At 38.6% G+C, this 72,089-nt stretch overlaps 1 protein-coding gene across 1 annotated transcript; it reads right to left on the bottom strand.

Annotated features, from left to right (window-relative positions):
* Positions 1 to 26,620: 26,620 nt before the first annotated feature.
* ATATH8 (Protein kinase superfamily protein) lies at positions 26,621 to 59,592 on the bottom strand. The gene is made up of 16 exons (XM_086573682.1): positions 59,238 to 59,592; positions 58,982 to 59,157; positions 55,751 to 55,910; positions 55,493 to 55,545; positions 54,680 to 54,823; positions 54,407 to 54,511; positions 54,188 to 54,313; positions 33,825 to 34,025; positions 30,943 to 31,049; positions 30,483 to 30,645; positions 30,229 to 30,294; positions 29,527 to 29,620; positions 28,978 to 29,090; positions 28,390 to 28,460; positions 27,636 to 27,783; positions 26,621 to 27,105 (listed from the first exon to the last, which is right to left on the bottom strand). Exons 1-16 carry the CDS (start codon positions 59,530 to 59,532, stop codon positions 26,665 to 26,667), a joined length of 2,463 nt encoding a protein of 820 aa, XP_086429808.1. The 5' UTR covers positions 59,533 to 59,592; the 3' UTR covers positions 26,621 to 26,664.
* Positions 59,593 to 72,089: the final 12,497 nt, after the last annotated feature.

Here is a 72,089-nt window from a genome sequence, read left to right as displayed (position 1 = left end):
GCCCTTGAGCCAATTGCCTCAGAGACCCTCTATAAGTTTTTCAACCTTCACGATGAAGAGTGTTTGCCTAGTACACAATCCTATGAGTACAATATTCCTGTAGTTGAGAACCAAGCTTTGACTGAGTGTAGTGAGAAACCTAGTTTGTCTTATTTTTCCGCATCTGAGCCTCATAAAAGATATCAAGATCCATACTTCATTCCTTTCTCACCTAAAGTATTGTTGATTCATCTTTTGGGTCATTCTAACGCTTTAACACAGCTACAACATGATGGTTTGCATATGTTCTTTGATGGGTTGCGTAAGTTTTTTTTTATTCTTCTACATGATTGCTTCTAATTATACAACTTCATTCTGTTTGGGGGTGCATTTAGTATCATTTTTTTATGGCTAGACCCCCAACTCTTTCAACTATTAGTTTATAGTTGACTATGCATCATCCATTTTGTGCCACCCCAGTTTCTTGCTTGTTTGGGGGTGTGCACAGTCTTGGGGAATCTGACGTAAAATGACCCCACATTAAGTCTACGGGAATCTGACTTTAAAAGACCCACGTTTTAAAACAAATTTTCAAAAACCTGTTCTCAAAAATTTGTTTGGGGGTGGGGTGTTTGGTTTTTCCATTCTTGATTACTCAAATTCCTATTCTTATCCCTTCCTTATCTCGTAGCTAGATTTCTTGTTGTTTGTTGTGTTGATGTCGTTTTTATTGTTTTTAGTAGTTTGGATGTCAAGTTGTTAAATTCAGTAGTTAAATTTGAATTCGGTAGTTAATTGTTATTTGAATTTCTATTTTAATTTAATTTGGTTCTTGTCTAAGCATGCGATGATTTTTGCATTAATCCCACCTTCCCGAATTGTTTGGGTGTGGTATTATTTCTTTTAGCATTGTTTTTATATGATCTACAATTTTAGCAGTAACTTTGCGATGATTATTGGGAATGTTGCTGATATTAGCATGGTTATGATTAGATACTGTGGTAGGATGAAATTTCAAAGAGTTAGGAAGTTGTTATTCTAAATTCAATCTAAAAGATATTAAGTTTGTTTTGGAATAAAGAATATGGGTTGTTTCCGTTTTCGGATTTGGAAATATTTTGTTTTCGGCAATTGCCTTAAAACTTTTTGGCAACTTGCCGATTCGTTTTGGAAGCTCACAACCTATATAAACTTTTTTCATTCTACACTCACAACCCACACTACATCCCACTTTCATCTCTCACTTTTCACTCCCAAGTTTCCCCTTTTTCTTCTTCACTTTAGGACTTCAAATGCCGCGGGAGCCTTTTGCACCTCGATTGAGCCACCACCTGCTTGAACCACCAGAACTTCGAAATTCATCGAAAGCACGACCAGCCTACCCGGACTAAATCTGAAGCCCCCTACCATCCCAGGCAAAAAAGTGAGCGCGCCCCGCGCCTAAGTGCCTAGAACTCGACCATAGCCAGAGCATACCCCGCGCCCTACCCTGGCATAGTTTGAGCACCCCCTGTGCCCTAACCCCCGTGGGCACGAAAAATTCCGATTTTTTGTGGGTTGTTCCAGGATCGTTACAACTGTTTTAGAGAGTAGTTTTGTGATGACATCACCTATAGTCATACCGGAGCAGTCTTTCGAACACTTGTTGGGAAGCGAGACTTATGGACATTGGTTCCGCGAAAGGATCTTGCAGTTAGGATGGAGGCATTTACTGGTAAGTGAAGACGACTCGTATTCACCTCAGCTTACTGAATATTTTTACAATAATGTTAGTTTCTATTGTAACCAGGATGGAGAACAAGAATTCTCCGTCATTGTTGATGGAACGCCACTAGAATTCAATAAGTATTTGGTAGCGTTTGTTTCAGGAATACCAATACCTGATCCAATTCACATGTGGGGATATATGACCGATAATGCATACCTCTATGACTATACATATTTCCATGAGTATTAGGGGGGAGGGGGTGTTTCGTATAATGGACCAAGGGCGTTATAATATAGCCCTTGGTAGCCTGTCCCTCAATGTAGGCACCACCATATTATTCATCTTGGTGAATATTTTAGGGGATTGACAGTTTACCTCTGCAAATAGTACTGTTAGTGACGTTTTCCTTGCTTTAGTTGAGGGACGTCGCCAATATGACATTCCCCGAGTATTAGTGACTAGTCTTAAGTGAGCCCAAAGCCTGAGGCATAAGTATCTTCTTATGCCTGTTTTGGTTTGCCGCATCATGCACAGTTGTCTACCTGAATTCTGTACCCAGTTCACGGATTGGAAAAGGGTTGAAGTCATAAGACCCACCAATTGGGTGGTTTGCTCATTTCCAGTAATGACTTGGCCGGGATGGCAGGTGCAACCTCATTTGGTTGCTCCTTACACCCCATCAGACATAGTAACACTCGATAGGTTAGCACAAGTTGATGACACACGGCGGCGGGCTTGGCAAGTTTTCATGGCATGGCAGGATGCGAAGGAACCTCATCTCTTTGGAGAGGAAGATGAGGAGGATAATGTTTAAACGTGGGAGTTAAGGTTAGTTTTTATTTCAGTTAGTGTCTGCTTATGTCCCAAGCAATTTGATTCTTGTTAACCCCATAACGGGTGGAACTCCTATAGAGTTGCATCAGTTTTTATTTTCTATATTAGTATGTTTAACTTTGTTTTGCAGATGTTCCAGAATTTCACGCGTTTCAATGGTATTTCTCTACCTTTTTTATTTAAATACTTTAAGGACAAAGCATGCTTCTTGTTTGGGGGGCATAGAAACACGTGTAATTAAGGCATCTGTTAGGATATAGATATGTACAATATGCACTTGTTTTTTAGTAAAAATTCAAAAATATAAATAAAAAGTTATGATATACACTTAGGAATATTGGTATTGTTTTCTTTCTCTATGCTCTGAATAATCTAGAAGTCTCACGTAGCTTTTGTATTAGAATAATTTTTAAAAACTTAGGTTAATATGTGGTAATAATCTCTGCATCTATCTATACGTATATTACATGAGTATCTATGATTGTTTGGTAGTAAGTTTCTGAAATCTAGCCTAGAGTACTTATTCTACAAATCCTGTGAGAATATAGCCTAAAGCCTTATATGAGTGAAACATTTGAGAAATGACACAAGGGAGAAGTAAAATCCGGATAGAGAAATCACACGTCCACTTGCTTGATCACTATACCATATCCTAAGAGAGAATTTAGGCCCTCTTTGGATCGATATAGCCAAAAATTCAAACCTATGAATTATTTTTCTGCTAGTCGCCCCTCTGAGCCTTTCTTTAGCCTTTCATAAACTTCAAATCCTTTACCCTGTTACAAAAGCAAAACAAAATATATATATATATATATATATTAGCCTACCCATTCTTTGAATGAGTCTGAGAATAGAGATGAAGAATAGAAAAGAGAAAGACCTTTGAAATCAAGAATTTGTTAGTCGCTTCAGATAAGAAAAGAAAGTTTCCATCCAAATCAAAAAATAAATAAATAAAAGAAAATAAAGAGTTAGAACTCCAAAAATAGAATCAAAATAGTCAAAAGCCGAAGAAAAAAAATATGGCTAAGGATGGAAACAAAGTGTAGAAGCAAAAGTAAAGAACAATTTTTTCTCTAGTTACATAATATGAAGACTCTATTATCTCTGACTTGTCCTTTTTGAATATCAATTTTCTTCCTTCTTAAACCATCTCCTAATCCCGGCAACACCTAATAAAGACCTCTAGCTCAATTAGGAATAGGTTAGTGTGATAGTAAGTGGCAGATGTGTTTGATCGACTCTGGCTTCCCTGTGTGTCATTGAGATTGTAAGATAAAGTGTGCCCACTAGACACTAGAGTAGTGAAACTTGAGCGGAAAAATCAGAGTGGTTTTTGTCTTGACATTTATATGAGGACCTACTTAAGGATGCTATTTCGAGTTTTCAGAAACGGACCTGCTAGTGCATTTCATAGTATTACTCATTCTATATATGTTTATTTGTAGATGATTGATTATTATGCATATATTAGCTTAGGTTTTGACTTGATTATTTTGTATCCATTGCTAGTGAGATGTATAGATAATTGAGACATAAATATGGAAACAATAGTTTTATTTCTTAGTCGTCGTAGTATAGATGAAGTTTGTGAGTACCTTCACTGAAAAACTCTCATGAGGATATAACTCGTGCACTAGGGAATTCCTAATGGTTTAAGGCCTTGTTGCATATGGTCAATGCAATCGCACTCGGCGAAACGAGACTAGTTAGAACTCCATTTTTGGTCACTTATTCTAATTTCTCATATTTGCTTGAGGACAAGCAAAATGTTGTTTGGGGGTGGTTTGATAAGAGCCCAAAACTGTAGTTTTAACCCTTTAATAATATTGTTGTTAGACCAATTATGTGATTAATAATATAGGTTTATCACTAATTACATGCTTTTGAGTATTTCAGGCTTTGGAGTTGAATAAATGTAAATTCGTTACTAATTATGTGCTAAAAGGAGCTAAAGGGATTGCTATGAAAGTTCTATGAAGAAAGCCCAAGTTTCATGGAGAAAAAGCCCTTAAAAATCATAAGTCAAAGTTGTTAAGTGAAAGTCAAACCGGATTAGAAAGCTGAAGAAAAGTCAATAGAACTTCAAAAGGCCATATCTTTAGACTCAAACTTCGGATTTAGGTCCATTTTATATCAAAATGACCGTCTCAGAGAGCTCTTTCTAATGGTCCAGACCTTGACTCGATCAGAGTAGTATAAGTTGGTGAAACCTCGTGCTACAGTAACACAACCAGAATTGGAAGTCTTGGATTCAACAAATTGGGTTTTGGGCTCGATTTGGCTCCTCAGCCCATGCACGAATTTGGGGATCTAGCTCTTCTATATCAAGAGACAAAAGCTTAGCTCTTAAGCTATCTAGATCTAAACCTAGTTCTAGTTCATAAAATTTAGTTTTTGTAATATAGAATTAGTTTTAATTCCTTAAATTAGTTTATATAGATTAATCTAGTTAGTTGTCAATTTTATTGGTTGTTAGAACAATTTTTGAATCTTAGAATAAAATACTTAGTTTATATTTCAATCTTTAATTTCGAATTCAATCTTGCATTTATAGATTTAGTTGTTTTAAATTGATAATTAGTATTCATAATCTTAGTTCTAAATTAGTTTAAATTTCAATTGTAATCCATTTTTTAATCTTAGATTATTGTTAATTTAGATTAAGAATGTTTAATTAGTTATTCAATAATGACTTGTTTTTACTGTTCTTGGTTTAGAAATGATATTATGATGATTCAAGGCTAAAACCTCAATTAGAGGGGTTTGAGGAAGCCTTGATGAAAACTTGATTTTGTTAGATTAGAAATCGTTGTGATAATCTATTCAATTCTAGAAAGTAATTAGTTCACCATGAGAATGGGTTTGATTGTTTCACATGCTAGTTATTATTTGGTAGAGATTGCCATGAATAACTAGGGATTAGAATAGCAGTTGTTATGCGAAAGCATTGACATTTGGATTATGACATTTCTTTGTTAGTTGATTAAGTCGAATTAAGGTGGAATCGAATTCCCCTAATTCATTTTCTATTGTCAAGTTAGTATTTGATTTCCATCATTTCATTATTTGCATATTGTTTTCTAGTTTCCCATCATAGTATAAATTCACATCTATAAATATTGCTCTCACCATTGTTCCCTTGTGTTGATTAATTGATTTCTTTATGTCTTGGTAGTTTAGGAGTGGAACGATTCTGTACTCTATATATTGCATAAATCTATATGTGAGAGTAGGAAATAAATAATTGATACCGCAAGAATAAAGTTAGAGTAATCTAATTGAGTTTTGACGGGTTATCAGTGGGTTTAGCACAAAACTCATTCATGGTGTAGGTGGGAACTGTCTCAATTATGAAAATGGAGGTGTCAAGTGCCTTTCCCTTGGGAATTATTTCCGTATTAGGAGGATTTAGAAAATCATTAAGCACAGAAGAAGCAAGAGGGTCAAGTGCAAACTCAAGGTTCCGTTGAAAAGGTGGAAGGTGGGGAAAATTGGTGACGGAAGATGAATGAGTGTCAGCTAGAGCTCTCAGGTCTAGATCATTAGAAGCCTTGAGATATGGAAGACATTCCTCGATAAGTTGGTCAAAATAATCACTGGGATAGAGGGTGAAAAATTCATATTCCGTCATAGTATCAAGGGATGAAGCAGGGTGGGACTCGCGAGGTGGCAAGGAAGAGTTGCAAAATAGACGAAGGAAATCTTCCTCGACTTCCAGGGAGTTCTCGTCGAAGTTGGAACTTCCAAAGAAAAGGAATTTGTGCATCTGATCATCCAGCAACATGGTTTTGAAATAATCATGTGCTAAGCTCTCGATCATGCTAACCTCTCCATTGATATTTGTGTCAGGAAATTGTTTTCTCATTTTAAAAACATTGACCTCAACAGAAAGATGGCCAAAGGACAAGGACATCGAACCATCGCGGCAGTTTATAAGCGAGTTGGCAGTTGCCAAGAAAGGGCGACCTAAAATGATCGGAACATAATCGTTAGCGACTTCTGTATAGAGGATAACGAAATCAGCAAGATAGTAAAAATCCTGAACCTTAACCAGCACGTTATCCACTACACCCTTAGGATACTTGATAGACCTATCAGCTAATTGCAACGTCATTGTTGTAGGTTGTATCTCCTGTAGACCTATTTGTTTTTATAAATAATAAGGGAGTAAGTTAACACTCGCCCCCAGGTCTAATAAAGCAGTGGTCGTGTGAGTATCCCCTAAGGTGCATTGTATAGGAGGACGACTAGGGTCCTTGTACTTAACGATTTCATTGTGTTCCGTTAAAGTTGAAAATTGTTCAGTTAAAAAGGCGTCTTTAGGAATCTTTGTCTTACGCCTAGTAGTGCACAACTCTTTGAGAAACTTAGCATGGTGAGGTAACTTTTTAATTGCTTCAAGAAAAGGTAAGTTTATCGTTAGATTTTTGAAAACTTCCCTAATCTCGTCAAAATTTGTATCATTGTTTAACATAGCTAATCTCTGAGGAAATAGTGGTTTCTCTCTATATTTAGCATATGGATCAACAAGATGTTTAACCTTGGCTTTCTGTTTCTTAGGTTGTGGTTTAACTTGTACCTCTATAGGGGTTGGATCTTCAATTATCATTTCGGTATCTAGTTTGATATCCGGTGTAGAGACTATTGGTGGGGTAACTATAGGCGTAATTATGGCGCTATCAACCACTTTGCCAAAATGGAGAGTGGTGATGGCATTTAGCTCACCTACGTTTGCATTTTCAATACTAGTATTACCATTTACCTCAAAGGCTGTGTTTGTTGTTTTAGGATTTGGTATTGCTTGACCTGGAAACACACCTTTTGTTTGTACCTTCTCTTGTGCTATCTGCTGTAAGGAAAGTTGGATAGCTTGTAAAATCTGTTGTTGGCTTTGCATAAAAGCATCAAAACGATCCAGTTGTGAAGGAGTGTTAGCTATAGGTTGTGTGACAGGAACTATGTCACGTTGATTATTAATGGGTGGATTTTGATAGTTATTATTTACCAGAATGATACTTCTATTAGCATTATAATTATTATTGTTATAATTATTATAATTAACCTGGCCTTGTGCTTGACCTTGTCCTTGTCGTGGTTAAGCTTGGTTGTTATAATTATTTTAATTACCCTGACCTTGTCCTTGACGTGGTGAAGCTTGGTTGTTATAATTAATGGGTGGATTGTAATTGTTTGCTGGCCTAACATTTTGATTATTATACCCTGGAGGTGTTACTTGTTGATTATTTCTCCAACTGAAGTTGGGATGTTGTCTCCAAGGGGCATTAGGAATAAGATAACTATTTATTGAGCAAACGTTATCTTGTTGTAATGTTTGTTGTTCATAAGCGAGAGGACAATAGGAGTCGGGATGCTCTGGACTCAAACATAAATTGCATGGATTGGTGTTGACATTCATGACGGGAATAGGCCTTTGTTGAATAAAAATAGCCTCTACCTTTTTAGTGAGAGATTCGATTAAATTTTTAAGTTCAGGATCGAATTTCATCTCAAACATACCGGTGGCCTTAACTGTTGTAGAACTACCGAAACGGGAGATATCGTCACTACCCCTAGTTATTATTACGCTTTGTTTGATCTTCTAAAAATTTATAAGCCTCTAAGGCTCCCTTACTGAGGAAACTACCCCCATTCATTATGTCAAGCACCTCTTTGTGGTGGTGTAACAGTCCCTTGAAAAAGGCACGAACTAACATGTTTTTCTCGAAGTTGTGGTGTGGACACTCTATAAGAAGATCGGTGAAATGATTCCAAGCCTCAAAATGATTCATGAGGATTCTCTCGAAAGAAATGAATCTTGGAAAGCATTTCATCGGTCTTCAGTGGTAGGGAAAAATGTTCCATAAATAGTTGAACAAGTTTTGCCCACGAGTCCACAGAATTAGGTGCTTGGGCAGTTAACCAAGACGCCGCCTTATCGACTAAAGTGAAAGGAAACACCCTCAGTTTAATTTGTTCAGCACCAACCATAGGATGGTGGAATGTAGTAAGGACTTGGTCAATCCTACACATGTGCTGATAAGGTTTTTCATGGTCTAACCCATGAAAAACGGGTAACAAATTAAATATATTTGGGGGGATTCGGAAATCCGATGCAAGATTTTGGGCTATCGTTCAAGGCTTTGTAAAAGTCAGAGAGAGGAGACTCTCTTTCTTCAGCCATTATTTCATGTGTGGTGTGTGGTATATTAGCTAGAGGTGTAGTGAGTGGTATACTAGAAAGACATGTTTGTGGACGTTGCCGGTTGATTACGTTAGGCGTTTTTCTTCGGCCTGACCTTAATCTCATGCAAGGTTAAGACCAATCTTAACTAAATACGACAACACTCCAGACAATCCCGATATGCTAGTATGAACCTCTAACAGGAGATGCGAGGTGTGGAAGAAAGAAGTACCTGAATGCCTCCTTGCTGCGCATATGAATAGCGTCTTGTGTATGCGTGCTCAGTGTGTATAACGAGTTAGAAACACTGAATAACTTGAAGTAATGGAAGTTTGAACTAACCTGTGGAAATTGGGTGGTTCGGAGTAGAGGGCGTAGGTCGCGCTCAGAATCATCCTAGGTAGGGCGTGGGTAGCGCTCAGGTCCAACTCGAGCTCAGCGCGCCAACAAGGGGCTTCGAAGTTTTGCCTTTTGGTAAAAGGTGCGGGTCGCTCGAGGTAAAACTCAAGTTCCGTGTGCTTCAAATAGGGATGCTCGAGTTTTGCCTTGGCAAAGCGCAGGTCGCGCTAAGGTAAAACTCAAGTTCCAAGCAGCTCGAGTTTTGCCTTAGTAGGGCGCGGGTCGCACTCCGTGTATTCCTGCGAGGAAAAATTCAGTTCTAAAACAAACAACCACAGTTAGAATCAAACAAGGGTGGGGGTTATGGGACTTTGGAAGACTAACAATACTAAAGAAAACAATACTAACGGGAACTAAGATGGCAGCGGCGCCATTTGATAAGAGTAAAAATGATAGTTTTACTTACGAATAAGTAACGAAACTCAAACGCAAGTAAAACTAAAACTAAACTTGAGTGTGTTATTTATCAAAAATTTCTACTCTCTATTCTATCGAAATAGAGTTGGAGTAAAAGATTCGTTCCATTCCTAGTTCTTTAGTATTCAATGTTTCCTAAGATTATCAATCTATCCAAAGTTAATGAGAGTTTTTCGAATTTATACTACGATGCAAATTATACTGACTAGATATGAATTTATAAGACTACGGAATACTAAATTGATACTATATAAAGAATTAGAGGGGATTGATTCCACCTTAACTCGACTTAATTTACTAACGAAGAATCATCGTAATCCAAATTGAAATGCCTCCGCATAACAATTGGCTCTTCCTAATCCCTAGTTGTTCATGGTAATCTCTACCAACTAACATCTAGCATGTGAAACAATCAAACCCATTCTCATGGTGAACTAATTGTTTTCTAGAATGGAATGGAAATTACGACTATTCTGCACTAAACGAAATCAAGTTTTCATCAAGGCTTCTTCAACCCCCCCTAATGGAGGTTTAGCTTAGAGTCATTAAACTATCATTTCTCATCAAATTTAAGCAAGACATGGTATAAAGATTCTAACTTTGTTTATTTGAACTAAATGGAAATCTGCTCATGCAAGATTTAATTGAAACTAGTAATGACAAATAACTAAATCTATGAACTGAAACTAAATAATTAATGCAAAATGAAACTAAATTATGAAGAACTAATTAACTTTATTGATCTAATGAATAACAATAACAATAATTCAATAACTAAGTTAAAACAAGATAATAAAAACTAATTAATTAATTAATTCTCAAAACTAGATCTAAACTATTCTCCAATGGCTACTTGCTACTTAAACTCAGCATTCTTAAGAGTTAAGTCTTCTGTGTTGAAATAGAGGAGACCAGATCCATATTTTTGTGCATGGGCTGAGGAGCCATGTTTTGGGCCGGAAAATCAAGCCCAAAACCCAATTTCTTCAGTCCACAGAGACCTTTTCAGTTAGATTTTGCTTCAATAGAATTTTCGTCCACTTCTACTGCTCTGATTGGGTCAAGGTTTGGACCATTGGAAAGCTCTTTCCAAGCCAGTCGTTTTGACATAAGGTAGACCCAATTCCAAGGTCTGAGCCCAAAAATACGGTCTTCGGAAGTTATGTTGACTTTTGTATGTTGTTTCTGCCCGCGTTGACTTTGACTATTCAACTTTGACCGGGCTTTACAAAAGCTTTTTCTCCTTGAATCTTGGCCTTTAATCACAGAACTTCTTAGTAACTAACTCTTGCTCCTTTATCTCGCCAAAGTGACACATTTCCTCACATAATTGACTTCAATTTCTGAAATACATAAAAATACGTAATCATCATTAACTCTTATTTATTACTCACATAATTAGTCTAAAAGTATTATTGTTAAGGGGTTAAAACTATAGTTTTGGGCTCTTATCACATCCTTTTGCATGTAGGGCCAAAAGTACCCTTGCTTTAGGATCTTGAGAGCGACTATTCTGCCCCCAGTGTGGTTGCCACAAATTCCTTCGTGAACCTCTCGCATGACCTATTCAGCGAGCTCTGGGGAGAGACATTGGAGATGAGGTCCAAGGAAGGACTTCTTGTTAAGATCATCTCCAATGAGGGTGAATCTTGGTACCTTTGCAAGTAGACGCCTTGCTGTGTTCTTATCCTCTGGGAGTGTCCCATCCTTGAGGTAAGACTTGTATGGATCTATCCAGTTTGGTGTGGTGGATGGAATAACACAAACTATTGTAATAGTGGGTGCTTGGATGCTAGGTTTGTCTTGGAACTCTATAGGGATGGAGCAAGACTCGTTGTTGCCCAATATTGAGGCAACATATGTCAAAGCATCTGCGTGTTGATTTTTCTGATCAAGGCAGCTGATAAAACTGAATATCCTCAAACTTGTTATAAAGATCCCTTACCAGTTCTAGGTATTTAGCCATTCGTTCATCCCTGGCCTCGTAACCTCTATCAACTTGAAACACAACCAGTTGTGAGTCACTAAAAACTGTGAGGTGTGTTACACCCAGGTTGAGAGCCATTGTGAGGCCAGCAAGTGTTGCCTCATACTTTGCTTCATTGTTTGAGGCATTCCAACCTAACTGGATGGATTTCTCTAGTCGCATGTTGTCAAGAGTAACTAACACAGCTCCAACTCCTACGCCTCTGTCATTTAAAGATACATCCACAAACAGTCACCATCCAGAGCACTGCTCCCAGGGGTCTAGATGGATATTTGGGGATTCAGGTAGGATGTGATCATCTGAACTGGGGATTGTTGAGTAGTACCCAGTGTAGGTCATAGGGAAATCTCCTAAGAATTTTGCTAGTGCCTGACCCTTCTCTAAGATTCGTGGGACATAGATAATATCATACTTTGACAGTTGCATGGACCATTTAACTAACCTTCCTGACCTGTTTGGCCTTTCCAAAATTGATCGTAACTGGTATTCTGTGATTACTCTGATAGTGTGGGACTAGAAGTATGGTCGTAATTTCTCTGCCACAAAAACAAGGGCTAAAACGACTCTTTCAAGTTTAGGGTACCTTGTTTCTGCCAGTAGGAGCATTCGACTTTAGAAATACATAGGTTTTTCAACCTTCTTTTCGTCCACACGTATTAGTACAGAACTGATACCATAGTCAGATGAAGAGAGATAAAGACCCAACACTTCTCCCTCAACTGGTTTGGAAAGGATTGATGGTGCTCCCAGGTACATTTTGAGCTGATCGAATACTTTTTGGCATTCTGCCGTCCATGCAAATGAGGTATTTTTTCACAATAATTGAAATAGAGGGTTTGCACTTGTCTGAACTCTTGGAGATTAACTTGTTCAAAGCTGCTAACATTCCTGTAACTTTTTGAACCTATTTCATGTTTTTAGGTGAAGGAATTTCTATGAGCGCCCGGATCTGATCTGGGTTTGCCTCGATTCCTCGCTTAGTAACCAGATACCCTAAAAACTTCTCTGATGAGACAGTGAAATCACTGGGTTGAGTTTCACTGGGATACTCTCGGATAATGTAAAATGCACGTTTAATATGGGAAAGGTGATCTCCACGTCTTAGGCTTTTAACTAAGAGATCATCTACATACACCTCCATAATGTCGCCTATCAATCCCTCAAACATCGTGTTTACCAAACATTGGTATGTGGCTCCCGTATTTTTCAGTTCGAATGACATGACCTGATAACAGTATAGGTCATCCTCGGTTGTGATACCAGCATGCTTGTGGTCTTCCTCATGCAATAGGATCTGGTTGTAGCCAGACGACCCATCTATAAAAGATAACAATTGATGTCTAGTTGTCACATCAACCAATTTGTCAATCCGTGGTAGAGGGTTACTGTCTTTTAGACATGTGCGATTTAGATCTATGAAGTCAATACAGATTCTCCATGACCCATTCTTCTTATAGACTGGTACAATATTAGAAATCTAGGTAGGGAAATTGATTTTCCTGACAAAATTAGCTGCTTTTAGCTTTTCAACTTCGGCTTTTACTGCTTTGGATCTGTCAGCACCTATTTTTCTCGGTTTTTGTTTGACTACTACAGCATCACTGCGGACATTGAGCTGGTGGCAGCTACATGGGGGTCAATTCCTGGCATTTCTTTGAATGACCAAGAAAACACGTCTTTGAGTTCTCGGAGGAAGTGTATTAAAGCCTGGAGCTCTTTAGAACTCAATAAGGTATCGATGAAAGTGGTTTTGGCCGAGTTCCCACCCATAATTTCCACTTCCTCTAACGGCTACAGTGAGGGGGGATCCTCCCTCTCTCTTGGGACTAAGTCCGGGAGAGGCGGATCCAACTGTAATTGCTATTTGGCGAGTTGCCCTACCTCCATTGGTTCAAAAGGGAGTGGGGACTGCTTTGTTGCCAGAGCATAGCATGTTTTGGTAGCCACCTGATCTCCTTTGATTGTCTAAATTTTCCCAATATGTGGGAATTTTAGACATTGGTGATAGGTGCTGGGAACATCGCAGAGTCTGTGCAGCCAGGTCCTACCCAAGATCATATGATAGGGTGTGTTAGCTTTTACCACTACAAAATTTATGATGAAGGTTACTAGACTAGTAGCTACGGGTAGCTGAACCTCCCCAACTATTAGAGCTTTGTCTCTGGTGAATCCATACAGGTTGGAGTTGGTGGCAAGCATCTCAGAGTCAGGAATCTGCAGTTTTTTTAATGCATCATAGTATAACACATCTGCTGAACTTCATGGATCAACCAATATGCGATGTAAATCGTAATCTCCAAAAGGAAGTGTAAGAACTAGTGCATCTTCATATGGACTCTGGATGTTGAGACAGTCGGCCTCAGTGAAAAAAGATGAGTAGATCTTTGTGGGGTAACGCATTGACTTGAGCATAATCCATAGTCAATTTGCTATTCATGATCCTCATTTGTTTGGGGATGCACATTTGGTATCGCACACTTTTTTCTGTGACTTGCCCACTTCGCTGGCTTGCCTTTCCTAAAATCATGTTTATCTGGATCCGGCCAATGAGTGGTCCAGTACTTGGGGTATCTTGAACTGACGTGCTGATCTCTTCAGGTTGCACTGCGTTCGCCTGCTCGTGTGCTACGAATTGCTTCAAATACCCTCTTTCAATTATATCTTGTAGTTTATTTTTCAGGGTCCTACATGCCCTGGTACTGTGACCCTTACTCTTATGGAACTTATAGTAGGTCCTCTAGTCTATGGTACCCAGGGAGCTTGGCTTGAGTGGAGCTAGCCATTTGAGGTAACTTTGGTTCTTGATAAAGTCCAGGACCTCATCTGGCATTTTGCTCAGAGGGGCGAAGTTTCAGTCCATCGATGGAAGAGCTAATTCAGCTCCTTCCATCCGTGGCTTCTTTTGTGGTTTTCCATCTCCATTGCTGGCTACATTTTGGACCTTTTAAGGATATTGTTTTCAAAGCCAGGAGTTTATCACGTGCATACCAAATACCTACCATTCCTTTCCAATACTAACAATTGTGCCTTATATGCTTGGGGTACTATTGTTCTTGCGTTCCTATTCATGTCACTCATGCAGGCTTCACTTCGTCGAAAAGAAAAGAATAAAGGCCGCAAATGTACATGTAATTTTGTTTTGAATGTTTGTGGCTCTTCAACTCTATTGTTGGTAAGTGTTGTACACACTATAGCGTCAAATTCTTTTATGGACAATTATTTATTAATTAACTATATATTGGATTGTAATTGTGGATGTTTGCTTCTAGGCATGGTTTTACGAAAGGATTCGTATATGTCAACCAAGGTGTCCTCCTTTAGTTAAATTCCCAACTGCTTGTCGATGGAAACATGCAAAATATAGGCCTTCGAAGCTCACGTATGAGCATCTAAGTGCAAAGATGGACAAACTACGTGTGGATCAGGTTAGTCATGTGGTTGTTGTCTTAAGTAGATATTTAGGTATTAGTGGTATGCATTTATACTTGATATATGTCATGCATAAACAAATTAGCCACGTAGTAAAACCAATGCAATTAGATTGTTTGGAGCTGATCACTAGTTATTTATGTGTGAATGTGAATGCCAAAGAAGTATATAATGGAGTAGTGACCGTAAGGTTCAAACATCAAAGTGCAATCAAGTCTAACTCAAATGATTTTTATTGGAAATTCACAAGCATGTATTTTATAGTTTCAAATTTGAAAATTAGTGAAAAGTGCATATAGATTTATTATTATCCTATTGTTTTTACTCCTATGATATGCCGAATTTTTGTAATAAAACGTTAAAACACGTTTAATACATACACCGCATAATTAACGTATTGCAAATATTTGACCGGATTTTGGGAACACGTTACGTATAAAACTTGAATCATTACTGAATCGAATATTTGTTGTATCCCGAATTGCTAAAGGCTACATCAGCAACTAAGACTCAATTATTCTATTTTGTGCTAAGATAGTAAAATAATTAATATAAGAGATGCAAAACAAGAAAATAAGGGCAAAGTCACCAGCTAAGGCCCATTCATACTTTGAATGAATGAATATGGGATATATTAGAATTTACAGGTCTTGTTTTTTTAAATTGTTGCTTAATTATTGGACTTAAATGTTGTTGCTATTCTATATTTTGAGGGTATAATTGTACATTTGTATATAATAATATATAATCGATTAACCCGATTAATCATATATCGCTCCTAAACCGATTACATCTAAAAATCGATTTTAACTGCTTAGGTATATATGCTAATCTTGGTATGATGTTTGCTCTTTTAGATAATCTGGCATCCATGGGAGGCTTGGGTGAATGCTCCCCAGTTTGCTTTGAACACTTCATATACGAAACCCATATCGACATGGCTTATATACTTTGACATTCTAGAGAGGTATATGCTAGAAAAATGCATTAGGCAGTTTGGCCGGAAGCAACACATACCAGATCCACCTCCTAGGTGGAGAGATAATCCTAAATCAGAGAAGTCGTCCAAAGAAATAATATGCATAGACTGGGATAAATGGTGTGCATCTGACTGTACTGATGATGAACAAGTAAAGTTCACCAAGGCAGGTAATGCAGCTTATTTGGAGTGGTATAGGAGCCACAGTGTCACACAGATTAGACCATTGCACCCTCGGGAGGCATTGCTGAAGGATAAGTTGAATAAAGAGGTTAATATGTTATGAATTCATTCTGTGTGTTTACTATGTTTTTGTTTTTGTTTAGAATGACATTTGCTTAGAATGCATGTTCTTAACGACATTTGTTTAGAATGCATGCTGTTATAAAGTAGCTTGATTATGATATGATGAGATTTCCCTTAAAACTTCTTCTTGCTAGTAACTTGAATCTTTGTTATGTGAATACTCATCCATGTATATCTTCTTAACCTAAAACTACATTTGTTTTGGTGTTTTGGTGTAGAGGAAACGTTCTTTCCGCCTTACTCAATTGCTTGTGCCTTTCTTCGATAGTATCTCTGAGCAAGTAATCCCATAAGGTTTGCTCAACGTGCACTTTGAAATAGTAAGAGATGGTAAAGTCGGGAGTGATGCTGATGTCAGTGAAGATAGCCATACTGATGGGACAGATGTTGTGACTGCGAGTGAAGGTGTTCAGAAGGGCTCCAATGACACAAGTAGTGAGTGTGATCCTTTTTTGGCACCAACTTATGAAAGTGAAGACAGCGTTGATGACGTAGAAGTCGATGAACAAGGTGAACGAGTCAATGTAACATTCGGAGCAGTCAATGCCCCATCTGAAGTAATACTGACAGTGATGCAGGTGAAGCAAATGAGGATGAAAGACAACATCATATACATGTGAATATCTACTGAATATGTTTGTGTTACTAATATGCTTATTGTGCAGGTTGTTTCACTGTGCCTAGTGATGTGCGATTGTCTCCTTTAGATGAAAATATGCCTCTAACTACAACACCACCTGCTTCTCCCGGTGGTAAGTACTAGGTTGTGATGTACAATATTTTCGAATTAATGATGTACTCTTTAGTGTAAATAAATAAACAAATATTTGAACTGATGTGTAGAGAATGTTAAGGGAGGCATTGCGAGTGGTAGTCCCCAAGTCGAGTCGGAAATACGTAATGGTAACCTAGAATTGTTTAAATATATACATATATGCATCAAAGAATTGAATTCCCCAAGTAATTATTATCATTGATGCTTACAATCTGGAATTTGCGGCAATTGGTATGCAGGTAATTTTGGAAGTTTGGTTGAGAACATTTTCACCTCAGTGCATCCAGAATGTGATATGCAAGACATGTGTGAAGGTAAACGTGTTTTCAAATTTATAATTTAACAATGCATTTTTTGTAAAAAAAATATTTATAGGGTTTAGGACACCCCAACTTGTATTAACTTATTAACTTAATTAAAGAAGAAGTGGATAAAGGTCCTAACTTTTGCAAGTTTGCATTAATTAGTAGGTAGACTAGACTTCCAAAAGATCAAAATTTAAAGGGTCGGGTTTATCGCTAAGGATTTATAGGAACCTAAAAAAGAATGTTTGATAACCCCTCTCGGTACGTAGAGGCTGCTATATTATGGTAACATTTTCTGATGAAAGTGACTACCATAGGGTTTGAAAACAAGGCACTTGGATCTTTGATAAGCAACCTTTGAGATTAAATCAGTGGTCACCTAAGTTTTCTGCTGATAAACAATTTCAAATTCATGCTCTTGTATGGGTAAGATTTACAGGGCTCAATCTTGAGTATTGGGAAGTAAATAATCTACTTGCTATGGGAAGGGCATTTGGAAGGCATGCAGATGTAGATGACACAACTGCTAAGAGTTTCAATGGGGTTTTATGCAAGCTAGTGTCTTGGTGGATATTGATTTGTCCTAACTAATACTGTACCTGACATGTAACATATTTGGTTTGGAAACTCTTATGCATTTTTGTTTGAATTATGACACATGTTTTGGTCACATTTCATTAAAATGCATTTTAAGAAGTCTATAAAGTTTTATTTCTTCATTTTTCATATATATACATACACATTTACACTATTACATATTTAAATAAACAAATAAAACCCCTTAGTGTGTATATAAAACCCACCGTCCGCCCACCGTCTTTTAGAGCATTGAAGAAAAGCATGGGTGTCTTCACTGTTGACTCCTGGACCCTGGCGATGTTCCCTTTTAACTGCATAGAGGCACTCCCTGCTTTTGTGGACATGGACGACACACTGGAAAGAGGAGAAGGAAGTTTGTTCGTGGTAGCAACTTTAATGTGTTTTTATTACCATCTTGAAAGTTTGAATTTGCCTTGCAAAAAAAAATAATAAATAAATTAAAAGAACTACTCTTGCTCTTATCTTTACACGGACCAATTATGGGGAGTTAATTCAGAGATGGTCTAAGATTGTGTAGAGAATGTTCAAATAGACGTTATTATTGCTTTACAGAGTGTGAATTCTTAAAATAAAAGATGCTTTATATACTCCCATTTTATCTAACTTTTTAATATATTTTATTTTGTGGCGTATATAGATGTTCCGGTGAAAAAGAAGTTGAAGACGATTGAGCAAGCATCTCCAATCTCCGTCGATGAGAAAGCAGGTTCAATAGGTTGTAATCCACAAACTCCATCTTCTATTGCGACTACTGTTGAAAGCGTCAGGGATTGTGGAATGGATGGTAAGTCAATAGTGCCTTATCATCCTTATCTATTTGTGTATCTTGTAAGTTAAATTTTTATAAGTAAATGTTTATTATTTCCCTATCTAGATGGTTCAGTAAAGAAGAAGTCAGATATGGGCAAAGAGAGAGACATTCAAACAATTAAAGTCGGCCTCCCAAATAAAACTTGGCTGCGCCGACAACCTGGACATGTTTCACTTAGTGTCACTCTAGGTAGTTTGTCTGACAAATTTTAATTTTAATTTTCCTAATGAGATTGTTATTGTCACGGCGTGGGGCTTTTATAAGCCACACACTACTTTGAAGCATCAAAATTGCTAGTGGTAATGACATGAGTTCAAAATACTTTAAGAACTCCTTCAACCTTATTACAGTGTTGCCATGGAATATCGGTATTACAAAAAATACCCGCGGAAAAATAAATTTTAAAGGAGACAAATGAATTGCCTACACAACTTGGTGAAGCTCTACTAACATTTAATGAATATTTTATGTTTTCGTGCTAATAAGCTCTTTCTATTTCTTACATAAACAATATTACTACTATATTCATGTAAGATCTTTCCCTTCTGGACCCCTTAGGGAGGTTGAAAAGTCAGTTGTTCTATTAGACTCCTTTTTTTTTTTAAATGAACAACCTTCACTTAGCTAAGCTGTTGCATTAAGTCCCAAATCTCCATCACCTCATTTTCAACAGATCATGGTGATTGTGATATGAAATTTTGCATAATTTTCATTATATTTTTGGAAATTTCATATGTGAATTATGGTGATTCTAGGTGAAAAATATATTTTTATCTTTTAAACTTGCTAATGAAAATTGGAAATTATAAGTCATAGTCAGGATTAGTACGTGAAACTTTTAAACTAAGTTTCTATTACTAGAAATAAATCATATCTCACTGATAAAAGTCTTAGTCTAGAGTAAGTTTATATAATACACTACTGGAGGAATTTCAAATGAAAGAGCAACTTAACCTTTTACAAAACTAAAGGATTAGTATAGAGACTTGACCCCTGAAGTTGTATTTGTGGGAGTCTTCAAAAGATATTGAATGAGGCTCACCATAAATTATTTAAAACTTGGATGAAAGGGAGTCTTGAAGGAGAAAAAGTATGTTTCGTAGTTTTAGGACTTGTTCTACTAACTCTAGTTATATGGAAGAACATGAGAAAAGACTAGTTGATTGAAAGCACAAATATTGAAAGAAATGACTTGTTTGAAATGAAGAATAAACTTGAAAGAAATAACTTGATTGAATGAAGAACAAAAACTTGAAGAAATAACTAGATTGAAAATGAAGAACAAAAAGTAAATAACTTGAATGTAAAATTACTTGAAATTAAAATCCTACATGACACTAGAATAAATCTAGATGCATTCTCTAATCTTACTTTTGAGTTCTTATACCCCTACTTTTACAAAAGACTGATTTGCCCTCTCCCATTACATTTGTGACACCTCACCAAGTTTCCTTTATGTTTTTCCTTTTTACTTTTTGATTTCTTCTTGATCAAGATAGGTTTTAGAGAAAGCCTCCTTTTGTGTCAAGGACATTTATCTCTTGTCTTTTGAGTTAAGGACTTGACTTTCAGCTATCTAGTTTTGAGTCCTTGACCTTTGACTTTGACTTTGACTTTTCCAGTACTTTTTCATAGCAGCTTCGAGTCTTCATAATAAGCGTAAATAAGGCTCTTTTCGGTGCTAAGACGCAGCTTTTATGATAAGTGGTCTGAATTGCTCTGTAACCTGAAAAAGGCAATAAAAGTTATGAGTTGTATTTTCATTGTGCATAAGAAGGGTTGTAATGTAGTAATGTAAGAGTAATAAAATGCACATTTAGGAGCTGATCAACCCCTAAGACTTGAGCCTTTCAATTTTAATTTCTCAAAGAGTCTTTATGTAAATCGGAGTCCAAGTTGACCCAACCATTCTTCTATGCTTAAATTCGTTGTATAGTCTCATTTATTCTTGATTTGGTTGATCACAAGGTGACATCAACTGAAGAGATAGCCATTTGGTCTTGTAGTCTATTCAAAACGGAATATCATACTGATAAGTCAAGTAGTAAACCAATCAGTGTTTATCTCACCTAGTAGGATTATCATGTTAACTCCTTTTGTGCCTTATATATTGTCTTACACGTCCGTCTGGATATAGATGCGAATCATACGTTTATTCGGTGATCAAACTCTCTCGAATTTTTCTAGAAGAAATCCTGAAGAAGTTAGATTCGGTTGCACAAAAGTCAGACGTGGTCTACTTTGCCCTTCAAGCTATTTCTCATGCTGTAGTTTCTAACAACTTTCAGTTTCGTAATTCTTGTGAAACTTTAAATTCTTTTCAATGTTGATCTCCTCTTCTCATGAATTCGGAATTAAGACTATGAGATCAATTTCAAGACTCTTCTAACTCAACTATTAATCTTTTTTAGATTCCTATTAGGGTTGACATCTTTTGGAGACAAATATGACACTTTTGCCCTAGGCCTTGAAATATCCCAATGACTCTTTTTTTGCTTGTTTGACTTATTTTCCCTCCATATTTTTGCATTTAGGTTCTTTGACCTGCAAAAACTCAAATTGCATTATATTAGATCATTTAAATATAAAATGGAGACTAACATACACATATTTGAGGATATAACTCATTACTTTTGAGCACTTATCACATAGCATGGTTTCTTTCTTGTTCAGAATCTGTGTTGCATATCTTGAGTCATTTTCAATCTCTATCTTCTTATAACCTACCTTGTAGTATGCACAATTTTAAGCCATTAAGAATAGCTTGTAATTCCTGATGTAAGATTGTTCTTGTACGACCTTCAGCTGTATAGCACATTATAGTAGTTCCCATGTAGTCTCTGCCTATGCCTTCATTTCTTGCTCCCTTAGGTTTTAAGTTTCCATTAGTCTCTGCACCATTAGCAGTGTTGGGATCTTGGGAACCAGTAGCAGCAGGGGGGAACTTGTAGCAGTGTAGTAGAAGGAACTGGTAGCAGTGCAGCAGGAAGAAAAATATGCAATTGCCCAAAAGAAAATGGACCATGGTGTACAGGATGTAGAAGAACAAGCACCTGTCAGAGTAACTAGGTCAAAAAGGTATTTGTTAGAGGAATGAGAGCTAGGTTGCTAAGCTTTGGAATAAAACTTGTTCTTGGATGATTTGAGTTTATAGCTTATGTCCATATATGTGTAAGTTGTGTGATGGAGTTGTTATGTCAGATAGTGTATGTGGGGTAGAGTTGTAGGTAATCTGGGACTACAACAACCAAGTAACTTAATTTTCTGATGGAAACTTTTCTTTTCGTTAGATGTTATTACTTTTGACATGTCAATTATAATGTCGCAGGTTGGATATCGTGTATCAGTTCTTAGATGGAGTATGCAATTTAGTATCCAGAACATGTGTGTTTTACAAAACAATTGGAGGGTTCTTGAAGGTTTTTTATTTACTTTATTTTTTTTTAAGAAGTTAGACGATTGCTCAAGTTAGATTAGGTATAACATAAGTACTCTATACATGAAAAGAAAATGACAGCATAAGTACTATGCTCATGTTAGATTAGGTAGAACATACGTATTCTGTATTATATAACTGACCTCATAATATCAAATTGTAAACTTGTATTGTTTTATTTTCTTATTGGTAATTAATATTTGGACAACATTTGATGGAGACATCATAAAATAAGAGAAAAGATAATGGAGTTTCTACTAAATTCTATCATATGTTGTAATTAGGCGACTACATGCGATGCCATTTGGTAGTCCTAGCATGTTACTCTAAGTAGAAATTTACTTCATATTCTAAAACAGTGTTTCTTGGTTTATGTAACTTAGAATATCATATTATTGAATATGTGACATAAAGTGTTATATTATCGAGGTATATGCAACTCAGAGTATCATATTATTGAATATGTGGCTTAGAGTATCATATTAAGAGTTGCATAGGTGACACTCAATGTTAATAGTTGTACACTTGAATTGCATTGATTATACAAGCAAGATAATGCTTGATTTTTTATCTAGCATAATAGACGAATATGGCACTCCAAATAGCTTATGGTAGTGGAGTATCACAAATAAAGTCACACATGCAACTTCTCAACGGTACAAAAGACATTATATGTTGCTTATGTCAAATGAACTTGACATTGAATATTTCCAATGTCATTGCGACATGTCCACCAATTTTATCCCAATGTCAAATGAACTTGACACTGTGCCCACTAAATTTATTACAATGTCAAATGAACTTGACATTGTTGTTTTGCAATAAATTGCATTTTGGCAGTCCAAGTTCATGATCACTAACTCTTTTCTGATGTCAAATGAACTTGACATTTGATTTTGACAAATTCAAATGCATAGGGTTCATCCAAGAAAGTCCCCTGCTTCAATATTAGCATATATATACTATGGCCTCATATACTAGAAAGTAAGTATGACCAGTAATGTAAATCAAAATGCAGAAAAACACAATATGAGAAGCCGTCGTCTTCTTTCTTTCATAATAGTATGTATGTATGATACAATAAATATCATATGAGAATCATTATTGTAGTTTAGTGATGATTCTTGGGTTGCACTTAAGTGTTTAAGTTTGTGTTTCAACGCCTAAACATTGTAGTTTGGTTTTTGAATTACAGCTATATTTTTAAATGAAATTACGACTATATTTGGTACTTAAGTGTTCACATTCAAATTACAGGTATGTGTGGTACTTGAGTGTTCACATTCAAATTACGGCTACGTTTAGGCATTCAAATTATCATCGACATATTTCATTATGTTGTAAGCTTTGTACATCTCTAATAGACTCTCATTCTAATATAGCTCTACCACTTTGTCATCGCTCACAGTACTAATTCAATCCAATATAGTAATTTAATGGGAGTGTGCTACATCTAGTGGTTTAATATGAGTATGCTACATCTAGTCGGTTAATGGGATATGAGTATGCTATATATAGCGACTTAATTGGAGTATGCTACATCTAGTGTTTTAGTAGAAGTTGGTGAATGCATTTGTTCTCTCCGTATGCTCCAACAGTCTAACCCCTCCCTTATTTTATTTTATTTTATTTTTATTTTTTTATAAACAACACCAACATCTAGGGTTATGGTTTTTTTTAAGAAAATTCTCAATTACTGCTATTGCATAAGATCCAATCAAGCATAAGAAGGACGAAGCAAGCATATAAGCACATTAATTTTGCAAAAATGAAGGTAATTTCCCTTTAAATTCATAAGTTTGATTATGTTTAGGGGTAAATAAGAGAAAATTTGGAGTTATTGAGTCTCATTCTTCACTTTGAATTTTATCAAGTATAAAGAGCACGAAGAATTTGATCTTTGAAATGTTAACAAGTTTATCAAGTATAAAGAGCATGAAAAAATTTGTTGGTTGAGTGAAGGTTTTCCTTTACTTCATAGATTAGTAATTCTTGAATAATTGAACTTGGTTGAGCTATTGGTTTGAACTGTCCTATTGAGAAGTTTAATTTCTGCATTAGTTGCTGAGACATTTGTTCATTGTCGCTATCTTCATGAGTTTCAAAATGAGAAGTACATGTTTCGTTCACCACAGGTTGAATGTCAGGTCTGTGATCAACTTGGACACTCAACTATTGAGTGCCAACTTATGTACTCTCCCTGTAAATAAGTTACATGTGATGGGATCCGATTGTTGGGCATATCACAAACAACAAGCAATCCAAGAAGGAAGTACTTTAAGTGCCAGCATAATTCATGTTGAAGTTATTTGCAATGGTTGGATGAAGTTGTTTCTGATAAACTTTTTGGATCAAGCTCATCAACAAACGAATGCTTTAAGTGTGGTAAGCCAGGCTATTAGATGCACGAGTGCCTTTGGTCAGACTGTGAATGCAATACAAAAGACTGTAGGGGATCAGAAGGAGGACTATTAAGACTACCAAGTATGGATTAAATATTGGGAAAAAGTATTTGAAATGCAAGAGTTGTGAGGGATTTCAATGACTTCGTGATGTAGTAAAGATGGCATAAAAAAAAACAACAACTAGTTTGATTGCAGAACCCATTGTTACCCTGAAAATGACTCTGTCTGAATTCTCAGAGCTAAATATAAAATGAAAAATGTAATGTGTAATGCAAAATTCAACTTTGAACTTTTGCACAGTTATAACTTTGTAAGATGTATTCTAACATTTTTCTCTCTTTTTATGATTGCAAGTTTTAGCTTTGTAAGATGTAATCTGTCACTTTTCTCATTGCAAGTCCATAATGCTCACGTTGTAAGTATCTGAAATACTTGACAAGCGCTTGACCATTTTTTAAAACGTAAGCACTTACTGTGTCTTTTTGCACATTTTGCTGTAATTTTTTCGGTAATAGCCCATTTTGTTATGCCTAAGATACAATATGATGTAACACGTTTGCACTATGAACACATGACAAGTATGAAAGTAACTTGTCAGAACTCCATAATTCTCTTTTTAACATAATTCTTCTTTACAATATAAAATCCATAATGTAGTGACATACAAAACAAAGTATGCCGACTTTTTAGGAGAAATAGTTTGAGATACAATGATTTTATCATATGATTAAACTTCTTTTAAGTGACTGCTTATTAATCTCAACACCAGTTTTGTGGCACTTAATGTTCTACTGTAATAAAATGGTAAATAACATGCACTGGTGCGTAGGGGTGGAACTCGGGTGGGTTGGGTCGGGTTGAGGTATAACCCGAGCCCAATCCGAGTTTCAAATGCTTCAACCTGAGCCCGGGACCAAGCCCTAGTCGGTCCTTAAATTTTTTGTCCAAGCCCTAGCCCGGCCAATTCGGATTGGGTTGCGTTGGTCAAACTTTTCGGATTTTTTTGGAATTATAAGGTAAAAAACACCGAATTGAGATCTTCTAATGAAATCAAATATATTTAATTGTTTGAAAGGAAAACTAACTTTGTTGATTACATTATTCTCTCTAAAATAGATATTCTTAACCTTATTTGTTTACAAAAATAGAAGGAATGAAATATATACATACATATATGCATACTGACTCGGGTTTTTTGGTTTTTTCATATTCTAACCCGAGCCCAACCCAAAACCGAGTCGGATTTTGATTTTACAAAACCAAATCCGGACCACGGATCTGACATGTTAGCACAAGACCAACAAAAGTCGGGCTTTAGTCCATCGGGCTTAGGCTAATCCCACCCAAGTTCCACCCCTGGTGCATAGTACACTACTAGCAACCTAATGCCATCACAAATAGCTCGCAATACTAATTGAATTAATTTTTATTGTACAATATTTCATTTGTTGTTGGATACTAAATTATATGCTACGTAGTCGTTTAGTGTTAGTATGCTATATTTAATGGTTTAATATGTAGATTAGTGACGCAACGTGAAGTTCTCCATAGTCAATATATCATTTCTTGTTTGATACTAAATTATAGCTACATATTATAGCTACATTTTGTAGTTTAACAGGAATATGCTACATCTAGTAGTTTAATGGATAGCTTAGTGACACAATAGAAACTATTGGTTACTAGAAATTACCCTTTTAACATTATTTAATTCCTCTCATATGGGAGTCACATGCATGTCTTTACCCAGGAAAATTTTGAACTCCGAAAACAACTTAGAGCATATAATCTCCAAGTTGCTTGGCATAACCACTCAGACAAGCATAGTGAAAATAAACAAGACACCGATCCACCCACCTTCCCCCACCTCTTTTTCCTTCAAAATTAGCGATCCAATGAATCAATTTGAGTTGCCTATGCTGCATTTGAGTGTGTTGAATGGCGGAAATGGCAGAAAGCTAAATACAAGAAGCTGCAGCTTCGCAGCCATAACTTCGTGTTCACCACTCAATCCTTCCATGTACTGATGTACAACAGAATATACTTGTACCAATATCAATAAAAAATAGTAAAAGAATATACTTGTATAGCATGACATCGCGTTTGAGATTCAAGAACTGAAGGCAATCATCCTTGGAGCAAGTGACAGAGAAGCAATACATTTGTCGGACCAAATAACCAGAATTTTATGAAAAGCAAACGCAAAAGCTGAAAGGAACATCACTATTGAAGCCCAGGAAAACTTGAGCATCAAAAGGGGTTGCCTTCTTGCGGAGTCTAGTACCTTTCTACATATTAGTTGCAGACGTCTATCTTTTATGACTGAATGATAATCATAGACTGAAGCAGATATCCCAGAAGATGGACTCTCGTCTTTGTGGTGAAGTCCACTTACCATTTTTACGCCAGATTTCAAATGGCTTGTGTCATTACTCTGTCCAAGAGCTTGGCTCATCCACTGGTAGAGTACATAGGCAAGAGCAATAGTAACTTGTTTGCGGAAGACGATTGCTTCCCTAGAGACCATCACTTGAACTAATGAAGCTTCATCCTTTTCATTGTCACAACAAAAAGACTGTTTTAGTTTCACCATGCACAGTTTATTAATAGTAATTGACACAAAGAATCTATTCGTAGAGAGATTGAGTTTAACAATCCAAATAGGCAAATAGAAACTTTATAAAAATTATAGAACTTGTTTGGAAATGTACAGATAATGTATTTCAAAAGTGAAAAGGTTACTTGTATGGCTTCCATTTTACTTCTCAATTCTGCTCTAATTTCACAAAAATGAGCTTAAACTTTCCTAAAAAACCCCAACTGAGACTTTCTGAAGTAGGATGCAGCACATACAAGATCTCACTTCTTTCTCATTTTTTTTTCTATGGTAAAAGTGTAGTTAGTTTATATCTATTTATCTAGATAAAGGTGTCTGACCCTGAAAATCGAAGATATATTGTTGACATTAATCTCTCCCCAAGTGCCTCATATGGGTTTTCTAATTCTTACAGGAAATGGACAATCCAGAGAAAAATGAAATATGTAAACGTAAAGCAAACAACCAAGTTCAATGCCACTCACCGCAGTCATTAGAACTCTTCTCAGCACCATACCATCTTTAGATGGTAAAAGTCTAACGACTAGATTTGCAACTTTAGATGAATCAACTGTTGGCGCATTCTCATGGGAAGCTTCAAAGTTTGATGCTATAAACCTCTGCACGCCTTTTCTGAATCCAACAAAGTATGCACAAATTTAAGGAAGAAAGTTAGAAAAGAAACTAGATCTGTCATGAGGATATCAGTCGAGGTAATACCAAGAAAAAATTAGTATTGATACTTTACATTAACTACTTCATCATTGGGACGACAAAACATTTACATTAGGGAATACAGGAAAATTCGCCTACATACATAAAGACTATAGCTTCTTCGGTGCTTTTTTTGGGAAAAGGGTTTGGCTCTAGTGGATATGGCAGTTGTATCACCCAACAAGACTTAATTGTCATTGCATTCCAACAAAGAAGGAAGCACTAATGATAAACTCGTATTACCATTGCATTCTAACACGGCATCATGGATTGTGGGATACCCTTGTCCTACAAAAAGGACGTAAATGGGGTAGATAGGCTCTTCTTGGGAATTTTTGTAGAATCTTGCAATGAGGCCCACTACATTTAATACTACAATCTTTTCATATTAATAAATTGGATTTAGCGATAAAAAAAAAGGAGGCTGAAATACTTGCTCAGTTAAAGCTACTTTCAAGCACTACTTCAAAAATATCAAGTATTTTGTTTCTGAACTCTTAACTTAAAAATATATAGTGCACTTACATATTCACACCCATTCTTAGAAAAAGTGAAAGCTTCTGCCACTGAATTTCCTTCCTTTTGTTGAAAACTACCTGGATTAGAAAACAGCGATGAAAATGACGCTAATAACAAATCAATAACTAGGAAAGGACAATACTGGTAACTGTTTGATAAACAATTTCCTAAAACAGAGATCAACAAGGCATATATGTTTGCTCAGGTAAGGATGAGAAACCAACAACAAGGATCCCACAGAATGAACTCATGCATTGGAAACCGACGTTAACGGATGATTGAAACCTCTGATAAACTGATGTGATATTCTGTTTAATTAATAGGTGTTAACCATAGTTAAGGACACTAGCCACACTTCATCTGCCCATTCACATCTAAACAAATAAAAACACCTCAGATAAATAAGAGGCTTTGGTCACTGAAAAATAGCACCAGCATGTATGATCATATTGTTCTTGGAAAACACACCATGAGAAGTGTGTATCCCTTCAGGACACATAAAACCCCGTCTGTCTTAAGGTGTGCACAAAGTTAGCTGTAACTAACACCCTAGAAAATAAGCAGCACAATGGATTGTTTGCATAAGGAACATACTGAATGCAAAATTTTCCTTGATGCAGCTGAATTATCTGTAAGGAGTTTCCGAACAACATAAGGAAAAGCGGCATCAAATGTTTTAAAATCTTGATCAGCAGCAACAGCCAATCCTGAAAAGCACCCATGTCAAACATAATCATCAATGCCTAATTAATTGGCAATCCTTATGACTTTATGGAGTTAATTATGTCTTTTCTGTCGGTGAGTATCCATACACATACACATTCACTCTAGATAAGCAATAAACAAGTTAGGAATTCTCCATAATCTTATGAAGAACCTGCGGGAAAATTGACGCTCGAAGCACAATTATGCATGGAAGTCTGTTCTCCAACATGTAAGGAATTCTCCATATTTATCATTTTCTGTGCACTGAGCTGCAGCACCAGTTGGACTATCATTATGATTCACTTCAGTGTTCCAGCAGATGTTATAATACTTAGATTACCAAGAGAAACTGTTTTATACAAGGATGTAAGTAAATGAAGCATGGAAGGCACAACAGAAAGATAAGTAACTGTAATTTTTTTTGCACATGTGAGTTACCTTCTAAAGAGGCTAGAGATCGAAACACTAGCATATAATACGGAGGCATACGAAAATGATATTTGAGGGCCACAGACCATATTTTAGCAAGAACCTTCAAAAATAAATAAGTAAATCAGTTAGCTTGAACAAGGGCAATAGAGAAACTAAAGTGCAGAGCTGAAGAAATAAGACAATGCATATTAGAATGAACTACTTAAAGACTGGTTGGATGATATCCTAAAAAGCATAAATGAATAATAACAAATCGATGTTTCACTATGTCAAGCCTAGTCAAATCCTTGATTGTGCATAGTGAAAATATAGGGATCCTGGAGTAAACTTTAGGAGATGTAAGAACCTGCCCTTTCTAACAGATAAGTAGTAAACAGAAATTGAGCTGGAAGTTTGGCACCATTCATATAGGACTACCAATCCACCATGAGTTGCAGAGATTTGAAGGTACTTGCTAGAGTTCTAAGGGGCATTTCCCCCATATCACGTTGCTTGCGGACGGTCCATTGGGGGTTCTAGGAAGTTTCTATTTTGTAAACCTATTTCTTATAAATGTGTGTGAGAGAATGGCCAAAACCAATTAATGGCGTATAGTCTTTTCTCTATTCTTCTCCAGACTTTTTCTTCTTCTCCCATTCAATAGCTAAAATATGAGTTGAATGTATTGCTCAAAAGAATAAGAACACAGTGAGTAGATCTGATGCTCACCCTACTAAACTTGATATCTGGAATTCCATCTTTAGTTTCTACTTCTCCCAACGCATCTTCCAAATCCTGTAAGATAGTAAAACAAATTGAAGCTTTGGCACACTACCTCACTGAAAGTGTCATGAGCTGCAATCCTTGCGGAGAATATACTAGATGAAACTCTAAAAACAATCAATAGGTACATAGACAAGACTACAACCACTGCTTTTAAAGTGCAGTTATGAATGAAAAGACAACTATAACTGCAATAGTACCAGAGTCAAGCGATGGATACTAGTCCCTGATTTTGCAACATCCATTTGAGTTAGATCGTGAACAAGTCCAGCCCAGTCCCCATTTACTATGTGGACTATCGACGAGAGCATCGCAAACTGATGTTTCTTCTCCATCCGACAAATCAACCCGAAATCCAAAAACCTATTGCAGGAGACCAGCCGAAGAGATACAGATAGGTCACAAGAAGTTGGAGAGAGAACTTGTTATGGTATGAAAGAAACTAGGTACAATCTGGTATCTCAACTATAAACACCTCATTCTCTTCAACCATACCGTGGTTGAGCCAAGGAATTTAAGAAGAGACTTGTCGGTTCTAATTGCACAGAGATGCATGCATTCTTATTAACGTCTTTCTATATTACTAAGTACAGAAAATTATAGACACTTGTACTAAAATGAACACAAAAACACATTGAAACAAAATAAGGTAAAAGGTACCCAATTTGTCCTGTGGCCGTGTAACGCAAGTTTCCAGGATGAGGATCAGCATGCAATAACCCTGTTTCAAGGAGTTGAGTAAGTGATGCTTCAACTCCTTTAGTAACCTTGAACAACAAAAGAATATGTATGATTAGTAAAACTGATCCTATTCAAAACTTAGATAAGTCAAGATTCGGCTACAAAAAAGCCAAGAAAGTAAATAAACATACTGCTCCACAATTACTGCTTCCACAAGTTGCAAGTATTATTTTTCAAAAATTTAAGTCAAAAGTGAAAACCAATTGGAATGGCATTTCTTATTTCCTGTTCATTTATATCCTATTTGACAAAAGAGTCTAGACGCTGATTGGCTACTTTGATAATGAGGAAGACCTGTGGATCTTGAAAAAAAACCTGTGCATCAAGCTGTTTTGTTCAGTTGAAAACAATTTTTCACAAACAGATGAATATTTTTGAATGTATAACTCAACACCATATGAAACATCTAAATACAGAGACCTAAATCAGAAGTCAACAAAATCATATTACTACCATCAAAACTCATTTTCTTTCTCCAAATATTCGTGAGGATTCCTTACGTCCAACTACATGCATAATATTCATTCCAACCAAGATCAAAATGTTGCTAATAAACCAACAGCTACAACTAAAACCAGACCATCAGCCAGAAGCTAATGATATCGAAGTACAAATGGCTCGGCAGTCAACAAACACACATCATCTACCTGTGCTAGTGGAAGTTCCATTAGCAAGATTACAACATAACTAGGATCTAGCTTATAAATGTGTGGGCTTAGGGTAATGAAGGAGATCGTTTCAGAATCTTAAAATTAAAGAGGTCTCACCTCTGACAGAACCAGAAGCCCGAATGAACAAACAGGCATACCGATAATGATGCAAGAATTAACATTCTCTCGAAGGAAGTGAATGTCAATCTCAATAAACTTAGTCAATGCAGGAGCATGGAAGAATATTAGATAGTTCTAATTGTATTATTAAATTAGTTGAGTTTCCTATTTGTTTTAGATCTAGATTAATTAGCAATGTTTCTATTTTGGAGTCCAACTAGAATTAGGAATGTGGTTTATTATATAAAGACATCTAGGACTTTATTGTTGGATGGTTTTTATTGAACATTAATTCTAAGAGAATTGTTCTTCTGGTTTGAAGGTTTAAACCGTTGTTTTAGGTGTTTCTTTCATTAAACTTAATTGAGGTTTAACCATTGTTGAACCATCTCACTAAGGAGAGAGCACAGCCATAAGCCCTCACACACACCATTGGCTATAGCCCCTGTCTTAGACTTGGTGAAAGAGCATGGGACATAACTATTTTGGATAATCATATCATGTCTATTTTATTTTCACATCAAATTTTATAACTATTAAATTTGGGCAACCAACGTAAAACCATTGGTGATAAGTAGAGAGGCCCCAAGACTTATATACTTTTATGTGTGGCTTAACATGTCCCATATCCCATGTGGAACATCCCCCCCCCCCAACCAACAAATGTATGGCATTATGTGGGCCTATAACGTGTGGACAAACATATTTGGGATACATGGAGTAAACAACAAGGCCATTTGGGGCAAACACAATAGCTCGCTCTGATACCAAATTAAATTTGGGAAACCAACTTAAAACCTATGATGCACGGATACTGTTGTTTCCCTATTGCAGCAGTGTCCACTGGGTACGATATTGGTACTGTTACAAGATACACTTTAGATACTGCTGAAACATATTGTCACATAGCAATGAATAATACAAAGGGGTGGGAGTACACAAAAACATAGATGGAACAGAAGAAAAAGATGAAGAGGAACTCGTACCTACTTTGTTGCTAATCAATAATCACACCACCACCTTATGTTCGAAATCATACTAAAATTCTATTTTTTCTAAGGATTTTTTACTTAAATTCCCATATACCATATCCAATATCCCTATCCGTACCCATATCCATGATTTTTTTTTAAAAAAAAAGTTGTATCATACCCGAACTGATGTCGTCGTATCAGTACCCATATCCGTGCATCATAGCTTAAAATCAATTGGTGATAAGTGAAGAGGCCCCAAGACTTATATACTTTTATGGATGGTTTAACATATCCCATGTGGGACTAAACATCTCAACAATAACTATCACCATCACTACTAAATACACAATAAACTGCCGAAATAGTCACCAGAACAATGTCGAGATCCATTAAGGCCTCTATAGAGAAGGGAAATTTTTTGTGATGATTTCAAATTATTGTATTTTCTTCATTTCCTGCGCATCCCACCTCATCATATGCACCTTGAATCGTTTTAAGTTTAATATCAGTACTCTCTCATTCTGTATGTAGCAGATGGTGTATCGTAAGATACCAACAATTACCACCCATCAACCACTTCACAAGTTATGAGTTTCGTTCATTTTCTGTTTGGATGGCTTCTAATTGGTTCTGTCAATCAATGAGGATCAATTAGGTCTGACTGAACAGAAATTTGGTTTGCTCACTGCACTTCAAGTCAGATCAAATCACAATTCAGCACAATCAACTAATATTATGGTAAAAAAAATACAAAACATTAAAGCACAACTAGGCAAATACAAGTATTAGAAAACTGAAGGTCTCAAAGAAAAAAGTATGAATGAGACTTTTTCTGGCGAGATTATATTCCACTTGTCGTTGTGCAACAAGCATAACATAAACTCTTCTTCAATAAGAATGCACAGATCAAAATCAAAATTAGGTATATTTTAATCTCATTTTCCATAAAGCACACAAGTAGTCACTGATTTCTCCATATGCTCCATTGACAAAGCCTAGCAACATAATATTGTAACCTAAGTGCTTTGTTTTCTTCCCACAATAAGACATTACATACCAGGTCTAGAAGTCGCTTCTTAGCATCAAGTGGTTGCCTTCCGGAGTACACAGGGCTACGATCAACTGACTTTCTAGATGATACTAAAAGTAATTCCTTTGGATGTTCACCAACCAACCACTCCATGGTCAGAACTCTCCTTTTGCTTAAATGTCCATATACTCTTGGAACAAAAATAAATGGGAAGGGGGAATGAGCTTCCTGTAGACAGGCATAACAATAAACATATATCAGAGAAGGAAAAAAGATAACTGTAAAAGATATATATAATTATGTAATAGAATATACAGGCTTTCTCTTAAACGAACATGTCCGTGGGGCAGCTTAGTGTCTTGAACAACTTTTTAATTTACGCTTTTTAACTTGCTCGTGGCAGCTTATATATGACACTATATAAGCTGCTCAAAACACTATATAACATGTCCGTAAATGGACGTCCGTTTAAGAGAAAGCCTGATAGAATATATGTATACAAAAATGCATGCCCAACAAAGAATTGAACATTCAATTTATGAGCACAAAAGAGAACACAAAATGGCCTAGGAAACAGACGCAATTTATGTGACGCGACTGCACCACTGCTTTGAAGTCGTAGTCGACTTCTTTGATGCCTGGGAAGAATCAGATGAGGCGCTTCCCGAGTAATGATTTGTGAAGATAACGTCAACAATTATGGGCATCCTTGATGTACTTCACAAATTTTAGCTATTTTACAATTTACAATTTCCTACTATGTCAAGTTGTTTTGTTTAGGGCTAGGAGTAATATCTTTCCTTTTGCCAAAAATAAAAAAGAATAAAAAACTGATTAATTTCTTTTCTAATTGAATAAGGATAGTTGGCTACCAAAAAAGCCATATATTCTATCTAACATTATTGCTCGGTTTTGGAGGGAGAAATTTTTAATATTGAGTATTTGAGTCCACATAACAGATGGTTGGGATTTTCTCGAGATGAATCTAATAAGAAATCCTTTTTCGCTAAACTTCTTTATTCCGACTTAAAAGTTCATGTCAAGTACAGAGACCAATTTATTTGAGAATTTCCCAGATTCAAGGTTCCAAACTTTAAAAAGTTGGTAGTCTTGATCAATTTTTCAGGAAAATAAACAGATTTATTTGAGAATTTCAAAAGTTTAAGGTCCCAAAAATTTGAAATCTCTTAATCAACTATTTAAGAAATTAAATATAAACTTGATCTCTCCCTGATTTTATATGCCAAATGCTTCTACACCCCACCAGCGGTTCACAGAACCCTCAACCCTCACCAGAGATTTTATCGTCTTACATGTATACAACTTCAAATAACTAAGAATAGGTAACCAGATTAAACAAATTATTTAATTTTTGGCCAATTTTAATGAACACAAACTTTATCACTTTTCTTTCATTTCTCCTTTTTTCGATAACAATTATCCATTCTTCTCTATCTCTCCCTTATTCTTGCTTGTTGCTTGACTTTCTTCAACTATTCATCATCTTCGTAAAAGCAAAGAGAAACGAACAACTAAGTAAGGATATGGAGAAAAATCAGTGGAAGGTGTTAGAACTTGGAAGCAACAAAAGCAAACTAAATCTCTATCATCATCTTCTTTTGTTTCTGTTCCTGTTCTTGATGCGTGCGCATCTAATCTGCTTCCTTGGGATGTGTGCAAGCAGCCTCACCTTTGCTGACTTTCTTAGTGAACCATCTTGTTTCATCAACTTCATATTTGTCTCTGATCACATCTTTCCACAGGCCCTCTTCTTCATTTCCAAAATGCCAAATCCACTCAGAGAGCAAAGAGGCATTCACATCTCGAATGCGCATAAATCCAAGTCCACCATACTCCTTTGGTAGGCACACTCTTTCCCAGGATATCAAATAGTAACGCTGCACATCAATTGTCATACCACATAGAATGTCCCTCGTCATTTTCTCAGGGATTTTAGCCACAGATGCTGGTATTATGAGTAAAAAAAAAGTAACATAGGCATACTGGCAAGGGTGGACTTGATAAGGATATCCTACCACCGTTTGACAGGTATATGCATTTCCAAATGGCTAATCGTTTAGTGCATCTTTCAATGACTGGATTCCACACATTTTTAGCCTCAAAACCTGCAGCTAGCGCTAAACCGAGATACGAGGATGGTAAGGAACCAGTCCGGCAGCCGAAATCCATGGCCAATGCAGCTAAATAGCGGATCTCATTTACTCCATACAACTGATTTTTACTTCAGAATAACATGCAAACCTGAGACCACATCAAACCACATAAGGATAGCCTTTAAATTGAGCACTTGATCATCTTTAGCATCAAAGAAGAAGATGGTATCATCCGCGTATTGAAGAATGGGGATACTCGGACTTGTAGCTGAAGCTCTGAACCCAGAAATCATACCATTATCTAGAGTTTTAAATACCATCTGATAAGTGCTCAAAACAAAAAGAAGTTTGTCACCATCCTTGTTAATGACTCCGCAACAAGCACAAACAACAATGGGGATAATGGATCTCCCTGTCGCAGGCCCTTTGTACTAGTGATGAATCCCTCTTGACAGCCATTGACCATAACTGAAAAAGGTGCAGTACACAGACACGCTTTGATTCACCGTCTCCATTCAACTCCAAATCCAAATCTGCCCAGCAGATAATCAAAGAAGGAGCGGCTTACACTATCGAATGCCTAGGTAAAATCAATCTTACAAATCAGTCCAGGAGCACCATTTCTTCTATTAGCATCAATAAGTTCATTTGCTATCCAAACCTCATCTTGAATTCGTTGTCCCTCTAAACATGATCCTTGATATGCCCAAACCAGTTGGTGCATCACATTCTTAAGCCAAAGTGTTAAGACTAGCTATTATCTTATACACTTCACCGAGAAGGCTAATAGGTCTGAATTCCACCACCGTAGCTGCACCATCCACTTTTGGAGCCAATGTGATGAATGTCGTATTGAATCTCCAGTTAATAAAGGAATTTTCCAGTAGTTCACAGACCACCTCCGTGATAGAATCGTTCATAAAGTGCCAGCATCTTTTGTACGCCACCTTTGAAAATCCATCTGGTCCGGGAGATTTTTCACCAGCCAAAGAGTGAGGGCCCTTGACTTCATCTTCCTCAAAGTTCCTCTCCATCCATACAGCTAGTTCCTCCCCTATACAAGGTAACTCCAGTCCATCGAGAGTAGGTCTATCCAAACATTCCTCTTTGTATATGCCGGAATAATAATCAACAACGTGCTGCTTTTTAATTACGACCTGATCCTTAACCCACTAACCATCAATTATCAATTTTAATTGAATTTCTATGAAAGTGATCATTAGCAATCCAATAAAAATAACCTGTGCACCTCTCCCCTTCTTTGTTACCTTTATTCTTGGCCATTGAAAACCAATACGTTCCTTCTATGTTCCATCTTCTTGCTAGTTTCATCTTTGAGAGCCACTTCTTGGCTAGACAGATCCATCTCTTCTGTTCTTCTTTTTGTTCCAACTCACCCAATTTTTTTTTGACATTCCTTAATTTTCAGATCAAATCTACCAGACGTATCCCTATTCCATTTTCGCAATTGAAGTTTTAAATGCTTAAGCTTCTTATCAAAGAAGTACCTGGGCATCCAACAACTATCAGTCTGATTCCACCAACCCTCCATTAACCCAACAATTTCTTGCTTTTCCAGACACAGTAACTCAAATTTAAAGGGACGGGACCTCCTTCAGCATGCCATTTTTCCAAGAAAATAACGCGATGGTCAGAAAAATTATACCTCAGTGCTTGCTCCTCTTGTTCATGAAAATGCTCCATCCACGACGACGTTACCAAATATCTGTCAATTCTGCTCATCTTGGGACATTGATGGTGATTCGAGTATGTGTATTTAGCTCCTGACAGATTGAAATCCACCAGGCCAAAACTATCAATAAAATCATTGAAAGCTCTCATGTCATTCGAGCTTCTGCAACCCTTTCTACTTTCTTCTGTGAATCGGACACAATTAAAGTCTCCTCCTGAACACCACGGACGATCCCACAAATCATTCACGTTGGCTAGCTCATTCCAAAATTGCTCCTTGTCTGCTGGATCGACTGACCATACACACTTGATAACACCCACTTTCCTCCCAGTCCAATAGACAGACAAATGAGGGATAATGAGAATGGCCTTTGAGAGAGTCTACATTCACTCTATCTGTATCCCAATATAACCTCCTCCCCACACACACACACACAAATCTTCCAGATATTCCGATAGAAGGGATAAAATCCCAATCATGCGACTTCTCCCCCAGAGATGCGCAGTAAATTTTTCATTACATACTTCCTTTTTTGGTTTAATGCCACAATCATAGGTCTGTGTTTTCGAATCAACCTCCGTAATCTACGAGATTTTTCTTTGTTTGTAGATCCCCTCATGTTCCATGTCATGATGTTAGTCGACATTAGAAACCAATTTGCCCTTCCCAATCACCTCTGTATTCTTCTTTAGAACCTGTAGTTCCGTTTCAGCCCTGTTGTTGATGGCTTTCAACAGATCCCCTGCACTTTTGCAACCCGTAGAGACTCCAAGCACTTTACCCAAAGAAATTAGGGTATCAGCAACCCAATTGGGTCTCATTAACGCAAGCAATATTATCCGAGCCATTTATTTCATTTTGGATCGGCAATGAATCGATAAGAAGCTCTTCATCTTTGGAATTCTCTTCCTCCACCTCACCTAAGGATGAAGAAAAAGCAGATCCCCAATTCCCATCGTCGTCCTCTACTACTCTGTTCACTTCTGCACGCCTACCTTCAATGTCCGTATCATGTCCTAACAGGATATTGGCAGGGCGGACAACAAGACTTCTCACGTGAAATTGAGTTGGCAGTGGTGAATTCTGAACTACATCAAGATTAAGCCCACTACCTAACCTTTAACTCCAGAAAATGTATCTGGAGCATAGAGTCCATCAGGACTAGTGTCATAAGGTCTAAGCAGTTAAAATCGCGATTAATCGGTGATTAATCGTGTATCGGTGCTGGAGCGATAATTTTTTGACCGGTTTCTATCGCTCATATCGACCGAGATAACCGATTTCTCGGGCAAATTAGAAAAAAACCTCGCCGATATTATCGGAATCACAACTTAGAATTGGAAAAAAAAAACATAATCGAAGTAGTTTGGGGATGGGTTTTGTGAGACTGGGGAGAAAGTTGGTGTAGATAAGAAGGGACGGTGGACTTGGATTTTTGGTGGCATCATTTTTTATTGTTTTGATTTTCTTAATTTGAGAATTGGGAGAGGAGAAATGAGGTGGGTACTAAAAAGGAGTCGGGACTAGGGATGATGAGTGTTGTGATGTTTGTACATGATTGGGTGAGGGGATTATTTTACGGGATTTTGCAAGTTGGGAATTTGTTGACTTTGATAAGGTAGATGAAATTATGCTTCCTGGTTTCCGGTTTCATCCAACCGACGAGGAACTTGTTGGTTTCTATTTAAAGAGGAAGATTCAGCATCGGTCTCTACCTATCGAGCTAATTAAGCAACTGGATATATACAAACATGATCCATGGGATCTTTCAACTAAGCAAGTTCACCTTCACTGAATCATACGGAGGTTCTGACTTTTGACATGGAGAGAGAGGTTTTGCTATTTTGAGCAAGAAGAAAGTGAGGTACTGGGGTTGGGTTCAGTAAGTCTGGTGGGCTGTGGTTTAGGAGGATGGATAGATCCATGGATAAAGCCTGACTCCATGGTGGGTTCAAGGAAAGACCACGAACAGAATGCAGTTCATGTGTTTTTTTTACTTGTGAATTGCTTTGTTTTTCCTTTACTTTGAATTGAATGTATATGAGATATATTAATAGTAATAACTTGTGTTTTACTAAAATATTTCTTACTTTTTGTTTTCGGATAGTGAAAATATTTCTTATTTATTGGACCTCATATTGTTGTTTTTATTATATATTTTAAAGTATAATTGTAATATTGTATATAATAATATACACTAATTCAACCGATTAAATCACCGATTAACCGATTAATCGCATATCGCTCCTAGACCGTTTACTACTGAAAACCGATTTTAACTGTTTAGCATAAGGTTCAGGACCTAAAGCTCCTTGGGCCTGTCCTTTGGGCTCATGACCCCCTCATCAAAACCATTATGGGCCAATCTATACGGGCTCCTTTCAGCAATTCCAATTCCATTTGAATTATGAATCTCATGGTGTGCTTCAGTATGAACCATGAACCCCAGAGTGACTGATTGATACAATAATCTTGTGGGTTCCTACTAATCTGACTCTCTCTATCATTGGTGGCCACCTCAGCATAGGAACGAGTTTGGTGTCTCTTGAGTCAGCCCAGGGTTCAACTCATCTCCTTTAACACCTAATTTCCCAAAGTGAAGATAATCAATTGCAGGCAACACTCTAATTGGATAAGTGATACCTTCATCAATCAATGGTAGAATCTTAGGAAACTTGAGCGGATCACAAAATTCCACTAAAATCTTGACATGAGAGAGTTCTCTATAATCTCCTATATCTTCTTTTACCTTGTAAAACCTCCCAAAGCTGGAACACAGTTTTCTGAATACTTCTAAGGACCATAGATGCAAGGGAACTCTGAGAAACTCAATCCAACTTTTATATTTGTGAAACCACGACAGATCGATTGTTTCTGATGATGGTCTCCACCTTGTAAGACTAAGCTTAGAAAGATGAAACTCAATTCATGGAATCTCTCAACTTCCTCTTCAGTGGACAACTTCATCAATGCTTTGCGACTATTAACACGTCACGTTAAAAATGTCTTTCAACAACTCAAGAATTTTCGACCAATCGAAGTCGTTCTTCTTGGACTCCACCATTACTGCAGAATTTCCCAGTCTTTCAGCACAATGTGCATACCCATATTTCACCACCACTCTTGCTGCGCCTCCAGCATTCTGTAGTAACACATCAGCTGTTGATATGTGACAAGAAACACGGTTTGAGGTGGATCAGAAACTAAGGAATGCAAACAGGATTGCTTGCTCAATCGAAATGGGATTCTGATGCAGTGTATATTAGGAACATGGTGTCCAGCCACACCATGTGTTGAGAAGTATCCTATTACTCTTATTTCTAATTAGTTGTTTCTATTTTAGTTAATTGCTTTCTAGTTTCCTTATTGGCTTAGGATTTCTTGTTAGTTGCCAATTAGTTTGTGTAGTGGCCCATTGTATAATAATGGACTTGGTCAGAGACGAAAGAGGATGCAGTGTAACAGTGTAACAGGGAAGGCTGGGGAGTATAGAATCATGTCCGCGAAACCCTAGACCGCAGATGTGGCACTGGTACGGTATAAGATGAACCGAGGGATGGAGAGAGAGATGGACGATCTGGATTGGGGCGTTCCAATAGAGGAAAGGAGACCAAGTCAGCGGGACAAGGAGGGGAAGGCAGCTTAGTAAGCTACCCTGGGGAGCAGGAGAACATAGCCGCGGAACCCTAGATTGCGGACGTGGCCTAGGTACGGCGAAGAGGAGAGCCACCAGATTAGTGGACAGATGGACGATCCAGAACCGAAGGGAAGGGGTATAAAAAGAAGAGCATGAGGACAGAAAGAAGGGGGCAGACGGTAAGAAGAGAGAAAAGAGAGAGTGAAGAGGGAATTAGGGTTGGAATCTGAGTTTTCTTTCCAAATTCAACTTGTTTAGTTTTGAGGATCTTACATTTGGTACCGTCTGTGGGAACGATAAAAGCGAGATAGATATAAATGGCACCTAAGAAACATGTAGGTAGACCGAAGAGGGTGGCGGTGCAGGAACCGATGCCAGAGGCGGTGATCGATGAAGGAGACAGGAGAGAGGAGCAGGAAGCAGAAGAGACGCGACTTATGAGAGAAGAGATCGGGAGGTTAAGAGAGGAGAATGACGAGTTGAGAAGGGAGATGGAAAGGGAAGAGGTAGAGATAGGCGGAGAGGCAAGTGAGGACGCGGAAGTGGAAGAGGATAGACCGAATCTCGTGGAAAATCCAGTAACCGGCTTGACAGTCGAACAGGTGCAAGAGATGATAAATAATGATAGGGAAGCTAACCGGCAACAGACAAAGGGTCGTGGGGGAGCAGCTAGTCAGGTGGTGGCCGGGCTAAACCGCAACCTATTAGCGGACGGCATCTAGGTTTCGGAAGTCCCAAAGCGTTTCAACCAGCCTAGGTTTGAAAGGTATGACGGTAAAGGAGACCTAGTGGATCACATCCTTCATTTCCGGCAGCAGATGCTACTATGGCAAGAATCTCGATATGACGGTATGCGATGTATGATGTTCCCAGCTAGTCTAAAAGGAGGGGCATCGGACTGGTACTACCGGTTACCAGCGGGAAACATAAGAAACTTTCAAGAATTGGAACAGGCGTTTATAGATCACTTTATACACCAGAAAAAGCGGGTGGTGGAAATCACAGCACTATTCAATGTTCGTCAGCGCTCAGCGGAGTCAGTGAGGGAGTACCTATGTCGGTTCAAGGCCGAGACATTGAAGGTCAAAAATCTGGATGAGAGAACTGTAGTGATCGCATTTGAAAGAGGGTTGCGGCCAGGAACAGGAGTACACCAGTCAGTGGCGAAGAACGAGATTGCAACCTTGCACGAACTGTATCCGCGAGTGGAAAAATACATCAGATATGAGGATAGTATGCAGAAGGAGTCTAAGAGATCCGAGAAGGCAGTGCTATCGTTGGAGAAAGAAAAGGAACCAAGAAAGGCGGGCGCGACCGAAAAAGAAAGCGGGGGGTACCACAGATACCCATCGAGGGCAGAGAGAAGCCGGAAGGGTAGCGGCATTAAATAGATTCATTTCCAAGTCATCGGACAAATGTAGGCCGCTGTATCGGTTACTGAGAAGCACCCCTAATTTCTTATGGACATCAGAATGTGAGGAGGCGTTTCAAGAGTTGAAGAGGTATTTGGGCAAGGCACCATTGCTATCGCGGCCAGAGCAGGAGGGGAAGGTGTACCTGTATTTGGGGGCCACCGAGTATGCAGTTAGTTTGGTTCTTGTCTGGCTAGTTGGTCGAGTGGGGAAGCCGGTGTATTTTCAAAACAAAACATTGTTGGACGCAGAGACGCGGTACAGCAGAATGGAGAAGTATGCCCTTGCTTTAATCTTTTCAGCCATGAAATTGAAGCCCTACTTTGAGTCACATTCGGTGGTGGTGGTGACGAACCTGCCTCTTAAGCAAGCATTAAGGACAGAGAAATCAGGCAGAATGTTGAAATGGGCAGTGATACTTAGCTCGTATGAGATACAATATCAAATAAGAACAACGGAGAAAGCGCAAGCAGTCGCAGAGTTTCTGGCAAAGTTCCCCGCTGAGGACCCGACGTGGGGAGAGGAGATGGTCATGGAATCAGAGAAAGACGTGGAGCACGATCTACTAGATCCTTGGGATAAGAAGAATGGGTGGAGAGTATTCGCAGATGGATCTGCCACAGACGCATGCAGCGACATAGGGGTTGTGTTGGTTACCCCTGACAATAACAAAATAGAATTGACCATGAAACTAGGATTCGCGGCATCTAGTAATGAAACAAAGTACGAGGCCGTTATAGCGGGATTAAGAATGGCTGAGGACTTGGGAGTGAAAGAATTGACCGTGTATTCAGATTCGAATCTGGTGGTATGCCAGGCAAATGGTGGGTTCGCGGCTCGGTGTCCGCAAATGACAGTACTTGAAGGTAGTACACCAAAGGGCCAGCAAGTTTACAAAGCTCTGGTTTGTACACTTGGGGTGCGGAGAAGAATAGACACGACGCCCGCGCGACGTGGTCGCAGCCCATGCCCGGGTCGAGGGAAAGAACAATACAGGTGGAAAGATTGGAGAGGCCAAGCGCAGAGGAGGTGATAAAGGTGTGTCAGGTTACAGAAGAAGAAGGGGGGTGGATGGACCCCATTAAGCATTTTCTAAAGGGAAGGGGAAAGAAAAAACGAGGTTGGAACAGGCGTCTCAGAGATATGTTCTGTTGGAAGGAGAGCTGTATCGAAAGAACTTCAATTGGCCATTGTTGAAATGCCTAGGGTCGCGGTTATCTTTAGAGGTGCTTGCAGAATTACACGAAGGGGACTGTGGGAGTCACTACGCTGGGAGGACTACGACGCATCAATTATTGACGCAAGGCTATTTCTGGCCCCACATGAAACGGGATGCGGTGGAATTTGCTAAGAGGTGTGACAAGTGTCAGAGATTTTCACAGCTGATATTCTCACCCGCAGAGCCCTTACATAATGTTTCAAGTCCGTGGCCTTTTGCCATGTGGGCGATGGATATCGTAGGACCATTGCCCATGGCTAGCGGCAAAATGAGGTATATGCTGGCAGCCACGGACTACTTCACTAAATGGATAGAAGTCGTACCATTGCAGCAGGTAAAGGAGACGCAAGTGATTAAGTTTCTATGGGAGAACATCATATGTCGGTTTGGGCTGCCATATGCCATCGTTGCAGACAATGAGACACAGTTCACAGGAGCTAAGGTGGCGGCGTTTCTGCAAGCATACAAGGTGAAACAAGGGTTCTCTACCCCCAACCCCGAGGGCAACAGGCAAGCTGAATCTTCCAACAAAACGATATTGAACAATCTGAAAAGAAAATTGGAAGATAAGAAGGGCGCGTGGGCCAACGAGTTGAACAATGTTCTTTGGGCTTATCGAACCACACCGCGGATAACCACCAAAGAGACCCCATTTGCCTTAGCATACAGCGTCAAGGCCGTGATTCCTTCGGAAATGGCAGCGACTACTATGAGAACAAAGGCTGTGGAGGAGGGAACGAATTGGCGCATCTTGGCAGGGGATTTGAATTTGGCAGAAGAGAAAAGAGATTCAACTCGCATCCGATTGGAAGAGTATCACAGGAGATTACAGAGGCAATACAACAAGCGGGTCAGGCCGCGGCAGTTCAAGATAGGGGAATTAGTGCTCCGCCGGGTGACTCAAAGCACGAAGGAAGAAAGGGACGGGAAGTTGGGTCCAAACTGGGAGGGGCCGTACACCGTGGTGGAGGTAGGAGGGTCTGGAACCTATAAGCTACAAACATTGAAGGGCAAGCTAATAGAAAAGCCTTGGAATGTAAGAATGTTGAAAAAAAATTACAACTGAATGTACTGAAGTTACAAAACAATGTAAAGAAGGTCCAGAGCAGAGGACTAGAGCTATTTGTAAATATATAAAACCACAACACTTTTGTGAAAAGAAATATGTTTGTTATGTGTGATTTCTGAATGAGAATGCGAACCGCAGACTAGAGATACGAAAGACACATGGGGCAAAGAGAGTGCCCCAGCAGGCTGCTACGCTTCTCCGAGGGATAGGCAGCGGAGGGGATGAGCCCTTCACTGACACTAACGCTGGAGGGAGCCTGACACAAGATGAGTTGTTCCAGCAGGCCATGACATGATCGAGCCCGCGGAGCGGGATGAGCCCTCTGCGGATCATAGATGCAGGAGACACATGGGGCAATGCGAGTGACCCCATCGGGCTTCTGCGCCCATCAAAGGGAGAAGCAGTGGAAGGGATGAGCCCTTCGCTGACACCAGAGTTAGAGGGAGCCTGGAACAAGATGAGCTGTTCCAGCAGATCATGGCATGATTGAGTCCACGGAGCGAGATGAGCCCTCTGCGGATCAGAGATGCAAAAGACACATGGGGCAATGAGAGTGACCCCATTGGGCTTCTACGCCTATCAGAGGGAGAAGCAATGGAGGGGATGAGCCCTTCGCTGACACTAGAGCTGGAGAAAGCCTGGAACGAGATGAGTTCGTCCAACAGTCACGGCATGATTGAGCCCGCAGAGCGGGATGAGCGCTCCATGGATCAGAGATGCAAGAGACACGTGGGGCAAGGAGAGTGGCCCCGGCAGGCTTCAACGCTTATCAGAAGGAGAGGCAGCAGAGGAGATGAGCCCTCCGCTGACGCTAGACTTGGCACGCCGCCCAACTCAGTAGAGCCGGCGAAGTGCCCTAATGGGTTGAGGAAAGCTTCAGGGTTGAAAATTGTAGGAATGCGCTAAGGAGAGGGCAAGGGACTGACTAGAGATATGGAAATGTGCATGTGGGTATACTTTGCAAATCAAACAACCAGATAAAGCTCGAAGATGAAAAGGTAACATGCATGTAAAACGTAATCAAACATCAAAATCAATAAGCATGGGGCGAATCAAATCGCGAGTTAATAACAAAGTTTTAGTACAAAAGAGGGCTAGGGCATTCCCTAGGCGGATTCATCAACAATCATTTCCTCAATGGTTCCTTCAGCAGTGGCAGCAGGGGTCTCCTCAACGGCTACCGCGGGGAGGGTGGCTCGCCCATAACAGGGTTCTCGGGAGTGACATCAGGGTCAGCGATTCCTTCCCTGGTGACCTCAGGGGATTCAATCACCGGGGTGACAGGCCTTTCGGGGAGAAAGCGACCTTCCTGGGTGAGTCGGTCAAGTTCTTCTTGAATCTTCCGGGCCACCATCTTGTCAGTCAGGGCCTTGAAGCGGTCCCGAAGAACCGTCAGGTCCGATTGGTGCTGCTCCATCAGCTTGGAGGTATCATCCTTATGGGACTGACTGAGGGCGTCCACGGTCTTCTGATGCTGTTGGGTGAGGGTGTCCAAGGTGAGCTGGTGTTGTTGGAGGAGCGCTTCTCTTTGACGGCTCAGGCGTTCTTTGACCGTGTCCATGTATCGCTGATGAGATGATTCCGTGGACCTAAGTTCATCCTGAGCCTGGACTTTGGCCAAATTGGCAGCTGCCAGATCTAACTGAAGCCCGGCATAGGCAGCTCGCAAACCAGAGGGGCCATTAAGTTCTTGCTCCAAGGCTGTCACCTTAGTCTTGGCACTGAACAGGCCGCAGATCATAAAGGAGATGTCCAGGCTCACCTGGGATCAAAGATGAAGATGGATAAAAAAAAAAAAAAAAAGAGAAAGTTGTACCCTTCCCAATTGGTGTACAAACGAATCGCTGGCCGGTCGAATCGAACCTCCTCACCCGCTCGGCTATGTCCTCGGGCGATGAGCATTGTAGAATAAGGAGGAGGCCACGCGGCATTGTCCAGAGCGAGTCCGCCCAGATTCACCTTTACGGTTGCAAGACCTTGAATATGGGACAGAAGTCCTCAGCAGTTACAAGAGTGGATGCTGGGGCGGTAGGCTGAGCGGGTTCTTTGCCAGGCCAAAGATGTACGGGGGGAGGAGACAAAGGGGGTGAGAGGGTGAAGAGGTAGGGCTTGATCTTCGTATGGAGGCCCGCTGAGTGGTAGGGGCGCTCTCTTCGAGAGGTGGAGGTCCGCGGCTTCTTGGTCGGTGGTCGGTCAAAAACTGCATTCCATGGGAGGGAACCTCCCTCACATCGTCTTCAGAATCACTATCGAACAGTTTTTGTTTGTGGACATCCATGTCTTCAGGAGGGGAGTGGGGAGAGGCGAACTGATCGTCCCAGTGGGAGATAGACAGGTAAGACAGGACGGCTTTGGGAGCGGAGGAGAGGTGAGGATCTTGAGATTCAAGGGAGGCGGGGGAGTGTGAGGAGGTTCGGGGAGGAGGGCGATGAGAAGTATGGGTGTGAGACCTCTTCTTTGGAGGAGACGCTTGGGGCTTTCGCTCCTTGAGGAGGGGAGGACGGAAAAAGGGACCTAATAAGCCACGGAAAGTGTTGAGATCGGTGATGGGCAATAAGGGAGTAGCGGTGGTGGGATGTATGCCTAAGAGATCAGCTTGGGCAGAACCAAGGTCGCGAAGCTGGGCAAAGATAGGACAAGAGATGCCATCATAGATTATGGATTTAGAATCTGGCCGCCAACCTGCAAATAAGAACAATCGCGAGTTAGTGGATTACATGGAAAACACCTCACGGAATGAGGAAAGAACTGCAATACTCACCACGAAGTCGGAAGGTGAGGTGATTAAGAGTCAGGGTGGAAGGAATGTCCGCGGACAGAAAATTTCCTGATACATATAGCAGATAGTGGTGCTACACTTTATCTAAAGTGGTAAGCCGGAGAAGAAAAGATTGTTTCTTGGGGAGTACACAGAAGGACTGGTATCCTATGTTGACATCTTTGGTGCTGGTTTTGAGGTAGTATTGAGAATAGATATCGCGGCTGGTGATCTTGGGTGCCCGTGTCCTATTATAAGAGTTCGTGGCATACATTATTCGCCAGAAATTTCCTATGCATTGGCAAGGGGGAATGTTAAAGTGGTTACAAATTTCGATGTCCAGGAGAGTGAGGGAAACCGTAGACCGACAACTATTTGGCCTACAGTGATAACGAGAGATTCCGGATGGCGGGGAACTAAATGGGGATAGTAGGTGACAGAGGACACGTGCTCCAACATAACATCGGCTGGGACGCCGTAGGCGGCTCTAATTGCATCTAAATTAGGTCTACAAGACCCGGGGGGGTGGCAATAGAGTAGCAAGGTGACTAGAAGTGGAGGGTACCGCAGTGGAGGCAGGAGGAGGGGGAGATGCTACACCCGCGGAACAGGAAGAGGACGAGTCGCCGGATTTGCGGTCCGACATCGGAACGGGAGCTGAACAGATTCTAGAAACTGAACTACTTCAAAACAATAAAGAGAAAAGATAGTTCAAACTAAAGGAGAGAGGGCCTAGAAAACATACCAATCAACGGGAAGAGAGAGTTGGTGAGCTCGTGAAAGATAGCCGGAAGCGAAGAGAGATACCGGAGAGACCACTACTGGGAAGCCCACGCAAACTGATGAAAGATTGGAGGAGAAGAAAAATGGAGAGCTGGAGCAAGGTGAAAGAAGAAGAAGAGACAAGGAAAAAGAAAATGAGGGAAGGTGGGGTTTAAATAGGTTGGGGGTAAAAGGGTAATTTCAGGGCGGTGAGGAAATCGAAGCATCGGCCGGGGCTCCAGCTGAAGGGCAACAATTGGGAACACAAGAAACGAGGGGCCGCCGAAAAACGCGCGTGATGAGTACCTTTCACATCACACGCATCCCAATGCAAATGAATATTAGCTGGAAAAGAGATGAAGCGGTGGAAGTTCTCAACCCCGGGCCAATTATATGGCTGCGAAGTAATGGACTTGGTCAAAGACGAAAGGGGATGCAGTGTAACAGGGAAGGCTGGGGAGTATAGGATCATGTCCGCGAAACCCTAGACCGCGGACGTGGCACAAACCCTAGGCAGCGGACGTGGCACTGGTACGGCTATAAGATGAACCGAGGGATGGAGGGAGAGATGGACGATCTGGATTGGGGCGTCCCAATAGAGGAAAGGAGACCAAGTCAGCGGGACAAGGAGGGGAAGGCAGCTTAGTAAGCTATCCTGGGGAGCAAGAGAACATAGCCGCGGAACCCTAGATTGTGGACATGGCCTAGGTACGGCGAGAGGAGAGCCACCTGATGAGTGAACAGATGGACGATCCAGAACCGAAGGGAAGGGGTATAAAAAGAAGAGCACGAGGACAGAAAGAAAGGGAGCAGACGGTAAGAAGAGAGGAAGAAAAGAAAGAGTGAAAAGAGAGTGAAGAGGGAGTTAGGGTTGGAATCTGAGTTTTCTTTCCAAATTCAACTTGTTTAGTTTTGAGGTTCTTACAGTTTGTTAGTTTCCTATTTGGATTTGGAAACCATAGGTTATTATAAATAGGGCCTTGAGCCATAGAATTCGTTAGTGTTGATGTGAGTACAAACTTGAGCGTTTGAGGGTTAGTTCCCGTTTATCCCCAATTGAGATTATTATTGAGTGTTATTTAATTATGTTTTGTTTAGTGTTTTCTTTGACTTTGAGTTTAGTCTTATGTTAATTTTAATTGGTGTTCATCTTACTTCCCGCTTCCGCGAGTAGGTTTCATCAGATTCTCTATTCCTAGACATGTTTACCCTTCTCCACAAGCTATCCCTCTCTACACCAAAACTCCAAAGCCATTTCCCTGGGCGCCAAATTGAAGGTATGGATATTCTGAAAACGCAGACCCCGTCCGTTTTGTACAAGTAATCTAAATTCCAATTAACAAAGTGATACTTATCGTGCTCGTCTTATCATCCCACAGAAAATTTCTTATGATCAACTCTATCCTATAGAAAACACTCACGGGAGAAAAAAAATGTTGGATAGTGAGCTCATAAGGAGAACAAGGCACCCTCTTTTTGAGAAATACCTACCCTTTTAATCACTAAGTTTCTTACTCAACTATCTGGGAAGGATCCCTAAGGAGGAGGCCAAGATATGTGGAAGGCAAACGATCCACACCACATCCAAGCACAAAGGCTAAGACATGAATGTCTCCCACCGAAAACACCTTGCTCTTTGAAAGGTTAATACATAAACCCGACACAACTTCAAAACACCCGAGAATGCCCCTAAACCACCTTACCTGTTCAATATCATCCCCTAAAATGGTAATATTTCTTAGATAGATGACAAAAGAGCACATCGTCCCTACCAACTCTGAACCGTGCCAATACTCACATCTCGTTTGCCCTCGAGAGCATACTACCCAAAATCTCCACTACCAAGATAAACAAGAGCGGGGATAGACCTCTAGCACTTGAGAGCCATCCACAAGCCTTGAAAAAGAGGCATTAGAAATACATTTACTAACGCAAGCTCTCCACTTCGAACCAAAACCCATTCTATCTAAGAAATAATCCAACAACTTCCAACTTACATGTATGCCTTAGTTAAATTCACCTTACTGACAACACCACCCATGCCCCCTCCCATTTTGATCATCAATTGCCTCATTGGCAATAAAAATACCATCCAAAATTCGTCTATCGTACAGAACCACTCCTTGCTCATGGGAGATCACACGATTGATCACTCTATTCAATCTAGACGAGAGAACTTTCGAAATGATTATGTAAACACTCTCAATTAAACTAATAGGACGCAGATCCCAAATGTCCTTGAGATCGTAAACCTTAGAAATCAAAGTCATGAAAGTCTAATTAAAATTTAAGGGTAATACATTTCTATGTCCATAAAACATAGTATTTGACATGGTATTTCACTCCGCATTTTTTTTTTTTTTTTTGGTGAGTAAGCGAGGTTGTTAGAAAGGTCCCCTACCCCTTTTCATAAAGATAAAAATAGCTTGTTTTTACATTCTCTCATACTCTCCCTATTGCATCTTCATATGCAATTTTCTTTACATCTTCAACAAAGGAGCTTGGTGCAATATCTATACATCTTACATTAGGGCAGTTTGCAGCTAATGCATCTGCTAGTTTATTTATTTCCCTAAAGATGTACTTAATTGAAAACAATAAAAGATCTGTCTTCATTTGTTGTATGCTTCGAATCATTTGCCTTGCTTGCCATGGATACTTCTTTTTCTTGATGAAGGCCACTACATTCTGTGAGTCCGATTGTGCCTCTATTCTCCAGATATTGTGCCTCACTGCTAGTCGAATCCCTTGCTCGAGGCCTTCCAGTTCCACCAATGCTATTGTGTTGTATTGGGATACCCCATGCGCTGCTGCCATTACTTCCCCATTTCACTCCACATTGTTCCGACCTAAGTGCACGTCACATTCGACACTCCCTTTCATAATATATTCTTGATTTCTATTCACTTCATGTGCATTGGGCATTCTATTCAACTCCAGGAATCATCCACAGCTCTGTACACGCCCAAACAAACTCCTATACTGTTATACCATACCCACTCATTTCCATTCAACACGTGCAATTATACATTTTCATGTTCCCTGCTTATTAAAAACACACAACCCCTATACTTACCATCAAAACCATAAGCATGTTCCTTTGACTTGCAATTTGTATTATGTATTTGAGATACCAAAAGATATGGCTGGTTACATTGCTTAGTTTCCTATCCATAGCAAGGCAATAAAAAAATGGATGGTAGGCAATTGTTGTTGATCACCGCAGTCACATTGTGGAGATTACGTGAATGTTTTTTTTTTCTTGATACGTGAACGTTGGGTGAACACAAATTGTTTTGCTTTTTTCAACTTCCAATGGTACTCCAGAAAATTAGAGTTTAACCAAGTGCGCATGAATATTCTGAATGGTCACGCAACAAGTAATATTATTAAGTGTGTCAATACTAAATTGGGGAAACAGACATAGGCATATTTTAGTGGACATTTTCTAAGAAGAATCTTTCTTTGAGTCTCTATTTGCAAGCTAATGTGTTGTATGTATTGTAAAGGAACAAGTATGAAACAAAAAAAAAAATAAAAACTAAAAATAAATAGATAAATAATAAATAAAATAAAAAAAAGGTCTTACGGAGCCTACTTTAAGAAGTTTACTGTCATAAAGATATGGGTTAGTGCGGAGTGACGTAGTAATGGGTTATAACTAGTCTTATAAGTAATTATTATTGAAGTAATGAAACTTTAGGTTTTCTAGGGTTTCTATGTTTCGTGAAATTGTAAAAACTTTGTTGTCCTTCGCAACTGTATCATATTTAGATTAACTGCATTAAGAATTATTCTAAAGAGTAGTTGTCATATGTAAAGAGGCCAGTAAATATTAGACATCAGAACTAATCAATATTGTTGAAGACCACCTGCTTTATAACCCTGAGCTTGTAGAAAGGTGCACCAATAATGTACGTCAAAGCGGTATAGGTCATAACACTCTTTAGCCAGATTACAGGTCATACACTCATGCACACATCACATTACACAGGGATAAGGAGCAAACTCACATTCTGATGCAATCACAATTGCAATAAAACGAACTCAACGACTTCTCAACTAAAATCAATTCAATTCAATCTCAAAAACTATTATGGCCAAAGGCCTACACGATTATTTATAGCTTTCAAAGGCTAATAATTTAGAAATAATGGAAAAAGAAAATAACAAGAACAACTAAATACATAACTAGAAATAACCTAAAAAGAAAGTAGTCTAATTAGTAATTATTAACCCTAAATCACATCATACTCTATCGTGGCAATCCACTCAAGACATACCTTCAGGTTCTAAGATACCTGTAAACTATGGAATGTCAACCTTAGGCTTGAACTCATTCATTCGGTGGAGGACGCTGCACAATAATGGGAGGAGGCAAATTATATCTACAAGGTTCATTCCCATTTACCAACAAATCTCTTTTCAATTTCTCAAACTTTTCATCCAGAGCAGTAAATTTCTCATCATAACCCAAAATCTTGTTAGTTATACAATTCACATTCTTCTCTAAAACCTCGAATTTCACATTGAGTTCTCTAATAGCAGTAGCCATAACAATCTTTTTTTATTTTTTATATTTAAAGTAATGGTGTAAAAAGAAAAGTGGACTGATGGGACGATGTGAACTGAATCAATAAGTGGGCCTGCTGGTATGTTTGCATTAAAGTAGTGGGCTTAATTTTTAAAATATGTGGACTGGACTTGACAAATAGCTATGGGTGGGCTGTTATGAATTAGATGGACTGAAAGTGGACTGTGGGCTAAGCTAATTAAAATAATTCAGATAAGCCGAAAAAACAGACTATGTGGTTTATTAGATGGACTAGTTGTTAAAATCTATTCGTGGGCTGCAAGTGTTAAACTGGATCTGGACTTAGCTAAAAACTAATAGAGGGTTGGGCTGAACTGGTGGGGTGGGCTTAGTGTTTGGACTTGGGGTTACTGGACAAGTTGGGGTAAGACCAAGAATATAATGATGGGAAAAGAAATATGCGTGAACAGAGAAAACAAGCTAAGAAAACATGAACAGAAACTCGAGAGGAAAAAATAAAATAAAACAGTAACTTGTTACAGTGGGCGAAAGATGGTGAGATGGAGGTATGTTGACACGCGAAGTGGCTGAAATCTTGTTGACTGATAGTGGCGAGTTGCAGAAGCGATTTAGTGGTAGAAATATTCTAATATCTTCTTCTTCAATACCAGAACTTCAAAGGCATAGAAGCCTTAAAACCTAGCTCTTGATACCAAATTGATGCAATCGCAGGTGCAATAAAACGAATTCTCAACTAAAATCAACTCAATTCAATCCCAAAAACTACTATGGCCAAAGGCCTACATGCGTTTTTATAGCCTTCAAAGGCTAATAATTTAGAAACTAATGGAAAAAGAAACTAACAAGTATATACCTAAATGCATAACTAGAAATAACCTAAAAAGAAAGTAATCTAATTAGTAATTATTAACCCTAAATCACATCACATTCCCCTTCATAAATACTGTTGAAGCCTTTTACAAATATTGTTGAGCAAACATGATCTCACGTTGTCCTAGGGAATCACTCTGATACAATGTCGAAGACTAATTGCCACAACAATGAATATCAAAAGGAACACGGGTCACAACAAACATCACAAGACAATGGTCTTATGGTAATTATCTAATAAAACATCTGTTTAACTTCTTAATAAAAAGATCTTGCACCAAACAAATAAACTGCAACATACCCGGAACTCTGACGCATTCGCAGCCTCTAAAGTGTAATCCAATTCCCCAACTAAGCCTTTTCCAAGCTCGTCAGCATAGACACGGAGATCATTCTTTCTTCTTGCCACCTTTTGCACTAGTCCCAACTGAAGATGTTTTCCAGTAAACAAAAAATGTAAAATCTTAGGGAATCAGATAAACAAGAATAGGAAATAAAATCTTCACAAGGTAATACATACCCCAAGGCGAAGAAGATAGATATCTCGTACAACAACATGACGCAAGTTTGGACGCTGAACCTTTATGGCAACATTATGACCATCAAGAGTAATTCCACGGTATACCTGATTAATGTTGCAGAAAACCTCAGAAAGAATTTGAAAAATAAAGGGAAGAGCAGCATACAAAAATATAGTCATGGGTAGGGTGGGAATGGGGTTGGTGAGAGCAAATAATTTAGATATCTTCAGAATTTACTTAAACCATGAGGCCGTGTGTATATACTTAAATACCTGGCCAAATGAAGCAGCAGCTACAGGTTCATCAGAGATGTAGCTAAAGACTGATTCAATAGGGGAGCCTAATTCTTCCTCAATTATCTGCATAGCCACACTCCTAGGGAAAGGGGGTACCCCATCATGCAGTTCAAAAAGTGCCTGCACTCAGAGCACAGAATGCAAAAGAAAAATATAAATGACAAGTATATCACGATAACATGCCCAGTACAGATGTATAATGGAATACCCCTTAGATAATGGAAAAGACAACATAGACCCATACCCATCAAGAAATTAATGATCATAAATCAAACTAGCATCAGACAAAGGCGAGAACTTTTTGACATACCAACCATCAGTACCGTAAGTCCGTAACCTTTCTTTTTTCTTTTTTTTTTTTAAAAAAAATCCTTCCAGTTTCATAAATGTATGTGGCATAAAAGCAACCAGCATGATACGGGTTGATCTGCCCTTGCAATTGTACTCCCCCTTAGAGGTATTGGTTCCCCTTTAATGATTTTGTTGGTACTCAGATTCCCCTACTAAAAGTTATTGGAACACATCTACAGTTCTACATAATCATCTCAGAAGTCCTAAGTTACAGAGATAAGAGGCACAAAAAAAAATAAAGCCCACATAAAGCTACTATCTATCGTCATAGCAATTAGTTTCGGTATACAAATCATCTATGAGGTTATAAGAGAGAATATATGCAATTTAGAAAAGCTCACATCAATTGTGATGGGACATCATATTGTTGCGAAGTGAAAAGCACTATTATAGTGTAAAAGTAAGACTAGATAAGTGTGTCATGCACTCATGCCTAACCTTGGAAATCTCCGAACCAATAATATCTGGCCTTGTGGAAAGGGACTGACCAACTGCATAGCAAGCAAAGGCATGTAACTAGCAAATTGGAAATCTCGTGACTGCAGGAAAAAGAGATGGGCCTGACGTAAAATTAAAAGAGAAAAAAATAAATTATGTGTTGTAAAAACAAGAGAACAATAGTTGGAACTGTGCAAACATGATATAAACTCAAACATACGGCTACAGTTTTTTAGAGGGATACTGTATCTTGCTAACCTTTAATAAAAGTAGGTCCCAGATTCAGGAAAGTTTCCTTGAGCATATTCCCAAATAAGTATTCTTGATCGTCCATGTTCTTGTCCACACCTGAGTTCCAGAACCTAAACACCGCCGAGGTTCGCAATTTGATAGCAGCTAAAGCAAAAGATAGAAACACCTTGCAACATAATAACAGTGAAACACTGTAAGTACTTAACCATAGAGAATGCCCCACAGGAATGACAACCAAAAAATAAAAATAAAAATAAAAACGAAAAAATAAATAAAATAAATAAAAAACACATAAAGAACCCATTTAAGCTTGTAACAAGAACATGCCATCCAATCCTTCCAATACATCTCAACTCAGTCGTAATGACTCAGCAATGGGTGATTGGGAACGTATTAATGATTGGATTCCTGATTTTCAGTAACCAGTATGCCAAACAATCAAGAAAATATTCGGTGACGTTACCAACCACCTCATCTTCGTCAGAACCATGGACGTGGCCACATGGGCATGTTAATGGGTATCATAGAGGTGAATGCTATGTTGATAGCCTTCCTTCACCCCCTAGGCGACCTAACGGGTCCATCAATCGTTATCCAGCAGGTAACGATTGCCATCACTGTATTAATTCTTTTGTTATGAATAATCTTATCAATCCTGGTAATAATGGTAATGATGACTAGTCTGCATTGATTTGTTTTATTTCACAAACCAATATGAATGATGGTAAGATGGGTGTTCCTAATTTTGATAAGAAATTGGATCCTGATGGTTTTATAGACTGGCACAAGTGCGATAAATTTTTTGATTACGAAGGCTTTGGTAATCCGAAATGTGTCATGTTTATTGAAACAAAATTTAATGGGTTTGCTTTGAATTAGTAGAATAGTGTTCATACATCACGTGCTATGAGCGTGATTAACCCCATCGAGTTCTGGCGTTGAAACAGAGTAATTCCTCTGTGAAAGAATACACGGAAGAATTTAATTTACTTGCTTCCCGTGCTAGCCTTACAGAGATAGAAGAGACAAAGCTAGGGAGATATATCCAAGGTCTCCAACATCCTATTCAAGATGTTCTTGATTTTAAGGATATTTACACTTTAGCCGAAGCTTATCGATATGCTGTGAAAACTGAATCTTTGTTTTCTGGTAACAATGTTGGTTTTCTTCCTTCTTCTTCATCAGTTGCCCCTAAATCCAAACCTAAGACAGGTATTGCTGGAGTTCGTTGCTTCCATCGCAATGATTGGGAACACATCAAAGAAAATTGTCCGAAATTATCAAAGAAACCTGTTCTTATAGCCGATGGAGACAATCAAGCTCACCATCCTCCAAATATTGAAGATCAAGAGCATGTTGTTGTTCCAATGGTGGAAATTTATCCGGATGATTCTTACAAACCTCTTTAAATCTCAAGGTCAAGATTTTTTCTAGCTGGGGAGAATGATGTAATAGGCATATTAGGTGTCCTTATTGGGACGCGTTTTTTTAGTTTTGGATATTTTATTTTATTTTATTAGACGGCCATGTATGTCCATAGAATAAATCCCAGCTAGAGTTTTCAAGGCAAGGTTAGTTGAAAGATTGTTATTCTTATGAAGTTATCAATTTAATTGGGAAATTGTTATTATTGAGATTTTATTATTCGATTGAAGCTTCCACCAATTGATTCACATCAGTTTAACAAACAAGATATAAGGGATTAAATCAGCACTCTAACTACAAGGAAATTTCTGAAGATTCATCTGAACAAGCCACAAACAAAGATACAAGGAACTTACAAGTACTTGGTTGGAATATTTGATGATTTCCAAGTGTAGTGACTTCAAGAAGTGCTAGAGGATAGTCGTAACAAAATTACAGTAATAAAAGGCTTCTACCAAAACAACAAATTGGAAACACAATTACACAACCTTTTCTGTCCATTGAAACACCCAAGCTTTAAATCAATTACAAGGTGGGAAATTTGAGCTTTCAAAGTAAAAATTGAGAGATGAGGGACGAGTAGATTTGGGGTCTCCAAAACCAACGTGGGTAAAGAGAGAGAAAGGGAAGAAAAACTCTAGTGTTCCCAGCAAAAATAAAACTTATACATGCATGTAAAATTTGGAGGTATTCTGACGTGTCTATTATGAACACTTGTTCAAAATGGGCCAAAATCAAAATTAAGCTCATAAGACATAATTAACAAAATCTAAATATGTTTAATTAAATAAATCAAATTTCATGAATCATAAAATGGATTGAAATCTGGTGGTCCCTCAAATTGTAAATACAAATTGCTTTCAAAATACCAAAATTTAAAACAAGCGTGCAAGACGTGTTCAGACTCCGTTTTCGACAAATTGATGTCTACAGACAAGTAAATGATAAAGCAAATATAACTATCAACTCCAAATCAGTATAGAACAAACAAATAAATACTTGAACAAATGGGTCGGCTCTAGTTGATTGTGTTCACGTGTTAGGCAACCACAAAAAGTACTAGAAGGATCACCACAAAAAGTACTAGAAGGATCACCAAGCACAAAGGCCAAAAGTAAGGTTACTACACCAATACTATGGTACTTTGTCGAGTTTGATTATCGATGGAAAATTGGAAACCATTACGAACTTGACTCTAGCTCAAAACGGAGAGGAAGATCCACCACTAAGTGCATTATCTCAGTGTGTCTTTTTATACACTCAAGAGCTTGTAGATATAGTATTTTTATCAATCTTTTTTTTGGTAAATATATTCAATGTGTGTTAAAATAAGATAATTAAGATGCTCCTGCATATGTTTTTTTCATTTCTTTTCACTTTCACTTGTAATTTATTGTCGGTTGCATTTCTTTGATTTTCTTTTGTCGATATCCTTGCATATGTTTATTTTTGTCATTTGTAATGTAGGCATTCTTAGCCTCTTTCCCTTTCACTAATGATACTTCACTTTACTGAGCCAAAAAAAAACAAAAAAACAAAAACAAAAACAACTGTAAAAAAATCGAGATCACAAAGTACCAAACAAACAAATTTTGATAATATAAAGTACCTTTACATCCTCAACACAAGTGAAGAAAAATTAATAAAAGTAAACAATAGAGCTTACATGTAGCAAGCTTAAGGGTTAATTTTAGTCCTTCACATGTTTTGTTACAACAAATAGGTCAATGCCAAATAGATGCCACTATGTATATAAATAAATATAAGAAAATTCTAAAAACGTATACACACTTAGGGACCATATGAAACTACCTCAAGAAGTCGAAGTGTCACCAGATGAGGCCTACAACTGAAATAGTCTTCAACTTCCTGTGGAACATAGACCTCTGGAAGTGGCTTAGACCACGTCTTTGAGAGATAATGAATGTAATAACCATAAGCTTCCAACGCTTTAAGATCAGCCAAAAATAAATCCATGCCAGTTAGTCCTGTCAAAAAAAAAACGTCACCATCAGTATCAACAAATAAAATAATATATCAACAAACGTAAGAGAAGAGAGGGAAGGACCTGGATAGAAAGGATGAGGCCAGGAAATACGAGGTTGGAAAGAAGCGGTAGAATCCTCTAGATGACGAAGCCAAATAAAATCGTTGACTGTTTTTGAAAGTTTGGGAATGTGAAGAGTTTGACTTGCCCAGTTGACTCCCTTTTTTAAGAACTCCATGTCTTTACGAACCACGTCTCCGAAATTACATACGACTACTGATGTTGTTCTTGGTTTTCTTATTCGTTTTTTGTTATTGGTGGTGTGGCGATAGGTAATGGATAGAGGTAGAGTTGCGGCTGTAACGAAACCCATCATTATTGTTGAGTTGGAGAAAGTAGGTTGGATTATGAGGAAGGAACATGAAAATGAATGGCAGACAACACGTTTGGGTTTGGGGTGGTGTTCAACTCTTGACTCTTGACTCTTGACTCTTGACTCTTGACTCTTGACTCTTGACTCTTGACTCTTGACTGTCATAGTCATATTACTATATTCCGCGCGGTATCAATATTTCAGTAACTTATCACCCTTCTAGTTTCGGTTTTGGCAAAGTGAGGCTGTTGCTTCCAACCCAAGCAACTTGAACATTTCCTTTCTTTAATTTCGCTTTGATTTAATTATATATATGCAATGGGGAACATCACTGTTTACTAGGCTCGAAGGTCATCATCACCAACCCCGAAAGGTAATCAAACATGGAGTCATTACCGTCTCCTCACTCTAATAGCCCGAAAGCTATTATCTATCCAAATGGAATAATTACACAAGTGAAAACTCCCAAGCCAGACGAGGACGCTGGTGAGGTTCGAACTTGGAATGTCCCCCATACGGAGAGGGGTGTTGTCATAGCCCAAATTTCCAGAAAATTAAAATATGTAATTATCTAAGATATAAATATCTTAATCGTCACCCTATTTAATCATCTGAAAATTCAAAATGAAGTGAAACCCTAATAACCCATTATCAAACACAATATTAAAAATCTGATATCAAACTGTTAGAGTTATCCCTCACATGAGAATGAGGATGAAGGAAAGAAATAGTATTGTTCGTGTAAATAAATCGGAGCGCGGATGCGCTCGATTTAGCCTAGGCCAAGGGGCGCCCGCGCCCTTGCTGTGAAAAAAGAAGATAGTTTTTTTTTTCAGCCTCTCACGAAACAAAGTTACTGGACTTTTGGTTTGAGGAAAATAAGAGAGCGCGCACGCGCTCGATTTTGCCTTACATACCGAGAGTGCACCTGCGCTCATGTCTAAATTTGCAGACTTCTATTACTACAGTAAACGCGAAATTGCGGGTTACTATAAAAACCAGAAGTAAGATTTTAGAAAACCTAAGTCTTGAATAGAAACCCAATTTTGAGAGAGATCAAGATTGAGATAAAACCTTTGCAAAGAGAAAACCTTGTAAGTAGAGAGGAGTGATTTAGTAAGGTGGAGAGATTTAAGAGGAGTGATTGTAATCTTTCTTTCCACACTTATACAAGGATTAGCTCTTGTGGAAGTAGGCATTATTAGCCGAACCACGTTACATCTTCTGTTGTGATATGCTTTACTTTCCTTGAATTATTATTACTTGTTTATGATAGTTGTTGATTGCTTGGAAGGTTGGGTTTGTTGTTGGTTGTAGTTAAAGTTTAGTTTTTTGTCTGGAGAAGTAGTTTGTCCAATTGCAAGTTATCTTAGTGGGGATCGTTTGGTATCGTTGTCCCCAACAAATGATATCAGAGTCAGTTTAGATTAATCTAGGTTATTATCCAAATTTTGCTTGGAAGGTATTTGACAAAATTCCTGAGAGAAGGTTTGAGTTGAAATAGCTTGTGGAGATGGACCATTCTGTAAACACTCGCATAACTAGTCTAAATAAAGCTAACTATACTATTTTGGAAGCCAAGATGGAAGACTTGCTCTATTGCAAGGACTTTGCACAACCTATTGAAAATGGAGGAGTAAAAACGGATGCAACTGCTGTGGCTGAGTGGACCAAGCTTGACAGAAAAGCAATTGGGTACATTTGATAGTGGATTGACGACAGTGTCTTCCACTATGTATCCCAAGAGACTACCGATTTTGGCTTGTGGAAGAAACTCAAAGACCTCTATGAGAGGAAGTCGGCCAGAAACAAGGTGCTGCTTATTAAGAAGTTTGCTAACACGGAGTACAAAGAAGGTTCTTCAATGTCTGAGCATCTTAATGAAGTACATAATACCATCAATCAATTGCACTTGATGAAGATTAATATGGGTGACGAAGTTGAAGCTTTGTTCCTATTAAACTCTCTACCCGATAATTGAGAGACGTTAGCAGTTTCTCTTAATGGAGCAGCTAAGGATGGAATCATTTCCATGGAGATGGCTACCAGGGCATTGTTGAATAAGGAGACAAGAAGGGGTTCACGAAGCAGCTCCTCTCACTCAAAGATCCTTGTCACAGAGAAGCGGGGGAGAGGCGAAAGCAGAAAACCATCTCAGTCTAGAGGTGATGATAGAAGCAAATCTAGGGGTGAAATTATAACTCATAAGGCAAAGAGACAATGTTACTATTGTGCCACCAAGGTTACTTCAGGTATGAGTGCAGAACACTGAAGATGGATGAGAAGAATAATTATGTACATGAAAACATGGTAAAGAGGAATGAAAACACAGGCAGAGATACTACCGCACTAGTCAACGATGATCTAGTGGAAATTGTGTCGGATTATGGTGAGTGTTGTGTTAGTACCTCATGCCAGGATAAAAAATAGGTGATAGATACAGGAGCATCCTATCACATCATACTGCATAGGGGATTCTTCACTACCTACAGCTGTGGTGAATTTGGTGAGTTAAAGATGGGTAATAGTGGAGTCTCGAAGATTGTAAACATTGGTGATGTTCATGTAGAAACCAATGTCGGCTACACTTTGACACTCAAAGATGTAAGAGATGTCCCTGACATTCGGCTAAACCTAATTTCCACTGGAAAGTTAGATGATGATGGCTTTCAAAACTCGTTTGGTAACGGGGTATGGAAACTGAGCAGAGGTTCCATTGTAGTAGCCAAAGGGAAGAAAACTTGCTCGCTTTACAAGACACAGGCTAGTTTGTGTAAAGTATAGTTAAATGTTGACCTTTTATGTTTGGCAAGACCTTTTGCTTGGCAAGAACTTTCATGCCTTTTTCTCCCATATGACAAAGTCTCTTATGCCATAGTTCGGAGGAAGAAAGCAACACAGGGTGCATTTCCAAAGATTCCCCTCTCACAGAAAGGACAAGCAAAAGGTTGTGTTCTTGGAAGACCAAACCATAGCAGACTTTGAGGATGGTGAGAAGCTAGAAGTATTCACTAATGATCTTGTTGATTCAGAACCAGAAGTTCTTACTATGGAGCGTGCAGAAGGCATTGAGAATGTAGAGAACCATGAGTTTAAAGCTCATGACGATAATCTTATTGCTCATGATGGGATAGAACCTATTGATATAGAAGATGCAGATGAAGTGCATGAACCACCACCTGAGCAAGCAGAAGTACATCCTCTTGAGCCACAAGAAGATGGGGTAAAGAGGTCCGACAGAGAGATACTAGTTTCAACCAGGTATCCACCACATACGTATATATTACTATCTGATGGTGGAGAACCTATGTACTATCAATAGGCTCTTGAAGGTACAGACAAAGAGAAGTGGTTGAAGGCCATGCATGATGAGATGTATTCTTTGCATAAGAATCACACTTATGACTTAGTTGAGAAATCGAAAGGAAGAAAAGTTATCGAGAATAAGTGGATCTACAAAGTCAAGCATGAGGAGAGTAATCCACAACTAAGGCACAAAGCTCGCTTTTTGTGAAGGGATTCGGTCAAAGGAAAGGTATTGACTTTGATAAAATTTTCTTTCCTGTATACAAGCTGATAAAGAGCTTGTATGGGTTGAAGTAGTTACCGAGACAGTGGTACATAAAGTTTGATTCCTTTATGGTGAAGCATGGCTACATGAAGTCCGCTTCCGATCATTGTGTATTTGTTAAGAAATTTCCATATTGGGATTTCATAGTGCTCTTGTTGTATATGGATGATATGTTGATAGTTGGCAAAAACATCAACAAGATATCCAAGCTGAAAAAAGACTTGAGTAAGTCCTTTGAGATGAAGGATTTAGGTCAAGCAAAGCAGATACTTGGTATGCGGATCACTCATGACAGAAAGAGTAGAAAGTTATGACTTTCTCAAGAAAGCTACTTTGATAAGGTGTTGAAGAGATTCAACATGGATCAAGCGAAGCCAGTTAGTTGTCCGCTTGGTGGCTAGTTCTGCATGACCAAAGATATGTGTCCAAAGAGTGAGTATGTACAGAGTCAAATGGAAAAGATTCATTATGCATCCGCAGTGGGCAGTTTGATGTATGCAATGGTGTGTACAAGACCGGATATTGATTTCGCCGTTTGTGTTGTAAGCAGTTTTCTGTCAAATCTGGATAAAGAGTATTGGGAGGGTGTTAAGTGGATATTGAGATATCTCAAGGGCACTTCCAAAGCGTGTGTGTGTTTTGGTAGAAGTAAGACCTTGTTTGAAGGCTACACTGATGTAAACATGGCAGGTGATGTTGACTTTATGAAGTTTACCTTCGGTTATCTGTTTACTTTTGTAGGGGGGGCAGTTTCTTGACAATCTAAGTTGCAAAAGTGTGTTGCTCTCTCCACTACAGAAGTCGAGTATATTGCAGCAATTGAGTGTTGCAAAGAGATGCTATGGATGAAGAGGTTCTTCAATGAACTAGGGCTAAAGCAGAAACAGTTTGTAATTCTATGTGACAATCAGAGCGCCATCCATTTGAGCAAGAATATGAGTTTTCATTCTAGATCCAAGCACATACATGTGTGTTATCATTGGATTAGAGAAGTTCTCAAAGATAAGCGTTTGAGCATTGAGAAGATCCATACCGACAAGAACGGGTCGGATATGATGACCAAAGTCTTAGCAAAAGGTAAGTTTGATGTTTGTTGTGCTACCGCCGGAATGGTAGCACACTCCTCCTGTTGATTTGGGAATGCATGGAGGTATCCACCCTCACTATTTGGGAGGGGAGATTGTTGGAGTTATCCCTCATATGAGGATGAGGATGAAGGAGAGAAACAATAATGTTCGTGTAAATAAGTTGGAGGCGACGCTTCTAATTTAGCCCCGCCCAAGCGCGATCCTCGCGTTCCACTGCCGCGAAAAAAGATAGTTTTTTCAGCCCTCCCCAAAAACAAAGTTACTCGATTTTTGGTTTGAGGAAAATAAGAGAGCGTGCACGCGTTTGATTTTGCCTTACCGAGATCGCGCCTGCGCTCATGTCTAAATTTGCATACTTCTATTTCTACAATAACCGCTAAATTGTGGGTTACTATAAAAACAAAAAGTAAGGTTTTGGAAAACCTAAGTCTTGAATAGAAACCCAATTTTGAGAGAGATCAAAATTGAGAGAAAACCCTTGCAAAGAGAAAATCTTGTAAGGAGAGAGGAGTGATCTAATAAGGTGGAGAGACTTTAGATGAGTGATTATAATCTTCCTTCCCACACTTATAAAAGGATTAGCTCTTGTGAAAGTAGGCATCATTGGCTGAATCACGTTACATCTTGTGTTGTGGTATGCTTTACTTTCTTTGCATTATTATTACTTGTTTATGATAGTTGTTGATTGCTTGGAAGGTTGGGTTTGTTGTTGGTTGTAGTTAAAGTTTAGTTTTTTGTTTGGAGAAGTAGTTTGTCCAATTGCAAGTTATCTTAGTGGAGATCAATTGGTATCGTTGTCCCCAACACAAGCTAGATCAAAATAACAACTCTTCATTCACGAATTCAAGAATTACTAACCAACCTATTACATATGTCTCTAAACAAAACGGTACACTCTAGAAAACTTAAACCTGAAAAACTCCAAGAGCGGATCCAAAACAAGCGTCGTCATCCACTACACTCCACCATCTATATTCCCAAGAATACACCCACAATACAAAAGAAAGCAAACATGGGTCAGCAAATTGAATTTGCTGGTATGAGTAAGACTAAATACAAAATAATATAGCAGTATGTTCAATCTTTCAAATCAAAAAATATACTATTACAATCATTTCAACTTGGAAGACAAAATAGTTTCGTTTTCCAAAACGGCGTGTAGTTTTTTCCCAAGTAAGATTTCAATCCCAATATCTAGTAAATTAATTAAAATCTTACCTATAACCGCTTACGTGTTAGGGTAGGACAACGTCTCTGCATAAAAAGTTAATAAGTCCTGCCCTCCTGCAAAATAAAGTTAGAATTTCCAAATATAATCCTTTAAAGTATATATTTATTTCACTCTCACTGTAACCATCATCAGTGTAAAGGTGGGATTTGGTCAGACCTTATAATTATTGGTAATCAGAGAAGATGGGGGAGATTGGTGGAGAATGTGGATTTGATTGAGCTCGTTCTGAACGAATTGCCTACATATCTAGCTCTCTATGGGGGAGCCAGAATCAAGTCAGACGTAGTTCCTATCCCCTTTACATGGAAAATCTTGGCGGTCCTTCCTTTTCTTCAGCGTCAGGTCAGGTTCAGGTCTCCAAATCTTTTGTGATCCATGATGGCGAGTGATGTAGATTTAATGAGGCGCATAACTAAAGCTTCGGTCTTAAAGGCAACAGTAAAAACATACGTTACGTGCCATTATGAAATGGGGTGAGCGAGCACTATGTAGGTCGCTCTCGGATGAGGTCATTCACCCGACTTTAGTCACTTGGGAGCGAGCTCGTGTGGTAAGTGAATGAGGTTGTTAAGGAAAGTGATATTGCTGGTTCGCTGTGAAGCGAGCTGTCATGAGGGGGGAGTGTTCTCTTAATGAGTTGTGTTGGACATGTGTATAATATACATTGGTTGTGTATATTAGTCCCTCACACAGCCCCCTCTTATTAGTTCATTTCTATTCATTAGGGCAATCTGATGAAAGAGTAAGTTCACATGTGGGAAACATAAAAGGTAATGACTGGAGGTCCGGAAGAGTTTTTTGGAGTGTATGTTGGATAAATAGGTTTCTCCTATCCTCTGGGGCAGTTTTTGGTTTTTGTGCGAAACCTTTAAACATGTAAGAGACGTGTTGACAAAGTTTTGGCTAAACTGAGGTATGTATAAAGTGTGTCATGGTGAGTACTAGTCTCGGGGTTTGTTTTTCCTTCGTGGTTGGTTATAAGACTTGAGGCTTGTGAGAGATTGGGTTATCCACAACGTTCTCAGTAGAGAGGTCATCTTGGAGGTGAGTTTTATTTTTGACATATTTTGGTCTGGTTATGCTCTTTTCTTTAACTGCGTATTTAGTAGTCTGGATCTTTGAGTGATGTCGAGTTTAAATGATGTTCGATATGATGATTCATTTGGAAAGAAGCTAGGGGTTTTTTTATGTTTTTGATAACTATGCTACTGGTCCAGAAACTGTTGTCAGTGTGTCTGGAGATTCCTTTTGTTCTAATATGTTGTCGCCTAGGGCTGTAGGTAGTTCTTTTGGTCTGAAGGAGGAGTGCGTTATCGATCTAAAGAAGGAATTCGATTTCGATCTACCTAGTTTAGATATTTGTGAGTTGGATGATGTTGATACCATTTTTAGTAGTGAATATGCTCCCAAGAATGAGGGAATAGTGGTTTGTTATGGTCAGCTGGAGGTTGGGTTACAATTGCCTTTTTCGAAACTAACTGTAGATTTCTTGAATTTTGTAACAAAGCCTCTTGCTAGTTCGTAAGTAATAGTTGGAGGTTGTTTAAAGTCTTCGACTTGTTAAACTAGACAGGGGAGTATTGTATAACTGTTAGTGATATACTATAACACTTTGCTGTGAAGAAGTCGAGGTCTAAAAATTATGGTTTACAGATCATGCCGGGGAGGTCGCTGGTCTTGGAAGGGATATATGTTAAATTGTGGGAGAGGAAGTCGTTTCTAGTCGTTGGAGACTATTGTGCTCCTAGTTACTTTTTGAGGACTGGGGTTTGTAACTTTGATGGTAGGTTTTTGTTTGTTGAACTAGTCTTGATTCGTTTTGATTTTGGGTGACAATGAGATGTTTTTGTTTTTGTCTTTGCAGAGATCTTTGTCCCCACGCAAACGAAACGCAGGGTACTTGAAAGCTTTGCAAGATTGAGTCGTAGTAAGAAAAGGAAGAAGTTATTTGCGGTATCGAGCTTTTTCTCTTCAAGGAGAGTTAAGGGAATCAATAAGGGAAGAAGGAGTAAGAGGAATCATTCTCCATCGGTGAGTAGTTCGGGATCATATTCGGACTTTGTCATGGAGAATGAGTCAACTGAAGTTGTTGTGAACAAACAGAGTGGTGTGTGCCTTTCAGCTCGTATGATGACTGGTGGTAGCCTTGGAGGCAGTTCGACTGCTGGAAATAATGTGACGATGCGTTATGTTAGCAAGTGTCTTGTAAGTGATAATGATCGGGAACGTCTTCTTTACCAAGAGGGTTCTTTCTTTGATCTGGAGGAGGTGATTGTGGCAGTTCGACCGCCTAATTTGTCACTGAAAAGGAAGGTCGGTATGGGTGATGTTGCTGCTAGTGTGGGGACTGTAGGAACTGATGATGGGAAGGTGACGATGGATGGTCCATCTCTCTCAAATTTTTTTGACCTTAGTGAGTTTGATTTGGATGTTTTTGATAAGGAAGTTGGTGGTGTGACAGTTGTTTCTTCTCCTACTGTGAAACAGAAAAGTGCTGTGAGGGATTGTGTTAAGGGGATGCAAACACGGAGCAAAATTGCTGAGCTCGATAGGTGTCTATCGTATATACATCCTAAGATGGGGGAAAGGCCAGTTTGTGAAGTGATCTAATTGGAGTTTTAGGTCGCCTGAGGTGGCGAGCTGCTTGTTGAACAATATTGTTTTAGACGGTGACATGAAAAAGTTGGATGAAGATAAGGAGCTGGCGGATAATCTGAGATCCGTGGACGTTAGCCAATGTTATGTAAGTACTCTGTTTTTTGTGGCCCTTGTGGTGTGTGTGTGTGTGTTAGTATTTTTTTTTATTTATTTTTTTGTGAAGACTTTGATTTGCTTTGCAGCTGCTTGCTAGTTACCAAAAACTGAAACGATTAGCTTTGGTTGGTGATTCCTATAAGAGGAATTTGGATGTAGCTCATGTAGAGCTGGTGAATGTGCATTTTGTTCTGACACTAGAAAAAAGTGACTATGATGCTTTGAAAAAGAAATTTAACGACCTGGTTTCGGAGAAGGTTGGTTTGGCTTATGAAAATAGCGATCTAGTGCGTCAGATCGATGTGGAGCGAGCTAAGCTGGGGAAAGTTGAGGATTTTGTGAATAGGTGCAAGTCGGCAGCAAAGCTGACTAAGAATCTTTATGAGACCTTGTTTAGTGAGGTGGAAAGTGGTAAGTATGTATGTTCTGAAGACTTTTTAGAACTGAAGGGAAAGTATGAAGACTTGAAATTGCAATGTGTGCATGATGCTTCTGGAGCTAGTGTTAAACTCGTACCTGGCGGTGCTAGTGGTGCCGATCTAATGGAGGATGTTCTTGCTACACTTTTTAGAGAGCACCATGTTATCCTATCCGACGCTGTTGATGGAGTTATGGATGTTGGGTGTATGTCCTCGTAGTTTGAGTAATGTAATGTTTAGTTTTTTCTGTTATGTTAGAGTGATGGGAAGCTGTTTACTTTTTGGACTGGTTTGACCAGGTCGTTGCTTGATGCAATCGTGGTTTTGCGAACTGGTTTCCTGAGGTGACTCAGGCAGTTCTTTTGGATAGCTTTGATAATCTCTTTGGTTTGAATGTTCGTTTGTATTTATTATAGTAAGACTCTGCTGTGGGAGCTATGATCTTAGAAGTGTAGCTCCACAGCTGGTAGTTTTGTGTTAGGTCACTCATAGCTTTAGACCGTCCTGCCACACGAGGGATCGATCTGTATGCTGAGTGTCGTTTTAGTGAACTGATTGGGCGCTGTTAATTTTGAATTGTTCCTAGCTTTAGATCGTCCTGTATATGAGTGACCGATCTGTAGGATGAGTGACGTTTCAGTAGACTAAGTGGCCATTCCAATGTTAAGTTGCTCCTTGCTTTCGCTCTTCGTTGGTATGATAGCTCTACCCAGAACTGATCCTAGAAGTATATGTCCTTAGTTGGCGAGACTATTGTGACAGCTCGACGAGCTGAGTAACCTTTTAGTAGGTTAGGTGCCGTTTCAGTAGACTGAGTGGCCATTTTGTATTTTGAATCATTCCTAGCTTTAGATCTCCATTGGTATGATAGATCAACCCAGAACTGATCCTAGAAGTATAGGTCCTCAGTTGGCGAGACTATTGTGACAGCTCGGCGAGCTAAGTAACTTTTTAGTAGGTTGGGTGGCGTTTTAGTAGACTGAGTGTCTTTCCAATGTTGATGTGACAACCGTTGAATTGGATTATATATTCCGTAGGCCGTCAACCTGGCTTTTTGGTTGGCCTGAAAAAATGCGAACTAGCACGTAGTTCTTATTAATGAATGATAAAGACAAATTTACGTGGACTAACTATCTATGCGTAAACACAAATAATCAATCCATATAAACAAGTTCTTAAATCAATATTCCTACTCTCAATTCATTATGCAATATAGAGAGTCAGGATTCGTTCCACTCATAAACTATCAAGACATAAATAGAATTCAATTAATCAAACACAAAGAAACAATAGTGAGAGTAATGTGTGATGTGAAATTTCTATTCTACGATTATGCGATGGATTCAAAAAAATCTAAATTAACTAAACTAATAAAAATATGGTTTTGATGGAAGAGAAAGTTATAGAGAAGAGTAATCAATCCACCTAATAACTAGTTTCATGCAAGAATTGAATTATTCATTGAAAAAAGATTATATTTAGGTTTTCACGTAATGATTCAACCTAAAACCTTAACATTTATCATCCTTAGCAACAACCTACCTCTCTATAGTCATTATTACTAGCATGTAAGATTATTACAACCAAGTCTCTCGACTTAATTACAACAATCCCTAGTTTAATTTATCATATGCTTATTTTGGAAGTCATACAAAAAAAACTAAACTCATTGAAATACATACACATGAAATAATTCTACTAAGCAATCTATTCCTCATTAGGTTTCATAATCACTCCCTCTAATGGGGATTAGCCTAATATTATTATACTATCATTTCTAAAACAAGAGCAATAAGAACAAGTCATGATTGAATAAGTGATTTTACTTATAAATCTAATTGAACAATAAGATAAAATTCAAAATGAATTAAAACTAAAATTAAAACTAATGTAGAACTAAGATTATGAATAACTAATTATAAATTTAAGACAAACTAAATCTATGAATTCAATATTGAATTAGAAATTAAAACTTGACATATAAACTAAGTATTTTATTCTAAAACTCAAATCTTGTTTTAGCAACTAATTAGATTAATCTATAAAAACTAATTTAATACAATAAAACTAAGTATTTTTCATCATTCACTAATTAAAAACTAACTAAAAACTAATTAACAAAGTAAAAACTTAAGTTTAAAACTAATTTTCTGATCCAGAACTAGGTATCCTTAAGAGCTAAGTCTTTGTTTGTTAAATGGAGGAGACAAGATCCACAATTTTCGTGCATGGGCTAAGAAGCCATGTTTTGGGTTGGAAAATCAAGCCCAAAACCTTATTACTTCGGTCTACAAAGGGGTTTTCAGCTGGATTTGACTTCAACAGACTTTTTGTCTACTTTTTCTTCTTTGATTGGGTCAAGACTAGGACCATTAGAAAGCTCGTTCCGAGCCGGTCATTTTGACATAAGGTAGGCCCAATTCCGAGGTCTGAGTCCAAAGATACGACATTCGGAAGTTCTGCTGACTTTGGTGCGCTATTTCTGCTCGAGTTGACTTTGACTTTTCAGCTTTGACCGGGCTTTAAAAAGGCTTTTTCTCCTTGAATCTTGGCCTTTAAACATAGAACTTCTTAGCAACCAACCTTTGCTCAGTTATCTCGCAAAAGGGACGCATTTCTGCACATATTCGACTCCAATGCCTGAAATACACAAAAATACGATAACAATACTAACTCTTACTTATTAATCACACAATTGGTCTAAAAACAATATTGTTAAGGGGTTAAAACTTCAATTTTGGGCTCTTATCAAACCACCCCCAAACAGCATTTTGCTTGTCCTCAAGCAAATATGAGAAATTAGAATAAGTGACCAAAAATGGAGTTCTAGCTAATCTCGTTTCGCTGAGTGCGACTGCATTGACCATATGCAATAAGGCCTCAAACCACTAGAAATTCCCTAGTGGACGAGTTATAGCCTCGTGAGAGTTTTCTAGAGAAGGTACTCACAACCTTCATTTATACTACAATGACTAAGAAATAAAAGTAATTGTCCCCTAATTTATCTCATATATCTATACATCTACCTAACATTTAAACAAAGATCATCAATCTAACTCCGAAATTAATACATGTATAATAATCAAATCATCTTAAGATAAACAACTATACAATAAACTATGATATGAAATGCAATGGCAGGTCCGTTTCTGAAACTTTTGGGTAGCGTGCCTAAGTAGATTCTCACAAGGAATGTGTCAAAACACATAACACTCTGCTTTTTCCACTCAAGTTTGTTAACTCTAGTGTGCAGTGGGCACACATTTCCTCACAATCTTAATGACAATCCAAGGAAGCCGAGGTCGATCAAACACATCTACTACTTACTATCACACCAACCTATTCCTAATTGAGCTAGAGGTCTTTATTAGGTGATACGGGGCGTAGGTATTGATTAAAGAATGAAGGAAATGGATATTCAAAAGGACAAGTTTGAGAAAATAGGGTCTTCATATTATGTAACTAGAGAAAACCTTGTTCTTTTGTTTCTACACTTT

Source organism: Coptis chinensis, chromosome 7, assembly GCF_015680905.1.
Source record: "Coptis chinensis isolate HL-2020 chromosome 7, ASM1568090v1, whole genome shotgun sequence".
Taxonomy (NCBI): Eukaryota; Viridiplantae; Streptophyta; class Magnoliopsida; order Ranunculales; family Ranunculaceae; genus Coptis; species Coptis chinensis.
The sequence above is the reverse complement of the archived record's forward strand: the minus strand, read 5'-3'. Positions and strand labels throughout refer to the sequence as shown.

What these genes read in the sequence shown, in the direction of transcription:
- ATATH8 (XM_086573682.1), bottom strand. Translation starts at nt 59,532, where the DNA reads ATGATGGGTTTCGTTACAGCCGCAACTCTACCTCTATCCATTACCTAT. An exon ending in CTGCTGCTTCATTTGGCCAG is followed by an intron (nt 54,512 to 54,679) that starts GTATTTAAGTAT and finishes AACATTAATCAG; the next exon opens with GTATACCGTGGAATTACTCT. An exon ending in ATCTCTAGCCTCTTTAGAAG is followed by an intron (nt 29,091 to 29,526) that starts GTAACTCACATG and finishes GGTGCTTTTCAG; the next exon opens with GATTGGCTGTTGCTGCTGAT.